At 44.6% G+C, this 72,089-nt stretch overlaps 1 protein-coding gene, 3 long non-coding RNA genes and 1 other non-coding gene across 5 annotated transcripts; 3 read left to right on the forward strand and 2 right to left on the reverse strand.

Moving 5' to 3' along the window:
- The first annotated feature begins 1,835 nt into the window (after window positions 1-1,835).
- LOC120665834 lies at window positions 1,836-2,938 on the forward strand. The gene is made up of 2 exons (XR_005671369.1): window positions 1,836-2,125; window positions 2,215-2,938. It is a non-coding gene; the product is annotated as an uncharacterized LOC120665834 (long non-coding RNA).
- An 831-nt stretch (window positions 2,939-3,769) lies between these two features.
- Window positions 3,770-7,001, forward strand: LOC120665835. Its single transcript, XR_005671370.1, has 2 exons — window positions 3,770-6,601; window positions 6,764-7,001. It is a non-coding gene; the product is annotated as an uncharacterized LOC120665835 (long non-coding RNA).
- Window positions 7,002-15,659: 8,658 nt separating this feature from the next.
- Window positions 15,660-17,161, forward strand: LOC120667778 (putative disease resistance protein RGA3). The gene is made up of 2 exons (XM_039947780.1): window positions 15,660-15,677; window positions 15,875-17,161. Exons 1-2 carry the CDS (start codon window positions 15,660-15,662, stop codon window positions 17,159-17,161), a joined length of 1,305 nt encoding a protein of 434 aa, XP_039803714.1.
- Window positions 17,162-33,390: 16,229 nt separating this feature from the next.
- On the reverse strand, window positions 33,391-33,799 carry LOC120666052. The gene is made up of 3 exons (XR_005671526.1): window positions 33,708-33,799; window positions 33,529-33,630; window positions 33,391-33,446 (listed from the first exon to the last, which is right to left on the reverse strand). It is a non-coding gene; the product is annotated as an uncharacterized LOC120666052 (long non-coding RNA).
- A 6,252-nt stretch (window positions 33,800-40,051) lies between these two features.
- LOC120668297 lies at window positions 40,052-40,158 on the reverse strand. Its single transcript, XR_005672390.1, has one exon. It is a non-coding gene; the product is annotated as a small nucleolar RNA R71 (small nucleolar RNA).
- Window positions 40,159-72,089: the final 31,931 nt, after the last annotated feature.

Raw genomic sequence — 72,089 nt, forward strand, 5'->3', positions numbered from 1 at the left:
ATTAGTTGGGTGTAGCTTCCATACACCTGCAAATGACAGCGCAGTGTGGAAGCTTGGCCATATAAAGCAAGCAACATTTGACATTTCAGTGAAAAAGAGTTGTGTTACTTGAAAGCATTTGATTAGAGGAAAGGGTGCCAAAATGAGTACCTTATCTTTGGGTGTATTCGTGTATATGTGATACATATAAACTTGCACCAAGTGTACAGATTTCTTGGGTCAAGTACAATTTATGCACAGAATATAAGCTCAATCAGAAGTCTCGCGTCCGATGCTCTATGCCTGGCTCACACCACCAGGGGCACCAAGCCGGTCCGCCATTCCGCCAACCCCAGTGCGAGGGCCCGGGGGTTCAGATCATCATCACAGGCTCACAGCCGGCAGGCACGGATACTGCTGTGCTGTGCACGGGTGGTAATAGGTTATGACTCTAGTAGTTTCTTCATTAAAATTCTTAAATTTATTAACTCAAAATTATATAAGATTAGAGTTCAATTCTTTTAGGACCCAGTTCTTAAATTTTTCTAATTCAACATCCTGAACCCATTACCGCTCCTTAGTTGTGTATCTCCTAGCTCGTGCAAAAGGCTGGGACATCCATTTATCTAAAAAAAGCTCGTGCAAAAGGCATAGCTAGGAGGGGCATCACCGTATCAACACCACTCGAGGTGCCTGGCCACCTGGTTCGCCTGCGCCACCTCTTGCGCTCCCCCTCACCCACTGTACGGGTCCCTCCCTTTCTTTAATAGATTTGTGGACCTTTTTTTCATTATAATATATGCACCTTATTGTCAGACTATTTTAATGTGAACACTGTGCGTTTGTTTACCAAAAGTGGTGGGGGCCCTGCATGATCATCGCGTGGATTGGAAGGTACGGTAGGAGAGGGGCCAATGCAGTTCTAGCATGTCTCTTTAATAGATTGCGTATTTTCTTCGGTTCGCTCTGATCTATTGAATGAGCTTTGTTTTGATTTTTCTTTTTTTAATTTTGTTCTAAAGATAATTTTTTGCTGGGTGTTGTTAATGCATTCACAAGGGGGAGATTGAGGACCAATGATGGTCACCCGTGTTAAGTAATTGACAACATCGTATGTATTTGATGTATCTCTTGGCTCGTGATGTGAAACTATAGGATGCGTCATAGCAGTCGCCGGCGCGTGGTGAAGGTCAGACGGAAGATTCATGCTGAAAGACTGTGGTGAAGGATGGACGCGAGTAGACTTGGAAAAGCGAAAGGTTCATGCCGAGGGACCAAAACGGTGAAGGGTGAATTCGAGTAGGCCTAGACCGAGGGACTCGAGGAAGCTGTGCGGAGCTATAGGCGGTTTCCATGGTGCATGAAAGAGCAAAAGTACATGGTGATAAAGACAGCGTCAGCCAAGTCGGCAAGGACGATGGCGAGTCAAGTAGGCGGCCCGTGCGGCGGGCGCGCGTGAACGACTCGAAGGTGTCAAGGCTCGGCGGGAGGTCGGACATGCGTCGACATCGGCGGTTTGACCGATTTGACCTCAAAATCGGGGAGTCAGTCATGTCGTGCGGCAGCGTACGAGAGGGTTTGACCTCGAAACCGAGGGAGACGGGTTTGACCGGTTTGGGTCTCAAAACCGGAGGCGGACTTGACGCGGTCAAGGTCCAGGCAGAGGGCACGTGGCTCCATCGGGAAGCTTCCGTCGAGGTGAAGCGAAGTCACGAAGGCGGCGTGTTCATCCAGTGTCTCTACAAAAAGATGGACAAATTTGCCCCTATATGGTCTGGTATTATATTTAATAGCATAGGAATATTTCTGTTTTTTTGGAAGAGACTTGGAGGATAATAAGATGGGGATGGGCAGCCATCCAAACTTGGTGGTTCAGTTCCAATCGCCCCCTCCTCTCTTTAGGTTTTTGTCTTTTCTCCGATCCTCTTCTCCACCTATGAATAGGAATTGAGATAGTTTTTTGAGTTCTCGTATCTCAGATTCATGAGAAAAGAGACCCTTGTCTCCTTGTTCCCTCCAGGTGTTTGATTCGATTCAACTCGTGTTCTTTCCTTCTTAATTTCCGTTGGATTTTTCGAGTCCTTTTATTTCTGTTCGTTCGACTTGCAGACGCGTGAGACTCTGCTTGTCTCCTTGTTCCCTCCAGGTTTTTGATTCGATTCAACTCGTGTTCTTTGCTTCTTAATTTCCGTTGGATTTTTCGAGTCCTTTTATTTCTGTTCGTTCGACTTGCAGACGCGTGAGACTCTGCGCTCCGCGGATATCGCCTGGCAGGCAGCACCAGCGCCGGATCCGCTCCTGGCTGGGCGGGCAGCGCAGTCGGCGCACGGGAGCCCGCAGGTCCTGCCGCTGGAGGAGCAGTCGAGCTCAGGCGGCCGGGCCCAGGCGGAACCGGTCAGCGGCCGCCCGCACAGCTCTGCTGGCGTCGGTGTCCGGTCACCTGGCCGGGTTGGGGCGAGGCAGCCCACAGCACTTGGTGGTCGGTCTTCTCCTGAACGGGACAGCGCGCGGAGGCACAGCAGCACTGCAGCGGATAAAGACGGGGCGCTGAAACACAGGGTTGGGCAGCCGAGCTTCACGCCCGCACGGTGCTCGACGAATTGCCGCGCCGCACCGGTGGACAGCTGCAAGGCGCACGCCAAAGCGACCCAGGAGAAGGAGCAGGTCGGCACAGCAAGGTGTCCACACGCACTCAGACCCAACTCCCAAGTTCAGCGAGGCTTACATGCATTCTTGCTGCGCTCACTTTTGATTGGTTTTTTCAAATGTGAAATGTTGCTTTCATGCTACAGTAAGAACGGTTAGGCAATCATTACTTGCTGAATTAGATATTCACTTAAGCTTTGCATGATTCCTGTAGATTCGTGCACCAAAGCATAATTCTCTCGGTGTGCATGCTATATGTCTGCTCTGTAGAAGTGTTTGTTTTGGAACTAGCGATGCATACTGCTTTTATTCACTGAGATTCTGCCGTAGTGTTTGTTTTGGAACTAGTGATGTATACTGCTTTTGTTCACTTAGAGAACGTACAACGGCCTGTCGAGATCTGTCGACATGCACCATAATTTTGCGAGAAGCCCCCTCGCAATCCGCGACTACGCTCGAGCCGACGTCTCGTTAGTCTACTAGACGCGGCGCATGCTCCAAGGCCAAGAGATGATGGAGGCTCCCATTGTACGGCGCGCTGCGAGGAGACGGCGGATGCATGGATCCCGTGTGCGCGAGGAGGAGGACTCAATTGCCGGCAAAGGTTCGGACCTGCACTCAACAAGTTCTGGTGCCGCCATGGCTGTCCTTCTGCCTCACTATTGAGTTCCCATCCTCTCTCGACAACTAAAATTGAACCCCCTCGTCGCACTGAGTCTCCTCAACCCTTTTACCCCATCAAAACTGCCACTCGAGAGCCGCCACCATACACCATCTTCATCGGCCATCCGTTGACGCCGTAGCCACGCTGCTGGGGTAGTGTTCGGAGGGGAAGAAGTGGGAGAGATGGTGCGCGGGGAGGAGGGGTTGTTCCTGGGCTAGTCCGCCCGTGCCGGGAGGGTTAGCCGGCGCTGCTCCAGACCCAATCTGGTGCTGGCATCGTTGCTGACCGGAGGAAGAAGAAAGGGGAGTTGGCTGGTGAAGGAGAAATAAGTGTAGGGCATGTTTGATAAAAGATTTGGGTTTAAGTCCGGAGAAATAAGGGTAGTGTTGGGAGGTGGGAAAGTTCGGGGGGGGGGGGGGGGGGTTGGGGGTTGTCATTGATAGATCTGAGGACCTATTCGTGAGAAAAAGGTTCTTCTTATGAAGATTGAAAAGTTTCAGAGTTCCGTTTGTGAAAGTGTTTTTTTCTTTTTTCGTTATTATTTTAGAATTAATTATTGTGAACTTTGAAAAATCATAACAAATCATAGAAACCTGCTAAAATGACAAATCCAACTGTTTTGGACTCTATGAGAATGGCTTTACACATTCATGCCATTTGTTCATATAGTTAGTGTATGTTTTGGTTGGGAATAAAATAAAAAAGAAAAGTTTGCCTTCATGAAATGCTAATTCTCAAGATCAGAAGTTAATTAGCCTAATTCTATTTGTTTAACACTAGAGGTGTTAGAGAAACTCGGCCATCATGAATATTTGAATGTGTGTGTATAATATACACGGTTATTTTAAGAGTCATACAAAATATTTGAATGTATTATTCATTCTCTTGTGTATGCAATAAAATGACTACAAAAATCAATTATACACTAAATTACTATAAGTTTGTGTGTAAAAAGATGAATTAATCATCCTGCAGACAATCAAACAGATAACCTATTGTACAAGCTATCTGTTCAGCTGTCTGTTTATAACAAAAAGACAGCAGCTGTCTGCATGGTTGTACTTACCCTTACGTTCTACACTCATCAATTATTTATTTGGATGATTAGTGAGCTGAACTTTCTTTGTGGATTTGCTTGCATTTCAGACAACTTTTAATTCTTGGTTAAGTGAAAGTTTTTTCGGCAATTTAGTAAATCAGCGCTTCCGCTTTGCGTTGTGTCTTGCTCGCATAAATTGACTTTCACTTGCTTCCGTTTTGAGTTGAGTTTCTCCTAACCGTTTCTAGGGTGAACTTGTCACTTGTTGGCTTGTATCATCTTGACGGTTAGAAGAGAAGTGCGTCGGGTTGAATTTGGGACATAGACTTTGTTCTCTTAGAGAATTTTTTAGAGGCTCCCATTCACCCCCTCCGATCGCTTGTCCGGTCCTCCATCTACTTTAACCCTCCTGGGGCCTTTGACTTAAGCTATTGACTCCACCCCTTAGATTAACTATAGGGCTCATATTCTGCCAAACAAATCCCTCGAACTAATTCCTTCCTCACTAAGAAAAACAAGAATTTTAAGGCCCCATTTTGTACATCGATCTATAGCATACTACTTTAACTACATTTTTTGTATTATAAAATTACTTTTTGAGACGAACCTGCACATATAATTTTTCGAACCTGACACCTTAAATGCAACACGCGATTACCGGTCAGTTCAGGATTTTTTTGATCGAGGAAACTGCAGATGCCCTTCTGTAGCAATTGCTGGGAAACATAATGAGTGGGCAGGAGTTTGGCATGACTTGCCAACTGAACCGATGGTGGTGGAGTGAATTACCAGTAAACTCCTAAGGATCTAATGCCAAAGACCAAATCCAATATCTATTCTAGTTTGAACGAGTCTCCCCCATGTCTCAATCATTACTTATGTCATTGTCATAACTTAGAGTTTATTTAGATAGTCTAAAACTAAAGTTTAGTCAATGCTAAAGTTTTTTAAGGAAAAATTTGGTCAATGGTAAAGGATTTTTTTTTTGGAAAACTACATTAGTGATTACAAAGGACAATATCCAAATAATGATCCTTCCTATATGGATAACCAGACTAAACTTTAGCTGTAGTACTAACAAAAATTATTTATACCCATGTATCATGCACGGTGAAAGGATAAAGTTTGGGGAAGGTATTTTGGTATTTTACCTCCCGCTACAAGAAATTCGCTCTGATTGGATTGGTTTGAACTTTGAAGAGTTAATGAACTAAACTAGATTGACAAATTTTTATTCCATATTTAACCCTCCCATTTGAATCATCTAGAGCTATCACTGTACCCAACACAGGTTTCTACTCAGTCCACTCGTAGAGGCATGTGATTGGGACGGGACATGGCCACATGGGGAGACTTGTTCGAAATAGACTAGATACATGGAACATAGTTATGCGAGGTCTGGTAGGAAACCGCGTCAAATGGAGCCTCCTTTCGAAGTGGTTCAGGGAATTGACTCGTGACTTTGTCGTCAGGCAGCATGGTAGCCTAATCCTAAGAGCTACAAAACTAGGTGATCCATTGTTCTTCCTCTGCCACTTCACCTGTACCTGCTCGACCATCTCCTTTTGCAAAAACATCCCATGGCAATTTTTTGGCCAACAGTTCTGACGGGCACCATAACCGTGCTTGGTTGGTTTCTGGCGCCCATCATTCTCTTGCTCTCGAATAAAATCCTTTCTCACCTCGGCTTCGATCCATCTCAAAAGCTCCGAGAGCTGGATGTTCACACCATCCCAAAAATGAAGCAGACGCTGAGAGACATAGAGGAGCAGAGGATGCAGAGGAAAGCGAGAAAAGAGAGATCTGCTGTGAGCACACTTGACAAATTGGCCAAGGATGTGAAATCTGCTTTGTACGAAGCAGAAGACATTCTGGATCTCATAGATTATCACCAAATCAAGAAGAAAAACATCATGGGATATGGCCAGCGTCAAGACAGAAGCTGGCTGGATTACTGGATGCAGCCCATCTCCAAAGCTGTCAGGACATGGATTACCTGTTGCAGGAGGAGCTGGTTTGGGCGATGTGTGCGCAACATTCAAGCTCCTCTACAGCAGTTGGCGAGGAGCTTGCTTCCACTGGGACGAATCCTGCATGCGACCCGGCACGGATCATCAGCTCCAATAATGCTACCAATTTCTCATGCAGCCTCGGTTTCCTTCTTGCACTCGTTAGGTCAATCCATGCTCAACAAGTTAGCCAATGTTGTTGAGATTGCTCGTTATTACCAAAACTTGTCATATGAAGCGGTGGTCGGCATCACAAGTTATCAGGTACAACCTTAGCCCCGTGTCATGTTCCAACTATAGCTTTGAAACTTAATGGATTAATAAACATCATGCATATTATGATTTTTTAACATAGAACATTATTTGCAAACTATGACTTTTGAATCATTATATTTTTCATAAATTTTTTTTGTAACATATGCTTAGAAAAAATGATGGTCAAACTCGTATATTGGAGGCTGGGTACACAACCAATGCAGAACGGTAGTGTGTAAATAGTTGAAGGAGTAGCATTCTAGCTAGCAGCAAATCTCTGAGTGTGGTCTATACTCTAGGTGTGTGTTTGTAATAATTGAGCACTGATGCCTCTCTCTAGAGGGGTTTGAAGCTGGAACTTTTTCCATTATCTAAAAAAAAATCCAGTAGCAAAGCTTGGATTCTTGAATTGTTCTACTCTCAGTGCATTTACTGCTTTGAAATCAAGTGTGAAGTTAGTGTAATGTTTCCTCTCTTAACCCTTGCTGAATATCATATCGGTTGGTCAGTTGTTTTCCTTTGCTCAGCTCTTCTCCATTAAAAGACTTAACATGGATATCCAAGTACCAGCGTCATGTGAAACTATTATTGTGCGGATATGTTAGTTGCTATCGTTATGTGCCAACGTGACAGTAAAAATGCTAATGACAAAAACATGGCTTAGTACTTAAACATTTTCAGGATCTAGCACCTAAACAACATGAGCACAACCTAAAAGAAATGACAAGTACAAGTTTAGATCTAGACCGGCGAGAAGCGGCATCGCAGACGTAGTAGATGCACCGGCCATCTTGGTTGGGGACGAGAGTGGTGTAGGCGCGTCCGTAGTCATTCCCGGCGTGGTCGAGGGTCGTCGCAAGTCTCGCCGGCCTTCGAGACGCCACTGGCACTATCCAGGGACGGCAATAGCGGGTTGGCGACGGCCTTCAGGAGGCTCCAGCGCCGCCACAGATCGAGCGGCTGTAGTGGGGCGGCTAGGGTTTGGACTAGGTTAGACTAAAACTCCAAAAGCCAGGCTCCACTACTTATTATGGCGCTGGGCGACCTGGGGCCGCAACCAAGTGTATGGTTGCGCCTCCGATCAGGTTGCAGAACGGGATCACGGCGTCCTTATTTTTTTTTCTATTTTTCTTATTTTCTGCATTTTCGGCGTTTTTGACTACCAAAAATTCCAACATTCTCCCCTTTGGTCTAAAGTCCGATAACTAATGCCATACTTAAAGTAGAGTTGTACAAGAGGCAGTGAGTTACTATATAGAACGAATCCCACTACAACATAGTTGTCTACAATGCACACAACTACTTTATCTTATGGGAGGTGGTTGTCTTACGACCCTTTAACTCCAAGATCACAGGCTATCCGATAATCCCATGCTGGCAATAAGCTCATGAATAGTATTGGGAGGTAAGCCTTTCGTTAGTGGATACGTGAGCATTTCCTTAGTGCTTATATGCTCTAACTCAATAGTATGATCTTGGATTCTATCCTTCACAACAAAATACTTAATCTCGATGTGCTTGGCAGCGCCACTCGACTTGTTGTTAGCATAGAAAACGGCGGCCATATTGTCGCAGTACAATCTTAGTGGTTCACTTATGCGTCCACAACTCTTAGTTCGGGAATAAAACCCTTAAGCCACACAGCTTGCCCTACGGCCTCATAACATGCTACAAACTCAGCCTGCATCGTAGATGCTGCAGTAAGCGATTGTTTGGAACTTTTCCATGAAATCGCTCCATTCGCAAGTGTGAAGACATAATCTGATGTCGACTTTTTAGTGTCAACACATCCTACAAAGTCGGCATCTGAATACCCAACTACTTCTAAATTCCTTGTTCTCTTATATGTGAGCATGTATTCCTTAGTGCCCTGCAAATAATGCAGAACTTCTTAACCGCTTTCAAGTGGTCCATGCCCAGATTAGACTGAAATTTGCCAAGCATCCCGGTAATAAATGCTAAGTCAGGGCGCGTGCACACTTGTGCATACATAAGATTTCCGACAGCTAAAGCATATGCAATCATTCTCATTTGATCAATTTCTAACTGATTCATGGGACTCTGAGATAGCCCAAACTTATCACCCTTAACAACTGGAGCAGTTGTGCTTCAACATTTGTGCATATTGTATCTTTAAGAACTTTCTCTATGTAAGCTTTTTTGAGATAGTCCTAATGCACCCTTGGACCTATCTCAGTGTATCTCAATGCCCAGAACATAAGAGGCATCACCAAGATCCTTTATGTCAAAGTTCAATGAGAGAAATCTTTTTGTCTCATACAACAAGTTCTTATCACTGCAAGCTAATAGGATGTCATCCACGTAAAGCACGAGGATGATAAAAGAGCTCCCCTTGATCTTAATATATCTGCAGTTGTCCACTACATTTTCGACAAAGCCTGATTTCTTAATTACTTCATCAAACTTAAGATACCATTGTCTGAACGCTTATTTTAATCCATAAATGAATTTCTTTAGTTTGCATCCTAACTGTACCTTACCTTCCATAACAAAACCTTCCGGTCGTGCCATCTATACATTCTCATGCAAATCACCTTTTAGGAACGCAGTCTTAACGCCCATCTGATGTAACTCGAGATCGAAATGTACTAATAGAGCCATAACGATTCTGAATGAGTCTTTCTTTGAGACCGGTGAGAAGGTTTCTGTATAATCGATTCCTTCTCTCTGTGTGAATCCCTTAGCCACAAGTCATGCTTTAAACCGTTCGTTTTTTCCTTTGAAGTCATACGTTTTGTAGACCCACTTACAACCTACTTTCTTAGCTCCTTCAGGAATTTCTACCAGGTCCCAAACCTTATTCGTGCTCATGGATTTCAATTCTTCTTCCATGGCCTCAATCCACTTGTGGGAGTATTCACTACTCATGGCTTCCTTAAACGAGTTCGGATCATCAAGCTTCCCCATATCGTGACCTTCACTTAAATACATGAAATCTTCTGAGACAGTTGATTTCCTTTCTCGTCCTGATCTTCCTAGAGATTGTGGTTCTGCTACAGGAATAGGCACAGCTACTTGCTCTTGCTCTGCCTCCTGAGTCCCATCAGCAGCCTGATCCTGTGGTTGCTCAATAGGTTATGCCACAATTTCATTTTGATTCTCATTATTTATAGGCACATCCTCATGCTCGCTTACGACATGTGTTCTCTCCACATTAACTTCTGGAGGATCAGCTACCTGAGTCGATGTTGTAAACTGAGTCGTAGGCACATAATAATTTTGAGTCATCAGAGTGGAGTCATGAGTCTGCATTTCCTCAAGATCAATTTGCCTAGGCTCAATGCACCCATTTTCCTCTAAGAAGACAGCATGCATTGTCTCAACAAACTTAGTGGTACCCTTAGGACAATAAAATTATTATCCCTTTGATTTTTCTGAATAACCAATGAAGTAGCAGCTTTCTGTCTTAGGATCTATTTTTTCCAAGGGATGGATTAAATAATTTCGGCTCTGCTGCATAACCCCAAACATGCATATAATTCATGCTGGGTTTCCTACCAGTCCAGAGCTCATAAGGGGTCTTAGGGACTGACTTACTAGGAACACGGTTACTTATGTGTGCGGTAGTCTTTAGTGCTTCCATCCATAAACTCATTGCCAATGTAGAGTTGCTGAGCATACTGCGCACCATGTTCATTAGGGTGCGGTTTCTTCTCTCAGCTACTCCATTTTGCTAAGGTTCACCAGGAGTGGAATATTGAGCTACTATTCCATTTTCTTGAAGGAACATAGCAAAGGGACCCGTGATTTGTCCATATGTGGCATGTATCCCATAATATTCGCTCCCTCTGTCTGATCTTACCACTTTAATCTTCAACTAATGCTGATTTTCTACTTCATCTTTGATGATTTTAAACTTATCAAGTGCTTTAGACTTTTCTCTTATAGGGTTAATATAACCATAACGGGAGAAATCATCAGTGAATGTGATGAAATAACTAAACCCATCCACTGATCTTACGTTAAATGGACCGTAGATGTCAGTGTGAATTAATTCTAATAATCCTGAACTGCGCTTAGCTCCATCCTTTTTAATTTGTCTTGCAAATTTCCCTTAATACAGTCAACGCATTGAACTAAGTCAGAGAACTCTAATTTAGGGAGTATCTCTTCTCTAATGAGACACTCCATTCTCCCCTTCGAAATATGGCCTAAACATGAGTGCCATAATTTTGATGAAGTCTCATTACCTCTCTTGCACTTATGGTTGATATCACTTACATTCATCAAAGAGATGTAACTATGGGACAATAAATAAAGCTCATCATGTAAATGTGCATAGCAAACTGTATCACCATCACAACTTATTACACATCTATTGTTCCCAAAAGTGAACGAATAACCATCTCGATCCAATTTAGAAATAGAAATTAAGTTTCTCTAAATGGATGGAACATGAAGGACATCTAATGAACGAAGTGTGAAGCCGTTGTGAAGTGATAACTGAAGAGTCCCAATGGCCTCCACTTCTACTTCAACCCCATTTGTGACTCGGAGCTTTCGTGTCCCCCTTCTTAGAGTCCACGTGCCAGACAATCCCTATGGGGAATTAGTAACATGAACAGTGGCGCCTGAGTCAATCCACCAAGTCGTACTTAATGGAAAATATGCATAAAAGGACTCATCAACTAAAGAAATTATGTCATCATTACCATTCTTAATGCACCACTTCTTGAAGCGATCACATTACTTTGTGATGTGGCCCTCTTGCTTACAATGGTAGTAGTGGGAGGTCTTAGTGGAGGAGCCATCTTGGTTAGGAGCATCATAGGTTTTCTTACCCTTCTTATCCTTCTTGGAGCGGAAGACCCCGTTGTTGTTCTTGCGACCACCTTGTCTAAGGTGGTTGACAAGATCAAGGTCTAAGAGCGAAGCCTTTCCTCTTCTTGGGCACACTTACACAAGTGTGGTTATGTCCCACTGCTTATCACTCCCACTGTAGTTTACCTTCAAAGGCCCAAAAACTGGTGGGAGTGAGATCATGATGTGGTGAAGCAGTGTAGCATCATTAAGGGAGCAATCTAGGTTCTTAAGCTTATCTCGGATGTTCACCATCCCCATAATGTGCTCTCTGGCATTACCTTGCCCATTGTACTTAGCGAACATGAGCTGGGGCAGGAGACTACTCGTGTTGGCCTTTATAGAGCCCTTAAAGTACTCCTCAATGCTCGTCATGAAACTCTTTGCACTCTTAGGCTCCTTCTCAAGAGCTCCCCTAATTGTGGAACTGATGGTCAAATCCATGACCATGTGAGCAACTCTGTTAGAGCGCTCCCAACACTCCTTTTCCTTCTCATAAGCAGCAGTGCGCTCAGCAAGGGTTGTGTCATCAGTCCCTTGTGCAACTGGTGCTACAGGAGCTTTGTCTCTCATGGAATGATCCTTATCCATCATCATGACCAAAATTAGCTGGATCTCACGACTCCACTTTGCGAAGTTATCACCTAACAGCTTGTTCCACACCATTGACATAAGCTATGATGATGGCAGCAGTGGGATCTGAGTATCAGAAAAAAATAGAGTTTAATCACTAATGACAACATAATGAATAAATGAATTAATCAGCGTTGGCCAGATTAAAACATGAACAAAGCAATTTGCAACACCGTTGGGCAGTAACAAATAAAAGAACTGTTGGGCAGAAACAAAGTAACTTAGCATAATGAATGCAGCAGAAATTTAATTTTGCATCACTGTTGGGCAGAAGCAAAATAAACTTAAATTTAAACTAAGCATCTCATGGCAATTATTTAATAACAACATTGGTCAGAAATTAAATAAATACTCAAAATAAACTTAAAATTTTTTGAATAAAATTGACATTGGTTCCATTTTCTCATGATTTTACTCAGTGTAGAATGCTCAAAATAAATTTACTTAGTGCCCATCTGGAAAATAAAGCAAAATACACTGAAAAAACAGCTCAGAAATGAATAAAACGGGCGGGGCGGCGAATCAGCCCAGCCGCGCCGCCCTCTCGACCCACCCGCCGGGGCCAGCAGCCCAACAGGCAATGGCTGGACTGCCAAACCCCCCCCCCCCAGCCCAGAAATCCTATACATCTTTGCTGCTGCTTGCTGCAGCTTTGCCGCTACAGCTTGGTGCTGCTGGGCTACGGCCGCTGCTAGCCTTCCACGCTGCGCGCAGTCACCGTTCACTGTAGCCAGAGAAGAAACGTGAAGCTCGTCGGAGAAGCACACTATTCAACATTTCTATTTTAGTATTATCAACATTTTACGTTTCCAATTTCAACATTTTGTCTTCATAGTTTCAATATTTTAAAAGTCAAATGTTGAACATGTTTAACTAAATGTTGAGCTAATTCTATCAAAATATTGAATATATTTGTAGTAGATAATTGGGCCAAAAGTGGACTTTAAAGGGCTTATCTATCTTCCAGAAGATAGATAGGATCCCCCAGCCTCCCCCCATGGTGAAGCAATCTGAGCCGTTGATCTTAAAAACTCTCAATCCGACGGCCGTGAGTGAATTTCAGAGGTATGAAAAGGAGAACTCATCTAGGGAAACCTAACCCTAACTCATTTCTCCTCCCTCACTTCTCCACACCGCAGCCAAGGCCGGCGGCCAGTGCGCCGCCGCCCTCCTCATGCGGCCCTCTGTGCCACCCCCGGCTCCCCTCATGGCTGTGCTGCCGGCGCTCCCCGGTACGGCCCAAGCGCCGCCGTGGCTATGATGCCACGTGTGGGTGCGGCCGGCCGGTGCTGGGTCGTTGCCGGTCCTTGGTGCCACCCTTGCGGCTTCCTGATCCGCGGTTCGGTGGGACACGGAGTGCGCCGCTGGTCCTAGCACCTCACGGCACCATGGCACCAACGGCGCATCCACAGCATGCCTTGCCACGACGCCATCCATCTTTTTTTTGTTTCGGCCATTGGAGCTCAGTGGCCCAGTATCTTATGGTGCGCCGCCCCGCGTGGCCTCATCGCAAGCCGCCGTGCGGCACCTGGCCAGTACGTCATGTGGAAAGCCGGGCGCCGCCGTGGGGTGCACTCTTTTTTATGTTGTTGTGTTTGTGAGTTTTTATGCTGAAATCTTATGGCTTTCGAATTTGAGTTGGGGATTTGTCTTTTCTCATGGGCAGGTACTTTGGATATGAGGTTCTTTTTCACGTTCCTTATCTTGAAGGTCTAGTATTAATCTAGTATTAATCATGCGAGATCTACACTTAGAACTAATAGATCTATACTAAACATGTACAAAAACTTAATGGAGAACGTAAAACACTTAGACCAAGAACTAAAACCAACCAAGATCCAAAACTTGACTAGATCTAGGGTTCTAATGGCTCACGGAGTAGGTGCTTAGGTGAAAGATACCAAATGTAGGAAAAACATGGATTAACACTTAAACATTTCCAGGATCTAGCACCTAAACAACATGAGCACAACCCAAAAGAAATGACAAGTACTAGTTTAGATCTAGACCGGCGAGAAGCAGCATCACAAATGTAGTATATGCACCGGCCATCTTGGTTGGGGACAAGAGCGACATAGGCACGTCCGTAGTCGTTCCCAGTGTGGTCGAGGGTCGTCGTGGGTACCTCCGGCCTTCAGGACGCCACCGGTACTATTCAGGGATGGCAACGGCGGGTTGGCAACAGCCTTCAGGAGGCTCCAGCGTCGCCAAGGATCGGGCGGCTGTAGTGGGGCGGCTAGGGTTTGGACTAGGTTAGACTAAAACTCTAAAAGTCGGGCTCCACTATTTATTATGGCGCTGGGCGACCTGGGGCCACAACCTACGGTTGCGCCTCCGATAAGGGCGCGGAACAGGATCATGGCGTCCTTATCCTTTTTCCCCTTTTTTCTTATTTTCTGCATTTTCTGCGTTTTTGACCACCAAAAATTCCAACAGAGTTATGGAAGATTTATATATAGACTGAAATCCAGGAATGCCTCAAGCTGCTGTTTCCAACATGTAAATATAATTATAAAATCATATAGAGCGTAACATTTTGGGTAGTACTTTAGTTTCACATGCATCAAGAAGAAGATTACCATCTAGGGAGGTCCGTGTGGTCGAGCTCAATTAGATGAGGGATAATCTTATCTCATCTTGCTTCGAGGGAGGAAGCTCATGGACAGAAGACAGATAGACAGCGTGAAGTCAACAATCAGACCAGCAGGGATCAGTACATATGCCTTAGAATTCCTTTGCCTAATTTTTTCCTTTCAGTTCTCATAAGTCTTTAATATATACAGATAGTAGGAAAAAAATCAAAACTTGACCGACTGCGTCACAGTGCTCAAAACAGAAAATAACATCATCAGCTAAATGACATCATAATTACTATCAGAGCATTTCTTATATAATACCCAGATAGTAATTATGCCATGAATGATTTCCTCTTGATCTCTAATAGCAGTTGATTTTCAGACCATTGCGATGAAGAGTCTAATTTACCTCATTCAACAACTTTTTAGGTTATCTTCAAAATGCTAACAGAAGGAAAGAAATATTTTACATAAGTTAACGAAAATTTCACATGTTTTTGTGATACAATTTGGTAGTTAAATATGTTTTTCCATGTTAATTCTTAAATTGCTCATATTGCAACATTACTATGTTATTAAGGTTCCATATAATCAATTCAATACTGTATCCATACGTGGGTGGTCATGCAAGTATGATTGCACGCATTCTGGAAACAAAATTTGAATGGGGGGGGGGGGGGCAATACACTAAGAGAGTACAAATTGAGCATGTGGCTCTCCCTGCGTCTTGCAGGAAGATGACATCACAGTAGATTTTTCCCTGCCTATTATTGCTCGCTGGAACTTGCGGAAAAGAATAGTAGAGCTCGAAAATGTTGTCACTGACGCGAAGAAATCGGACTTTTTGAACCAGCAAAGCAGAACTGGACAGAATAATAATGCCAACATCAATAGGAGAAGCATTAGATCAAGTACCACACGGAAGGTATTTGGTCGTGATATAGACCGTGATAAGATCACAAGTATACTCCGTGCGGAACCAGATGATGATGCACCAAGCAGTAGTAGCAGTGAATGTTATTCTGTGGTATGCATACATGGCATTCCAGGGTCTGGTAAAACTTCGATCGGATCATGCTCATTCATGTTTCTGAGACTTTCAGAGTAGATGATATACTGCATGATATGCTTGAGGAGATGACAAAAAAAAAGGCACTCTGATATTATTGATTGTAAAGAGCTCCAAGCAAAGTTGGTGGAAGAATTGAGAGGCAGACGTTTCTTGTTGGTTCTGGATGATCTGTGGGTGAAGGATGAGAATCATCAGGACCTGGAGGAGATACTTGCTCCATTAAATGTTGGGAAGAGAGGAAGCAAAATCCTGGTGACTGCCCGAAACAAAGAGGCATCTCTAGGTGCTAAGAGGCTTATTTCAATATCTGATCTGGATGAGGAACAATACTTCTTAATGTTCATGCATTATGCTTTAGACAGTACAATTTATGATGATCGAAAATATATACCAATTGGGAGAAAGATTGCTAAAAAGTTATGCCGTTCACCTATTGCAGCAGTAACAGTGGCAGGTCAGCTTTGGAGAAACCCAGATATCAGTTTTTGGGAAACAGCCGCGAGACTTGACATGTTGAATAAGACCAAGGGAGCTCTATGGTGGAGCTATCAACAACTCGATGTGGACGTTAGGCGATGCTTTGAATACTGGAATATTTTCCCAAGAAGATATGAGTTGGAACGTGATAAGCTAGTTCATATGTGGATTGCGCAAGGCTTTGTGAAGGCCATTAATGCAAGAGAGGAGGAGAATGTAGAAGATGTGGGTCAAGACTACTTTCATGACTTGCATTCATGTGCATTTCTCCAACTAAAAAGGAAGACAAGTTCTGACTTTAGTTCTGGAGAGTACTTCACGGTTCATGATTTACTTCATGACTTAACTGAGGCTGTTGCTGGGAGTGATTGTGTTAGAATTAAGAGAGGTGCTGTGGGAAAAATTCCTAAATATGTTCGGCATCTTTGCATTGAGTCCTACAGTGAAACTGTATTCCCGGAGCAAATTTTGGAGTTGGGAAACTTGAGCACTCTAATCATGTGCTACTCTGTCAATAAGATCAGTCAAGATGATTTTAAGCGTGTGCTCATGCGACTAAGGAAGCTGCGGGTGGTGCAATTGGACATGGAATGGTTGCACATGATCCCAGCCTGTATCGGTCAACTTAAACATCTACGCTACCTTGGTATTTCTTCACCCCCTCCCAACAGTATAACTTTGCCAGCTGAATTTACCATGCTTTATCATCTACAGGAGCTCTCTGTTCCACCAAACACTCTTTTGCTTTGTGACTCCATGGATAAAATGGCTAACCTTGTCAACTTGCGTCACATGGTCTCGTGGTATGGGTTCAACTTCCCAAATGTTGGAAGGCTTGCATCGCTGCAATCTCTTTATCACTTTTACGTGAAAAATGAGAAGGGGTATGAAATACAACAGCTGGAGCACCTGAACAACCTTCGAGGAAAACTTTTCATCGAATGCCTCAAAATGTTAGGAGCAAGGAGGAAGCTCTCCAAGCCAGGCTAGCTGACAAGGTACACTTAACAGAGCTGACACTGCAGTGGGGCGGTATGGATGAAATCTCTAGGAGGAAGAAAAACGCGATAGAGGAACTGCGGAACGTCTTCTTTCCTGTGACACCTGCCAATCTGCCCAATCGGAGAAGTCGCCATCAGAATTGCTTTCTTGAACTTCAAGCAGAGGTACTTGAGGGCCTCCATCCACCACCCCAAATTACGTCACTTTGCATTCGGGACTACAGTGGTCGGAGATACCCAAGTTGGTTGACAGAAGGACTGGACAATACTGGTTGGAACAGCACAGATGTTCCAGACATGCAAGATCTTATGTTCTGGGATTGTGATGGACCTCCTCCACCCAAGATTGGTGAGCATTTCGTTAATCTGCGGATTCTCACAATCGCTGGCTGCACTTGGGAATCTTTGCCTAATAACTTGGACCGACTGCCATCGCTACACGAATTGAACATTCAAGACTGTCCAAATATCGAGTCGCTGCCATTGCTACCTCGATCCCTAACAATGTTTATTCTTGCTGATTGCAACCACTCCCTTACATCTAGCTGCCAGACAGAAGGTCACCCAAATTGGCGGAAGATAAAGCATATCGCTGAGAAACATATACGTAGGAAACAGACATTACTAGAAAACAGGCCAAAGGTCCTAGCCAAAGATACCAACTGCTGTTGCAATCGGTACTAATGCCACGCATAAGTACCGGCTGCAAAAGCAGTTGGTACCTTTGGCCAGCGGCGATCAAAGATAAGGTGTTTGGTACCGGGTTAAAGCATCACCCGGTACCAAAACTTCAATATAGGAACCGGTTAGTGCCACCAACCGGTACCAAAAGCACATGGAGGAATAGGTACCGGTTGGTGGAACCAACCGGTGCCTAAAGGGTGGACAATGACACCGGATTTTGCCATGGCCCGGTGCCGCCACGTGCCCACAACAAAGGCACCGGTTAGTAACATCAACCGGTGCCTATGCCTTTTGTTTGGCACCGGTTGTTGAGCACCAACCGGTGCCTTTGAGCCACGCCTATAAATACCCCAACCCCTCCCCACTCCAAGCTGCCGTGAACTCACTGTTTATGGCAACTGAGTGAGGGGACGAGAGGCGATTTTTTTTTCTTCAAAAAAGGTTAGTTATTTTTCTCCATAACTTAGCAATTGGTTTTTAGAAGCAGTTATCATTTAATTTATTTGATAAGTGAATAGTATCTATTTATTATAGTTATAAGCATTATCAATTATATATTTGAATTCAAATTTAATATAGTATGAATGTATTATTTGTACACTACAATGATGTATATTAATGTATTTGTGGACCTAGATGAGTCGGCAATGGATGTACATGGCCGATCGGTATTCAAAGGAGTTCATTGATGGCGTGCATGAATTCATAGAAGCGGCTGAGAAACACAAGTATGATGGTTTCGTTCGTTGTCCATGCAAATTCTGTAAGAATGAGAAGGATTACTCATCATCAAGAACCATCCATAGTCACTTGTTCAATAGTGGTTTCATGCCGAACTACTATGTTTGGACCAAGCATGGCGAAAGAGGAAATGAGCTGGATAATAATGTAGAAGAAGAGGACATGATTCCTGACTTTGCAGCCAATTATAATTCCTTTTTCAACGACACTGCAATGGGTGAGCCTGAAGAAGATACTGAAGGATACGTTGTAGAAGATGATCTTGGTCAGATGCTGCGCGAAGCTGAGGAAGGTTGCGAAACAGAAAAGGAATCGAGAGATCTGAAGCGTATGTTGGAGGACTACAGAACATTGTTGTACCCTGATTGCAAACAAGACCAAAAGAAGTTGGGTACCATATTGGAATTATTGCAATGGAAGGCATCAAATGGTTTGTCTGACAAGGGATTCGAGGAGTTGCTGAAAATTATTAAAAACTTACTCCCTGTGGGTAACACCTTGCCGGAGACAACATACGAGGCAAAAAAAGTTGTTTGTCCTTTAGGATTAGAGGCACAGAAGATACATGCTTGTCCTAATGACTGCATCCTATATTGAGGTGAGTATGAAAATTTGGATTCATGCCCTGTATGCAACGCATGCCGGTATAAGATCCCTCGAGATGATCCAGGCGACATTGAGGGGATGCGTGTCAAGAAGAGGGTGCCTGCCAAGGTGATGTGGTATTTTCCTCTAATACCACGTCTGAAACGTTTGTTCATGAACAAAACGAATGCTAAATTGATGCGATGGCACAAAGAAGAACGTAAGCAAGACAATATGTTGAGACACCCCGCTGATGGGTCGCAGTGGAGAAAAGTGGACAGAACATTCCCAACATTTGCAAATGAAGCGAGGAATATAAGGTTCGGCTTAAGTACGGATGGCATGAATCCTTTCGGTGAGCAGAGTAGTGGTCATAGTACCTGGCCTGTAACACTCTGTATATACAACCTTCCTCCCTGGTTGTGTATGAAGCGGAAATTCATTATGATGCCGGTGCTTATCCCCGGCCCGAAGCAACCCGGTAACGATATAGATGTGTATCTGAAACCACTGATTGAGGATCTTCTATTGTTGTGGAAAGATGAGGGTGTTCGTATGTGGGATGCGCACGCAGAGGATCATTTTAACCTGCGTGCATTGCTTTTCGTAACCACCAACGATTGGCCAGCACTAAGTAACCTCTCCGGACAATCCAATAAGGATTATAGGGCATGCACCCATTGTTTAGAAGAAACCGACAGCATGTACCTCAAGCACTGTAGGAAGATCGTGTATATGGGTCATCGTCGATTTCTTCCGATCAAGCACCCATTAAGGAGGAGGCATGCTCACTACGATGGAAAGGCAGATCATCGTACCAAGCCTAGGCACCGTTGTGGGAAAATGGTGTTTGAAATTGTCAAAGATATAAAAGTAGTATTCGGAAAAGGACCCAACAGCAAATCAGTGCAGAGTGATGACAGACGTGCACCTATGTGGAAGAAGAAGAGTATTTTTTGGGAGTTACCTTATTGGGAAGTCTTAGACGTCCGCCACGCAATTGATGTGATGCACCTAACAAAAAATCTTTGTGTGAACCTTCTAGGTTTCCTTGGTGTATACGGTAAGGCAAAGGATACATTGGAAGCGCGGCAAGATCTTCAACGTATGAAACAACAGGCCGCCCTACATCCAGAAAAAAGGATAAAGGACGTCATTATCTAGGTCCTGCGTGCTACACTCTTAGTAAGGAAGAGAAGCAAAGTATGTTCGACTGTTTGAACAGTATCAAGGTCCCATCAGGCTACTCTTTGAATATAAAGAGGCTACTGAACTTGAAAGAGAAGAAATTCGCACACGTAAAGTCCCATGACTGTCACGTGTTAATGACACAATTGATTCCAATTGCACTTAGAGATATTCTACCATCTAATGTTCGAGCAACAATCATAAAGTTATGCGCATTTCTCAACACAATTTCTCAGAAGGCAATCGATCCATCGAGTTTAAGCAGGCTACAAGAGGATGTTGTCCAAAGTTTAGTCAGTCTTGAAATGATATTTCCTCCATCATTCTTCAATATTATGATGCATCTTCTAGTTCACCTGGTCAAAGAGATTGGTATTCTCGGTCCTGTTTTCCTTCATAATATGTTCCCTTTTGAACGATACTTTGCAGTACTAAAGAAATACATTCGTAATCGGGCTCGTCTAGAAGGAAGCATTGCGAAGGGTTACGTCACAGAGGAGGTCATTGAATTTCGTGTTGACTATGTGGAAGAACTCTGCCCAATTGGGATTCCAGTATCACGTCATGAGGGGCGGCTGATTGGAAAGGGCACACTTGGAAGAAAATCAGTAAATGCCACAGATCATGCCACATTGAGCAAAGCACATCTCACAGTTCTGCAACAATCAGCCTTGGTGGCTCCATACATGGAGGAGCACATGCAAATTGTGCAAAGTATATACCCTTTGAAGTCTGAGACATGGATTACAAAACATCATAACGATACATTCGCCACCTGGTTGCAGAAGGAAGTCATGGCCAACGATCAAATTCATGAGCAGCTAGCTTGGCTGGCCAGGGGTCTGGCAAATTCAATCCTGATGTACCAAGGATATGAAATTAATGGTTACACATTTTATACATGAGCCCAAGATAACAAGAGCACCAATCAAAATAGTGGTGTCCGTATAGATGCCACCGACTCTAGTGGCCAAACGAACTCATATTTTGGTTACATTGAAGAGATCTGGGAACTCGACTATGGGCCGTTGAAGATACCTCTATTTCGTTGTCAATGGGTTAAACTCACAGGAAAAAGTGTCGAGATCGACGAGTACGGAATGACAACGGTAGACCTCAAAGAGCTTGGCTATCGAGACGAACCATTCGTCCTAGCTAAAGATGTCACTCAAGTTTTCTATGTGCAGGACATGTCTAGCAAAACGAGAAAGGACAAGTCTAGGAATAAATCAAGTTTTGTAGGTGCCGGAGATGAGGCAAAGCGCCATATTGTTCTGGCAGGAAAAAGAAAAATTGTGGGAGTCGACGATGTCACAGATGAAGAAGAATACAATAAGGTTGAAGATATGACTCCGTTCGCAGTGGAGGTTGACACAAGTATTCTTTGAGCCGAAGAGGAGGCTCCGTACGCACGTCATGATCATAATGAAGGGACGATTGTAAAGCGAACCATAGTTAATATTCCCTTAGTTGAATGATCATGTCTTGTAATATTTTCTGTGAACATTATTAGATTTCTTATGCAATTATTTGATTTATTATGCAATTAAAATAATTAGTTATGCACCTAAATGATTTGTTATGTAGTAATTAAAATTATTGTACATTTAAATGATTTATTATTGTGCACCTAAAACCATAGTTAATATTTTCTTAGTTGAATGATTTACTAGGCAGTTAATAAATTTATTGAGCCAATAACAAATTTATTAGACAATTATTTTAACTATTAGACAATTATTTAAATTATTAGATAATTATCTGATTTTCTAGGCAATTATCAGATTTATTATGCAAATATCAGATTTATTACGAATTATGAGGCAATTAATAGATTTACAAGAGAAAAAGAAAGGGGAAAAGAAAAGATAACCTTTGGTACCGGTTGGAAAATCCAACCGGTACCTTAGGGTTCTATTTGGGTAAAAAAAAGTGGGGCGTCGCGCGGGAGTCGAACCGTGGCCAGCGAAGCCCAAATTTCCGCGAGTTACCATTGAGATACTGACGAATTCCGTTCAAAGGGGGTCAAAGAAGATTGAAAAGTGAACTGCAAAATGCTTAAGATACCGGTTTTGTTAATCCACCCGGTACCATAGGGGCTTTTCATTTCCCGCCCGTTGGGCCCTAAGGCACCGGGTGTGCGGAGAACCGGTACCAAAGTCTCGCCTAAGGCACCGGTTGGAGATACAACCGGTACCTAAGGCCTACATAGGTACCGGCTGAATTTTTGACCCGGTACCTTTGGCCAAGGGTATAAACCCGTTGCCTTCTTCCTCCCAATTCTCCACTGCTCCTCCATTCCTCCGGTCGACCGCCGCCGCCCTCCATCTCCGCGCGCGCACCGTCGCATAGTCGTGCCGCCGCTGCCACATTGTCACGCGCGCCGCCTCTTCCTCTCTGCGCTCGGTCCGGCGTCGTCCGCCCACGCCGGTGGCCCCCGCCCCTCCTCCGCTCTAGCTGCCGGTAAGTGCTCCGCCCGTGAAATTCAACATCGCTGGCGCGATTCCGACCTCCCTGACCCCTCCACCGAAGCTTCCCGTGGAGCAAGAGTGCCAGAGGACCCCTGCATCGACTCGTCCACGGGCACCGCACCGCCCTCGCCGCTCGCCTTCGACGCCACCGCCCCTGCACGGCCGCCTTGCTCGATTTCGAGCCTCGGTAAGTCCCCCAAGCCCCCGCCATCCTTTTGCGCCCGGATGCGAGCCCCAAAGCCGCCCAGCGCGTACGCCCCGGCGAGCGCCGCCGCGCAGAGCTGCCACCGCCGTCGAACCCGCCGCCCCGAGCCTTCCCTAGCCCCGCACATGCCATAGGTGGATCACGCATGCCGCGTAGTCCATCATAGACCCAAAGCCCGGTCGATTTGACCCCCGGAGGGCCGAGTTCGGCCATCTCCGGTGAGCCTCCGCCGCGGGAGCGTCGTCTCCGGCGACTCGCGCCGCCGCCCCGCGCGCCCAACCAACCTCAGCCGCCCGATCTTGATCCAACGACCCGAAACACCCAAGCCCGAGTCAATCCAGGCGGATAACGGTCAGCGCCCACGTGTTTTGCTAAAGAGCCCCTCAGCTTCTTCAAAATAAACCCGCAGTCCATGCTAGTTGAAAAGTATTTCCAAATCCGCCCCTGCTTTTACGTTTTAGACCCTGATCTTCTTTAAAATTTAACCCGCGGTCCACCCAACCGTTGCCCCTGGTCTTTTTGTATCCTAACCCCCGTGTCTACCCTTTAATTATGTATAGGTCCCTGGTTTTGCAGAAAAAACCCCTAGAAACTTAGTTTTTCTTGCAGAAAAGCCCCTAGACCTTGTTTTAAGCGAAGTTTTCACGTTCTAGCTCCGTTTTAGGCATTCTTTCTGTCCACGCGATCGTTGTAACGCGTAGAATAGTTCTAGCATAGTTTTGGTTGCTGTTTTCATGTATTGTTGTACTGTTTCTTAGTTTTTGCTATTGTTTGCATGTATTTTTATGTTGTGTATTGTTTTTGGCCATGTGTTCGTGAGAAGACGTTGATCCATCTGATCAGTAGCCCCAGTACCAGTACCCGGAGCAGCCATCTTCTAAGCAGTTTGAGCAGCAGGAGCAGTTTGAGGAAGGCAAGTATAACATGTATTTAAATAGAGAGTGAATAATGCTTGTATTTATGTATTTATCATGTATTTTTGTAACTCATGTATTTATCATGTAACTCGTGTAACGACGATGAGTAATTTCGTATTCGCTCTCTAACTCATGCATTCGCCATCCCTCGACCCTCAACTCTAGACCTCGACCCTCAACCCCGTTCCTCGACCCGGTTCCTCGACCCTCAACTCTCAACCCCGTTCCTCGAACCGGTTCCTCGACCCCATTCCACGACACACACACACACACACTGTCTAATACACTCTAACACACACACACTCACACTAACACACACAGACACACACACACACACTAACTCTCTCTCTCTTCCTCTGTCCCTCTAACATACACACACACACACACACTCTCTCTCTCTCTCTCAAACACACATATTCGTTCAAAGAATTGAATTCTCCTGCTTCATTTAAGGATGGACACATACTCTAACACATTTTTACGGTTTCAGTTAAGGATGGACCCCTTCGGTGATGAGCAGGCCGCCGGGCAATACATGTTGGACGCAATAAACGAAGATACGAGGACCAACACCACCCAGCCAATCGCTGAAGAAGATGCTCGGACAGCTGATTCGTTCCTGAATATGTCTGGAGATGCCGATGAAGAAGATGATGACTTTGCGCCGCCGCCCAATCAACAGCAGCATGTTCCAGTACGAATCTTAAAACTATATGCATGGTGTCTTCAGTAGATTAGTTTTGTGATTAACATATCTTTTCTGTAATTTAGTCGACCTCCGCATCGACTTCGTTGAGCCAGTCAAAAGGGAGACGCCGTCCAACCAAGAAAATGGAGGGAAGACAGGTCGTCAGAGAAGTGGACGCAGAGGGCTATCCAAGTGCTCCAGAGGATGCTAGCACAATATTTGTCAACCAATGTGGGGTTATTGTTAGGGCAAGAATTCCGATCACCACAAGACTATGGAAAACGACCAAACCCGAAGAACAGCAACACGCCGTGCCTGCACATCAGAAGGAAATGCTATGGGCAGAACTCAAGGATATGTTCACTCTTTCTGAAGGAGTTGACCAAGAACTTGTGAAGAAATGTGCCTTGAGAAAGATGGCCCTTGCCTTTGCAACTTTCAAGAAGAAGTTGTGCACCAATTACATCAAGAAGGATAAGGAGCCGAACTGGGACGATCTTCCTCAGGTTAAACCATACTGGGAGGAGTTCAAACAATACAAACTATCAGAGGAAGCCCAAAAAACATCCGAACAAGCCAAGGTGAATGCTGCAAATAAGAAGTACAACCACCACCTTGGGGCTGGCGGGTACAAGAAGTCAGTTAAAAAATGGCAGAAGATGGAGCAGGACCTTATAGATAGAGGCATCAGACCAACGACTTGGGATTGGCCGGATAGATCCAAGTGGTGGTTATTTGCTAATGGTGTGACACTAAACCAGTTGGATGGAAGTTTGGTCGTGCCCGAGCATATGCAAGAAGTGTCCAGCGATCTAGTTGCTGCAATAGATGAGACTCAACAAGGAACATTCCATCCTCAAAGGGAGAATGATGAGCTGACAAGGGCATTAAAGAATACGGAACACCCTGGACGAGCCCGCGGCATCGGCGTGGTCTCATGGAAAGTTGCTTGGGCCGGAGATCCCTCTTACAAGACTCACCGGAAGAGCAAAGCCGAACAGGAAGAGAAACTTCGTGCCATAGAAGAAAAGATGAACGAGAAGGTTGCGTCCTTGGAATTTCAGATGGACGCCAGGGTCAATGAGGCGGTGCAGCTAGCTCTGAGCCAAAGGGGCACTGCTCGGTCGCACCCGGATGTTGTGATAAGCCCGGCCTCTCAGCGACGCAGCAGCTGTGCATCCACGGCGGCGCCCTACATACAAGCGGAACAGCAACCCCAGATTGAGCCAATGGCGGTAGATGACCAGAGGTATCTAGTGGATGATGTCACCATGCCGACACCGTGCGAGCTTCATGTGCGAGCAAGAAATATATCCATTCATGTCGCATACGGGTCAACCCTGCCCCTGAATCCTTCTACTACAATTCATGGAAGGCCGATACCTCCTGGCTACACCTCCGTCACAGTCGAGCAGATAGTTGGAAACAATGAGGATCTTGAGCTCGACTTCGTTGGAGGGGATGGAGAGAAGACATTGGGAGACGCACTGCACGGGGTCGTTCTATGGCGCAAGGCCGACATCAAACTTACTGCAAGCACAACGGCTCCCGTGCAGACCGATCGCCAGTCTCCGCGGCCTACCTCACCGCCGTCCCCACTACCACCTCCTTCACCACCGTCTCCGCCGGCGCAAAGGGCCACGAGTACTCCAACTCCTCCTACACTAGAAAAGGGAAAGAAAAAGACAGCATCCCTCCCAGCGGCTGGACCCTCAAAGAAGAAGCAGAAAATGGTCAAAAGACAATTAACCTACGAGAAAACCGCTGAGGAGTTGGAAGAGGAGACTGCTCGATATATAAAAGAACAATTGAAGCCTAAAGTCCCCCCGCCTCGGGAAAAGGTACCTCTAGAACTAGGGAAAAAGCTTCTCGCAAACCTAGACAACCCACCAAAACCGAAAAGCTTACCCTCGGACTATGATCGTACTCTGACAAAGGCACACAAGGTGAGAAATCTGAAGAAAAAATGTGGCAAGACCATTCCTCAGCTTGGCACACAACAAAAAGAACTCGAGCCCCTCCGGGTGCCAGGGTTGCCACTCCTACACCCGACGGATGTACAACTCTAGGCGGACCTACAGGCCGCAATATTTCTTTCTGAAACTGGATTAACGCTAGAGGAGGCAACGGGGCATGTGGAGGCAAAAATCTCTGTCGCTCGCACTATTACTCCATTCCAGCATGGAAAACCGTTTGTCACTGAGGAAGAGGAGAAAAGTCTAGGCACGCAGATGTTCAATTTGCATAGATGGTACCTGCGAATGCGAAAGACGAAGGAAAAATGTTTGGAGTCAAGTATCGTGACCATGATTTCTTCCGCGGGGAGGACGACATCTGGGTGTACTTCCAAAATTTATATCACATTTACCATCGACAAAGCCCTCGACGCCTCTATCATCACCATTTGGGTTATGTAAGTATCACATACCTCTACATTAATACTTTTTGTTAACAAGAACATAATTATATGTGTGCATTATAAAATTTGTATTGCATCATTTAGACAGGAGATCCAAAGAAGCCGAAAACATGGATGGCACCATCAGATCGGCTTCATGTCTCCTTTGCTAGTCAATTAGAAATTGATCAACGAAAGTTACAAGGAAACATGTGAAAACATGTACGATTCGTTGACTAGGCAAAGTTACAAATCCTATATATTCATACCAGCCTTGATCGACTCAAATCTCTGTTATATTACTAAATAAATACTAAGTTGTCTAATACAATTATGTATATATCCTATCTATATCTGCAGTTATCATTGGATTTTACTCATACTTTTCGTAGAGACCGGCAATCTTATAGTCTTTGACTCAATGAGAAATCCATATTCCGCAATCCAACATATCATAGACCCCTTGAACAGGTAAGTTCAGTTTGCACAATCAAATCTTTTTTCTGTTAATAACAATTCCTGAATATCAAACTTAACTTTGGGTGTAGGGTTTGGAAAAAATTTGTGAAAAATAACAAAGGACGTGGTCAATGGAGGCCCGAACTGAACATTAACATGGATTATCCGGTATGGTCATTCATAAAGATTTGTCTAGTTAAGTATATAATCCCAAATTGTTCTAAATTGAGTAATTTATTTGTTTCTCCTTAAGTGTGCGAGACAACAACAAGGAACTGATTGGTGCGGGTACTACATATGCGACTACTTGCACATCATGACTCCATGCGGGAAGGCTACTGATGAAGAAACGAGAGTATGTCCAAACCGTTCACTAGTATATTTTCATAATTGTACTAACACACAGAATGTTAATGCTTTTTTCCTAAATGATAGATGTCTCAAATGGGGGATGAATGTTACTCTACTAATCGGATCAACGCCGTGTGCGAGCAGCTCGCCGGATTCATTTTGAACGAGATCTTGGATCCTAGAGGCGAGTTCTACCACAACGGTCACATCGATAGAGGACTTTCATCGACATCCTGAGGGGACTAGTAGTTGGACGGCTAACATGACTTGTACATTTGTAAATATTTTTAAACATTATGCCTTGATGTTTGTAAATTTGTAAATATATTAGTTCATGTAATTAGCTTAATTATATGCTCGCATTTCACTTTTAGTTAGTTTCAAATATTCTCTGAAAATGAACACGAACAACCAATGAACGTAGAGTACTGTAGAGTTTGAGTGCGTTTAGCAATTATAAAAGAATAAACAGTAATAAATAGAACAAACAAAACTGGATTTGGGAAAAAAAGGGAAAATGTCATTGGTACCGGTTGGAAATACCAACCGGTACCAAAGGGGCTGCCACCTTACGTCAGCGAGGCAGCCTCTTTGGTACCGGCTGGTATTTCCAACCGGTACCAATGGAGGCCTAAGGCACCGGTTAAAAAACCCAGTGTCTTAAGTAGAGGCCAATGGTCGCGGTTGCGGGGCACCGGTTGGAAACCGGTGCCTTTGGCCTTTCTCAGCCGGTGCCCAAGGCCCGTTTTCTAGTAGTGAGACGTCAACTTCAGTCATGCCTCAGCTATTACCGGCCACATGCGAATTCCGTATGCTCTCTCTCCCCTCCCTCGCCCTATATTTGTGCATGTGTAATACTAATAAATAGGGGTGGTAATGGGTTATGACTCTAATGGTCTCTTCAGATATTAATATGACTCTTAATTTTTTTAGTCCAAAATTGTATATGATTAGAGCTCGACCCTTTTAAGATCCTTCTCTTAAATTCTCTAAGACAAATTCTAAGGCTCTTTACCACCCTCACTGCTACATGATGACACATACTCTCATATGCTTTATGTTCTTCTAATGCAGACCCTGGATGGCAGGAACGGAACATGGCACACTTGGGTAAGGGTTGGTTTAGGATTGGTGACCAGTCAGAGCAAGAACATCCTCGAGGACCCCTTGTAACCAGAAGCCTTTGAAGTTCACTAGATGTCACTGATGCTGCTTGGTGGTGCGTGGCAGTGTGCCGCTTGTCCCATGCTAGCTATTCGTATCTCGCTTGAAAGTGCTGACTTCTCAAGCGACATCAACTTGGGACCTGGTAGTGTCAGGTTAAAAGAGTCGGCATGGTACGCACAATCGAACAACAAGAGTGCATTAGCACCCGCTAATCTGTATATAGTTTCACCCTTGCATTTAACTATATATTCTTTTGTATCAGTGTGTGAAAGTGATCAGGTGCTCGTAGCCTAACAGGGGGAGAAGGTGAATTAGGCAATTTAAAACTTTAACCTAAGACTCCAATTATTTTGCACATAAATATAAATTAAACATGCTATCTAAATGTGCAACGGTTCTTCTAATGTAAAACCCTCGTTCCCAAAAAGTAATACAACCTATAGGCAATCCTAACTTAATCTACTCTAAAAAATAAATGCACACAAGTTGGAATATGAAATGCGAAAACTTAAATAGGGATGAGAGGAAGCAACTCTTGACGCGAGATTTATCCCGTAGTTCGGTTAGCACAAAGCCAATTCTACTCCACTTTGTTGAAGCATTCACTAAGAGTATCGCTTCTCGGTAATCAAATCTCTTCTGAGGACACTTTGACTTGCCACAAAGGCTTACCACCAAGTCACCACAGTCGTCTTGATCCCGCTTTTCAATAAGGAGTTCTCGAGAAAGGAAGAGGCTCTCCACATCCCCACACTCTCCACACCAAACTAGAGGGTCAAAGACGTAGGCGGAAGGCCACAAAGCTCCAAGGAGCCGACACATTGAAATACAAGTTTGAGATGCTCTCAAGATTGAAATACAAGTTTGAGATGCTCTCAAGCACAGCACACAAAGCACACCATTTTTCTCTCACACTAAACTTGAGCTAGCCTAGCACTGTCACCATAAAGTTTGTGCTAAACCTAAGAATTTGATCAATATGCTTTTGGATGGCTTGGAGATGTTTTTTTAATGTGTATAGCGTTCCTCTAGACTCATCAAACTCAAAATGGCTAAGAGATGGCCTATATATAGGCCACCAAGTCCATGGAGCCATTGCTATCAGTTATGCTTTTTTCCGAAGACATCGGTTAAACCGGTGGGTACCGTTGGTTTAACCGGTCACACACGGGCCGAAACTAGCCGTTGGATCCTCTGACATGCCTTGCAGCTGATGTAGTAGTCACCGGTGCTGAAGATCTTTCTCCTTGGCTCCTTGCAGTGCTGACCTCATTGCTCCGACGCTTCATCAGTTTAACCGGTCCTGAAGACTTGGCCCCTTGTTGCTTGACATGCTCTCTGAGTAATAGTATGATGAATACATTGATGCATGTTGTGGACCCATCAGTTAAACCAGTGAAGTTAAGTTTTCTTCACATGACTCCTACCCAAACGCACATTGGATTGCTCCGAGGCCTATGCGTCGGTTTATGGTGCTGCTGATTTATGTAGAATTCGTCCAATTCAATGTTTTTTTTAGTTCTTTCTTCGTATTTTATTTTGCTAGGGCTTTTTACTTCATTCTTGGAATATAGAGAGATTCACTTGACAAACTTGTAAGTCTCATTGATTGCGTTGTCATTCGATCACCAAAATCACAAGGAATAACTTAAACGGGGGCTCCTATCTATATTCTAGAAGATACATTGGCTATGTATCGCACGGCCTGCTACGGCCCACTTATAGTCGGCCCGCTCTTCTATGGAATAAGAAGATCGCAAATGGAAGCCAGCAGCTTGCCGCTGTAGCTGACCTGCTATGTGACGAAGGATATGATTGCAGGAGAGGGTAAAGTAATCAAGTATGTTATTTCTGTTTTTTTTTGCTTGAGTAACTTATTGTTTTGCTAAATAATTGTCAACATTTTAACATACTAGATCTAACATTCTTTTAATTTAGTTCAACAATTCCAATAAATTAGTTCAACAATTTAAATGAAAATATTGAAGCACTACATCAAAGATGTTGAAACATGTACATCAAGATGTTGAGTTAGTATATTTCAAATGTTGCTTTATGAAAAAGAATAAAAAATTATGAATATATCCATGTTTGATCTTATTCTGCTGCACAAATTGTAAGTAACACCTTGGTTCAAACGGAATACAAAATGCATCTATAGTTTGAGAGAAAAATGCAATCAAAATTTCATATACGAAAGAGGTCCATCCGTCAGTCCTCCGCAGCAACCAACTGCAGGCTGACATGTGTCTTGCTTCTCCACCCACAAGACAACCCTACGATGAATTGGTTTCCAATTTCTAGTGATTTCATCTGGTTCACTCATTCCACTCGCACGGATCTCAAACATTGGAAGATGAGTAAAAAAATTTCTTCCTAAAGATATATATATATTTTCTGACTAAACGGGGTCATGTTCGTCACAGTATGTCAACGACTTGCGGCACAATTGAGATTGATTACATCTGACAGTTAGCAGCAAAGCGCTGCTGGGCTACTGGAACTCGTCAACCAATCATCAAATTTGGGCCGGCCCATCTATGCATACTCCCTTCATAGTATTGCTGGGCTGCAATATATGAAGGGGTATTCATAGATAGATGGGCTGCAAGTAACATGTTAGAGTATCTCCAACACTACCCAATATTTTCTTTCCAAAATTTGTTGTTTGTCAACTCCCCAAATAGATATAAGGAGACAAAAAAGGTCCATATCCAATAGTTCCCTATTGTTACTCCCAAAAATAAAAAGTTGTGGTCCCACATGATTAATTCCACGAGAAACTTTTATGGCTGGCGGTGATGGAACCCGCTGGGGTTTGCTCCCGATCTTTCGATGAGAGTGGGGGATAACTCAATTTGAGGAGGATCGACATTGTGCTGCCCGACTACAACACCACAAGGGCTGCACTGTGCCTTAATGACAGTTACACCGCCTCCAATTTGTGTTGTTCTTGTTGTGCCAAGAACAACCTTGAACCTGCAAGCAAATCGAAAAACAAGCAAGAACAAGTGGACAAGCAAATATCACACAGACCTTGCCCAAAGGATGAATCTGATACACACAAGTTTGGGGTTCTGAATCAAGCAAACAGGTGGTCTAATCAACGCACGCGTTCACTAGGAAGTAGCAGTAGCTAAACTTGGATCTAAACAAAACCCACCCTTCCTCCTGGTGGCTGGAACCTCTATTTATAGATAGGAGGCAGCCAAGAGGCGTGGGGAGGTGGAAACCCTAACACAATATGGGCCCCTAGTGGGCCAAACAAGTTACAAGGCTGTCAGCCCAAGACTAGAGGTCTGAACGTCTTCTGGTCGATTGAGAACGTCTCTAGTGGAATTTTGCAGTGGGGTTGGATCCATTTGAAAGTAGACTTCAAGATCTTTCCAATGAGTACTCATATGCCTCAAACAACATCCGGAGTCGAGAAATATTGCCAAATAAATTTGATGTTTTCTGGCTGTACAAACTTGAAGTCTGAACTTGGTGTCTGATCTTGTGATTCCTTGTGTAATCTTGATGTCCAAATTGATCGGTTGACCCATTAGCTTCCTCTTCACCATTTCTAATAATAATAAAATCATCACAATGATTTAGTAGCATCCAATCCTGAGATGAAGGTTTATGGATAGCGAGGAACGAGTTTACCTGATAATTTAGCTATCGTGCACGAGCTCTTGTCATTGGTCCTTGCTGCGTAGTAGGCATGAATGTATCGTTGGAAGGGATGTCCTCATCATCCTCCCCTTCTTGCATTCGAGTCATCCTCGACTCAAGTTCATCTTCCTCGCCCAAATATGGTAGTCAATGTTTAACAGAACATAAAGATTAACCATTCTTTTCCATGCAAGACTGCATGTTATACTGGAAGCTAGCATAAAAAGCATCTATATAGGAAGCTAGCATAAACAAGCATGGTACTGAATAAATGAATGATCAAGACCACATTGTATAATAACTGGAAGACCAAGACCACATTATTCGAAAATTTTACCTGATTTAGAGTAGCTTCTTTCTGCTGCGCTAGCATACTCTGAAATTCCTGCTTCAGTTCTTCTTTGAGTGCTATATTAGCATTTTCCAGATCCTCTTGCATCTTTCTCCTATTTTCTTCTTTCTCCCTTTCCCTTTCAGCAGCTTCGTGTGCACACTGTTCTTTTAGCTTCACAATCTCAACTTCAAAAGCAAGACTCTTCTCTTTGGCTGCTGCTTCAGCACACGCAAGTACTTCAATGTTCTCCTTCATAAGTTCCCTTCGCGTTCTATTCTTTGCCATGTATCCTTGCCCATGTACTTTGGATGATTTGATTTGTGTGGTTTCTTTGTACGATGACTGGAAAATCATGTTTTCCTCAGATGTTTTAAGCATTTGTCTATTAGGTTCTGACTCAATCTCACACATTTTATAGGCTGCATTATGCTAAATAAAATAACATAATCTGTTAGAGTTGCTTGATATAACCAGCAGCTAGAAAAAAAGGCTTGACAAAAGATTTACTCACATATACTTCAGCTGACAAAGAATTTGACCATTTGCCCTGTTTTGTGTGAGTGGTCTTCCAAAGAAAAAGATCGCTTGGCTCCTCACCAGTTTCTTCGTCTCTCTATGAGCCAAAGAAACAATTCAACACATAATTGCTGCATACAAGGAAAGGTTCAGATTACTGTACGTAATGATTACCTGCTCATAGCTACACTATGAGAAATTTTTTAAACCCATCAGATGCTTGGTTTTTTGCTGCTGACGGTTGTTGGAGTTCTGGCTACTAACCTTCTGCAAGATGACAACCAATGGAGTGTAACAATGCAATTTTGGTTGATAAAGTTTGTTTGACCATGTAGATTTTTTTAGAATTAACCTTGAATCCATCAGATCCAAAATACAGTAACAAGTAGTGCCACTCAAAAAGGTGTAGTTCTTCAGGCTGTTTCGAATTCTCTCACCATAATTGTTATAAGCCTTGTAAGTGGCGCTCAAAGCTGATCGCCATCCTTTGTATCGCTCTTTGGCAATGTTCCATATTTTTTCTTTTGCTTCATCCTCAGTGGCAATGTTGACGAAGTTCAACAGTCTGTTTATAGTTACAAAACAAGAAATGGTTCATCATGATTAGTTTTATGCATCACATGGTTAGGAACAAAAAATAGTATGCAGCGTACCAGTATCTCTTCTGCAATAACATTTTTGACATTTTCCTTTATGTCCTTCCAACTGTTTACTCCAAGTAGTGGGGCCTTTTTTCTTGTAAACAGTGCAACCTCATCGACAAATGTACGGTAGTTCGGTCCAACCGGACCTTCAAGCCTTGATGAAAATTCGATTGGTAGTTTCTGAGTGCGATCCTTGACTCACTTGGTGGCTGCTGCTGATCCTTTAACAGTGCCACGCTCTTTTCTTGCATTCATTGGAGCCATCTCCTTGCAAAAAACACAAGAACTTGAGTTGTGCCAATTCAAAATTTGGATAGGTAAACCCAGTATTAAAAATATATGAATGATCACAAACCATTTCTCTTTTCCTTTTTCTTCCTTGCATGGCTTGGCCAATTTGAGGTTGGTGTCGCATTACTACCATTACTTTCATCGACCTCACTTGTAATGCCATCTGTGTCACGTTTCTCTACATATGTCACTGCACACAAAGTTAGAGCATCTCCAAGAGTTTGCTATATTTTACTTGGCATATCTTGTGTTTTGCCAACTTCTAAAAAAATATGCCAAGTAAAAAAAGAGCTTATCTCCAACAGTTTGGCATAATTCACTTGCTAAATCCAGATCTAACTTACATCAGAAACCCTGAGAGAGAAATAAAATTATATTTATGCCCTTCCACCTCTTGAAAACTTAAATCAGGAACCCTTCTCTGTTATTTATTTTTTTTTTCAACCTCCCACCTGACTAGAAACCACGATGTCAACCGCGCGTATATTTACGCGCTGGAGGCTGTTTTTTCCCAAGTTGCCAAAAATTGCCAAGTCTTTTGCCAAACTGTTGGAGGAATATTTTTAACGTTTTTGCCAAAAATCAAAGATGGCAACTCGATTTGCCAAACTGCTGGAGATGCTCTTAAAAGTTGTGGTTAAAAAAAGTTAGTAGTAAAAATAAAGTGATTGAAAAAGGGAAAAAAGTTACTAATTCTGGGTATGTGCCCTTTCAGCCTTAGCCATTCCTTGTACATGGTGATTGTTTCATCCCTAAAGTCATCTCTTAATTCTGTTAGTCACCACAAACATATACCAGTCTAGTTGCAGTTTATATAAAGTTGCTAAGATTATAATAAAACAAACTCGTATGCACAACATAGATGTCATACATGTGGCTTTGTCCGCTTGCAGGTTTGCAAGCCAATCTTTGAATGCATCAAATGGATCGTCCATAAACGGATGCTCTTCATCTTCTGGCTGCTGCCTTGGTCTCTTGAGGGGTGTTATGCTCACTTGATGTGCTGTCTCTTGCTCCTTTGAGAGTACTAATCTGATTGTCCTTTCTTCGGCATATTCATGTACCATGCGTTCAGCATGTCGGGTATAATCAATAGGCTGCAGCGCGCGTTGCTACATCCGTGCCACATCGCTTCTTGTAGTATATATAAGTAGTCCGGCCCAGCATACCCTAGCTGTTCTTTGATACTTAGCAAGCTCAAAAAATTAATACCCCCCTTATCCAATTTTGGCTGGACGCGTGGGTGCTCTGCAGTAGGCCCCTTGCACTGAAAATATACTGTCCACATCTCTCCGGTTAAATTAGCTCTGCGAGGTAAAAATGTCAGCGTAGATGATTATAGCATACGCCAGTATTTATAAGCTACAAGTGTTTGGAGAATTATCAAGAAATAAAAACATTATAACTCAGATCATTGTAAAACTAATTCTCAAGTCACAAAAGCAAGATAATTCTCCATCAGTAATATATCCATTAAAGTAACATTATTATATAACTAATTGTCAAGTCATAAAAATATGGAATACTTTATTTGGATAAGCTCAGGTCCAAGTGCTATAACTCAATTCATTGTAAAACTAGGCCCTCTTTGGCCAACTGCCTACCTATACCACTATTTAATTTCAAAGTGTCTCTAGCCGACAAAGTGTCTCCCTTATCGAAGTGCTTAGTTTTTCAATTTCTAATTTTTCCAACTCCTTTGCACATAGTGCATTAAAGAACCTACTCAGCTCGATCACTGGGATCACCACATCTTCAGGCAATATGTTGCGCACCACTAAGGGCAAAAGTTTTGCAAGATTACATGGAGGTCATGAGTTTTAAGTCCAGAAAGCTTGCAACCATTGACGTCCACACATCTCCTACCTTAGAATCTTTGCAGTCAATGGTTGCAAGCTTTTGATTGTAGCAAAGGCCTGGAAAGGAAAAGGACCATCCTCTTGATTGTATATGTGCATGAGCTGGTTGAGTGAAGTTGTGTGGAGCCAGGACCGAATGAAGTTTTATGTGAAGATTGCCGGCTCGCTCTTCACTCTTTCCTTCTTCCTTTCTCTCTTTCTCTCTATTTTTTTAAATCTCTCTCTTTTATTTCTTTCTCTTTTTTATTTTTTATTTTTTTTTATCTCTCTCCTTTTCCCCCTTTTTTTGACCTCTCATTTTTTCAGGCAAGCTAGGGCTGACACCTTCTTGAAATAAGGATACTCCTTTGGATGGCCGGAACTTGCAGTGTGATGCTCAACGATTTCACCCACACTTGGACTTTTGTGTGAAAGTCAAGTGTGCAATCCGGGTCTCCTTTTGAGTGTGTTCCAACTCCAAAGAGCATCAAAGTGTTCACCTGATGCAGTCCTCATGTTCTCGGGCATCATATGTCCCCTATTCTTCTTAATCGTCACCTCAAATGGTTAGGACCAAGAATACCCGAAGGTGCATACTATGCTTAAAAACATGATCTTGCATTTATTGTTTAGAAGAAAGATTTTTTTTAAGATAATCCGGGCTATCTCCCTGCAGTGTTTTGTTTATAGTCGCAAGCTCGACCAGGGGGGTTCATCCTGCAGCTATCAATGGTGATGTAGCTCCCAGCTTCACCACCATTTATTGATTTATCGTTGTTCAAGCTGCAAGGTTAGTGCACAAACACTACTACGAGCTCTGCAAAGATATTATGATACAAATCCAAATACAACCATCGTAAAGGGCGTTAACCCTGAAATGATCGTACGACTCGCAACGACTTGGCACAAAAGACCTCAGAGATATCAAGGATGGGCATGGGTTTTGTAATGAAGCGGAATGGAACTTCATGCTCAATGAGTGAGTGGCTTGATCTCTGAATAGAGAAACTCGAGAATGTTCATGGCCCCATAGTGAAAGAGGATGTGTAACTCTGTGGGCCGAATGAAGAATTCTCAGTTCGGGTCATGGGGGAAATGAGTCTCTTTCAACTCATCCCCTCCTTAGGTAGGAAGCTTCACACTTCATCAAAGATGAACATGGTGGCAAAGCAATCCATCCTAGGCTTCCAATAGAAGTTCATGAATTGTGAACATAACTTCTATTGGGCACCAATCAAAATCAAGAAAGAAGATGTGAATTTTGAATCACTTGACTTGATTGGCATCGATCGGTAATCGAGGATAAGGGTAAGAGTTCGTCTCACTCAACTCGATCGGTAAGGCATGATGGTGAATCTCGTAGCTGGATGAGGAACTAAGTCCAGAGAGGATGGCTCTAAAGACTCACCTCACAGGGACGGAAGGTGTTGTTGACGGCCATTATTTCCCATTTTGACCGTCAACTTCTCGGGAATAAATTGAGTCTTGCACTATGTTCCATACATATTTTATTTAATTCTAATAAGTTCCACAAGTTTTGGATGAGTTTTGATTTCAGGAGAACACATGCCAAAAGAGGACAAATTTGGGCAAAAACCCAGGTCGACAGGCCTATCCTAGGCCGGCCGGCCTGGCACCCCTACACACACTGCCACGTCTTTGATCCATGGGTGATGTCATGTACTCAAGTGTATCTGAGCCAAGGATTGGATGTCGGTTTGATCAAATGGACCGAAAGGCTTGCACAAGGATCAAAGGACCCACCATTCAGCGTAAAGCCATATCCAAGTCAGCAATCCACACCCTGGAGTAATCACAAGCGTCAAGTCACAACGTCGGTGGAACGGAGGGCTAGCACGAGCCGGAGAGAGGCCGGCCGGCCTGGCCTTGTCTGCGTTCGAGCTACGCAAGCTACACCGACTCTAGGAGGAAATCACAGACGTCCACGCAAAGGCAGTTGCTAGATGGCCACACTCCTAGGCCGGCCGGCCTAGGAGAGGCCGGCCAGCCCCACATTGCAGCCACTCAGGCTCCGGCTTCGCGTGGAAGTTAAGCTCAACCGTCACAACCGCCTCCAACCGACGCCACATGCTTCACCTGCTCAGAACCGACCTTGGAAGGCTATAAATAGAACCCCCATCCATCACTTGTAACACACACCAAAGGAGTTCTCTTCTCTCATTCTTAGTTTCTAGAGTAGGTCAGGTAGTTGGGAGTTAGAGTCGAGTCGAGCATGTCTCGGGATTCCAGAGTCGTCATCGGAAGTCGAGTATAAGCTATTATATCTTTTTCTTTGACATTTATCAATACAATTATCTTCTTTATCTTTTTGAGTCATCTTTACTTTCCGCATTATTTATCTTCTCAAGTTATCATACTTGTGTGCGGAAGTAATTCCTTTAGCTTAGGCTTTGTATCTTTCTTGTTTATTAGGATCTTACCTTACGGATTTTCTTGCCCGGACTAGGGAACTCAAGTTAGGTCCCTAGGTTGAGGGGGATTTCTCTTGAACGCATCAAGAGAAATCCTAACACCGAGTACGGACGTGCTGTCCGAGCTTAGTGTTAGCTATAAAGTGTGTTCCACCCCACGGTACCGTTGTGGTAGGCGGCAGGTGGTGATAGCCATGTCCGTCCCTTGTAGTCCACCACGTTCGGGTGCTTTCATAGCAATAGTGCCGACTGCCGTTGGACTCCCTTGTCACCCCAGTCTGAGTCCTTCCCTGAGGCCGCCGAAGTAAGCTCTAGGTTCCCGATAACTAGTTAGGAGCAAGATTTAGTCTAGAGAGGCTAGCTCGATAGTTTAGAAGTGTTTTAGGAGTCTTTCTCGCTCATTGTCCTCCCAGCTGCTTACCTCTCTAAGGATTAGAGTCTCCTGTGTCAGACGGTCATCGTTTCCATTATCTTATCTATCTATCAGGCTTACCCCCACTAAGTTAGTCGGTTGATATCTCTAGTAAAGTTTCTCATTCGATTCTTCGATACTCTTTACCATAGTGCTTCCCTGAGGAAAATTACGATACCCTGGAATACTGCAAGGTGAAGTGCTACAGTGGTGATTCTGTGTGCTTGCAGAATCCATATTCTATTGAGCCTAAGAAACACCAACAAGCATTTCTAGCGCCATTGCCGGGGAAGCAATTGGCTAAAGATATCATCGAATAGTTTGATAAAATTTACTAATTTATCACCGCTAATTTTAGTGGGATTACCATTGCTCTCGGATATCTGTGATTTCTGCAGAGCAGTGCGAGACCAGATTCGATCTACCATATCACTTCAACTCAGACCAGAAGAATTAGGTGAATTGTTTGACGCATAGTCGTCCTACCAGAAAAAACTTTCTAGATCAAGGCTTGACAACACCAGCATCAATACCCATGGCTCAGAAGACACCCCATCAATTCTCAGCCCCGTCCAATAGCCATATCCCTACTAGACTGACCAATGACCTAGGCACTGATGGCCTTGAGATAAAGACTAATCTTGTCAACATGGTCCAAGCAAGTCCCTTCTGCGGAAAGGCATCAAAGGATGCCAACGCTCGTCTTCAAAATTTTCTGGAAGTGAGCAGCATAATCAACCCAAGAGGCACTATGATGGATACTGTTTGCCTTCGTCTGTTCCCATTCTCTTTGCTTGGGAAATCAAAGACGTGGTTCTACACCTGCAAGTAAGAATTCAACACTTGGGATGCTTGCGCCAATGCTTTTCTAGTCAAGTACTTTCCGGTGGGCAAAACCAATGCACTTCGAAACATGATTTCCAGTTTTCAACAACTCCAAGATGAGATAGTCTCGGAAGCCTGGGAACGTCTTCAAGAATACATTGCAGCATGCCCACACCACGGCATGGAAGAATGACTTATCATTCAGAACTTCTTCCATGGCTTGAACCAGCGATCGCAAGATCACTTGGACGCAGCAGCGGGAGGAGCATTCCTTTACCTCGATGTTGCAGGAGCTAGAGTGCTCATCAACAAGGTTGTTTCCAACCAGAGTTGGAAGGCAGATAGGCAGCCGGCCCATGCAAAAGGAATACATGAAATTGACAGTGTCGATAGGCTGGCAGATGGATCTTCTCATGAAAAAGCTAGAATCTCCACACCAGGAGGTTAACCAGACTGAGTTTCAGATGACATGTGAGAAATGAGGCAATACTGGACACTCGGGCAAATCTTGCCCGTTCACTCAAGAGGACGAGAAATCCATTGGGAACGACACTCCCAAAGACACAGACCGCTGTCCTCAGCAAGGTTGGAATTCTAAGCCCGACCTCCCGTTCGGCCAACAGCAAGGTAACAATTTTACTAACAGTTTTCAGCCCTCGCTTAAAGACTTCATGAATGGCCAAAAACAAATCAATGACAACATTAGTGAGAAGTTTCTTGCTAATGATAAAATTCCTGAGTCTTTGGCTATGCAACTAGAGGGTTTTGACTCTGTTATTAAAAATTAGTTGAGTTTCAATGAATTGATAAAAACTAAAGTAACTCAGCTGGCCTCATTCTGTCGTGTCCCTAAAACGGGGGAGCTTCCCGAGCAACCGGGAGTGAACCCGAAAGAAAATGTGAATGTGGTAACTGTGTAGGCAAGACAATCCACACAGAGACCACATCTTCCACATGATGTAGGTGCATGGTGGAAGACCGTAACCGCCAGGAATACCGATGCTGAAGACGAGGTGTTGGAGGAGGCCAAAGAATCCAACACCATTGCTACCCAGGAAGACCCCGTGGAACCCCCTAGAACTTCACAGAACTGTCACGATACAACCGCCTTCTAGTTTCTAGAGCAGAAAAGGAGGCCGGTGGCCGACGAGCAATTCGGCAAATTCGTTGAGGTAATCAAGAAACTTTATGGCAACATACCACATCTTGGTACTATGCAGGTTCCCACGTATGCCAAGTATCTCAAGGATATCCTTGGCAACAAGAGGGTCCTGCCGCCCACCGAGGTCGTGCAGCTTACAGATGAGTGTAGCACAGCTATACTCAACCCTCTCCTGGAGAAGAAGAAGAAACCAGGATGCCCCACCATCACATGTTCCATCGGAGCCCAACACATTAAGCACGCTCTTTGCGATCTGCAAGCAAGCATCAGCGTCATGCCAAAGGTAATTTATGATAAACTTAACCATCATGCGCTTGCTCCTACTGCCATGTGTTTGCAGCTAGTAGACCAATTGGTTCGTCATCTCGCGGGGATCGCCAAGGATATTCTGGTGAAAATATGGAATTCCTTTGTGCCCGTTGTGACACCTCAGGTGTTAGCACCTTTAAATCCAATCAATGTACCTTAGTTAAAGTTAAAAGAAAAATTTGAGAAATTAATTTAAAGAGAAAGGATCAAATAAAAGACAAATCATACAAAAGAAATTAAAGGAAAAAGAAAAAAAAAAGAGTGAAAATCTACTCAAAATTTAATTAAAAAAATGTGCACAAAATTTTTGTTGGCTCATGAGAGGTGTTTCAATTGACATGTGCTCAATTGAACTTCAGCCAAAATCAAGTCAAAAACTGAATAAAACTAAAGTCCTTTTGTGCAAATATGCAAATGTGCCAATAGTTCAAAATGTGATTTTCAAATGAAAATTTGCATAACACAAAAGTTGTAGATCTTGAAAAGTTATGCAAAAATGGTATTCAACACTTTTCCATTTGAGCCCTCTAATTAGGAGAAAATTTTAGTTTACCGAGAGGTCCCTGGAAATTTCAGAAATCACAAAAGAGCCCCCATCTCCATCTCTCTCTCTCCCGGTGCTCTGTTTTCCCGCCGCCCGCCGTACGCCGCCGGTGGACTTCGTCCACCGCGCGCCCGCGGCCAAATGGACCCGGGGAAACCGTTTAGCGCCACCTGGCCTGCCCCTTGGCGCCCTCCCACGCCCACACGCGTCCCAGGCCGCTCCCGAGCCGCCACGACGCCCCCAGCCATGCGCCGCGCCGCTGCCTCCTCCGCCCGCTCGCCGTCGACTCGCCCAGGCCGAATCGACCGCCCCCAGTCACTCCTTTCCCCACCCAGGAGCTCTGTGGCCTATAAAGACCCCCAGAACCCCCGCAGTCGCGCCCCTTCTCCCCTTCTTCCTCCTCCCGCCGCTCCGCCATGGCCGCCGAGATCCAGCTCGCGCGGACCGGCTAGCCCAGCCCCACATTGCCCCCTCCGACCACCGCAACAGCTTCGCCACCTCCCAGTTAAGCTCCACGCGCGCAGAATCGAACCCAAACCCCCTTCCGACGCCGTTCCCCTTTTGCGCCGCCGCCGGCGAGCTCGGGCTCACCGCGGACCGGCCAGCTCCGGGGAAGACCGAGCCCGATAGCTACCCCAGAAGCATCCGCGAGCTCACGCGGTGCTCGTGCGCGCCTTGTTCCCCTACCCCAAGCCCTCCTTCGCCTCCAGCGCCGGCGAACCGAACAACCGACCCGCCATCAACGCCGACGAGCTTGAACCTGTGCTCCAATCGCTCGAACGTCGACCAGGGTAGGTGTTCCTCGATCCTTTCTCCCCCACGCGCCTCCCCGTGGCAGCCCCGGTAAGCCCTGCACCGCAGAACACCACCGGCAAGATGCCACGGCGGAGAAGGCCGGCGAAGGACCCGGTTGTAATTTCTTTTTTTCGTTCAAGGGTGTCTCTGCAAGTTTTACAGTGTATACTAGTGAACTTCTAAAATGCGAAACAAATCACAGAAAAATCAGAAAAATGCAAACTCAACTGATCTGGAATCCTTGTAACAAAATCTACAAATTTTGTAACATTCACATTTGCAGAAACTCAACCGAGTTTAATCTAGGGAAAAGATTAAGAAAATCACCTTATGCATGTTCATGAAGTTCTGCTCATCAAATGACATTGATTTTTGGATATGTTATAACTAATGGGATGCTAAGATCACAGTAAAAAGATGACATCAAACCAAAACAGTTATCAGGTTAGAACAATCAAGATTCTCTAATCTATTGTTAGCACTCTCGATTTAATTCTGGAAAATATGTACATGAACTTGCTCTGAAAATTTTACTACAGTCTTGTGCCACTGAATACCTGTAAGTCTCTAAATTTCAAATTTATTAGAGTTCATTTGCTATATACCATGATTTATGCTTGTTTAATCAACTTAATTCCTCATATATAGTTGTTATGCTCGGAAAAATCCATATTTATTTCTGGAGTCTCTTTTTAGCTCTGTGTCCCTATATAAAAATTTTGAGCTGCAGTTACTGAGTTTGGCTTTGTCGAATAATCATGCTTAGCATCTTATGGTTAGGGTTACTATTTTTGTTCTGAGAAATCTACAATGTTTCTGATCTTTATTTTTGGGAATGATCTTGCTTAGAGTATGTTCTACCCTTGATAAAAAGTTCAGATGCAATGCTGGTCAAATACATCTTGAGAAAATTATGCAAACTCATGTTAAGTTAACTGAATAACTAATTTAGTATAGTGAGTTAAATCTTGAAAAATTTTCTGGAGTATGTTTAACTCAGTACTAGTCTCTGGTAAAAATTTGAGAACCAAATACTTAGTAAAACTTTCTGTAGATTTAATCTTTGTTAATGGCTTGCCGTTTTTAATCTTTTTATCACCTCTGCTATATAAGTGTATAAAATCTGGAAAAATTTCAGTACTGAGTGTATGCTTTGAAGTTGCTTGCATAAAATTTGTAGCATCAGAATCCATGTGGAACATTCTGTACAAAAATACGAAGTAACTAGAGTAATCCATTTGCATGATTAGTTATAGTTTTTGCTTTATGGTTAAATGCTGAAATCTATACCATAATTACTTATTTTGAATCTGAGTTACTTTAGTGTTCATCACTAGCTCTTTAGTAGTTGTGATGTTAAGAAATAATGAAAGCATGTTATGTGTTGAAATTAAAAATGAAAACCCAAAACCCCACTCATTCATGAATAACCATAGTTATGCTTACTACTCTATAAACGAATGCCCATGCAATGAAATGTGAAACCGGCACTAAATTAACTTACGGGGACTACAACTTTATCGTGAAGGAAAGAAATTGTTATCCATGAATAACTCATAATCTTGCATTGCATATAGAAACGGTTAATCTCGCGGACGGAGACTACGAACTGGTGCCCGCGGACTCTCGTGCGGAGCAGGAGATTAATCTGAACTGTACTAACTTGTCTCAAGACCTGGGCCAAGCCCCCGAAGTTTTTCTGCCTGACAGTGCCCAAGAAGGCAAGCCCCGGAGCATAATCCCACTATTTTTTTTCCGAATTACCATTCTGTTATCTATTTACTAATGTATGGTAATAGTTGGTTTTCTGCATATAAGTTCTCTAGGCGTTGATCGAGAACCCTAGATGCATGATCCATAGGAACCTATGTTTGATACCGGATCTTTTTATCGACTAGTTGCCATGCTAAATAGGCACGGTAAAAGTCGAGTGGTTCTCTGCCTCTCGCGAGCAATAGGAATTGTACTGACTTTATTTCCTGTTGAAATGTAAGGACAACGGGCGGGGTTGTGTAGTTGTGATACCCCGCTGGGATAGTCAAAAATGGCTAAGGTCGAGGTGTGTGGCTCATTTTGTTAAGCGTTTGAAAGTACTAGCCACATACCGAGAAATATGGTAATCGGTAAGCTTAAGTACCTGATTGGACCGGCGAGTGGAACGATCTCGCACCCTCCTGGTAGAAGTAGGGTTTATTTTATGTCGCGACGTACGGGTGCAGAGTGGTTGGACTCTGTAGTCGGGGAGGGTGTGCCGGATCCACGGACTGGAAAGAAAGGGGAAAAGTAGCGTGGGCGGGAGCGAAGTCAATCCCCATGCGTGTGGTCTAGGTTCCCCTGGCCAGGTTGAAATTCGATTCGGAATCGTCCGCCTCTCACGGCATGAGATTGCTTAATGATTTCGGTCACATAGAGTAACAAGTGGAACAGGATGATGATAATACTGCTGGTTGATTAAATGGTTGCTCTACCATGTTTGAGTAGAGTTAGTTGCAAACTTAGAATGGTTGATTCCACTAGAATCTGGCTAAGTAAAACCTGAAAGTAAGGATCAACACTTATCAGCATTTTTGGCAAACAAACCTCTCCAACCAAAAAGCTTGCATGTATAGTTATCGGACTATGTTATATCCGGAGACGGGTCAGTCTTGCTGAGTATTAGTATACTCAGCCTTGCTTGTGGCACTGTTTTTCAGGTACTAACTTTGAAGATCTGTTTGCGAGTCTTACTTGGCCTTGTACTCTGCCTCCGGGTTGGTCGGTTGAGTGGGATGGCCCTTCAGCTAGTGCTAATCATCCCTCCCGCTGAGTGACGCATTCGTACGGGCTTTACCGATGCGTCACGTTATTTCGTTAGTTATCTTTTAATGCTTCCGCTGAACTTTGAGACTTGAATAATTTGAGGAGTTGGAACTCCTTAGTACTTCGCTAGTCTGAACATGGTTTGTAATAAATTTTTCTTTCCGCTGCAATCACTCTAAGATGTATGAAATGGTTTGTGTTGTAATCTCTGGGCTCACCTTCGTGTGAGTGTTGTCTGCTGATCCTGGAATAGCGTGGCTTTTATCGAGGCTTCACTCGAGGAACTACCGGTGAGTGCCAAATTGAGTCAGAGTTGCTTAGCAACGAAGATCAGTGCACCCGGGCCCAGTAGTTTTGGGTGGTTCCGCCACAGCTGGCATCAGAGCTCGCAGACAGCCTACCAGAGATGACAGCCTCGGTTTTCAAAACAATAAATCAAAACTTGACTTCAAAACTACTAAAGTTTTTGAAAGAGTTTAGGATCTCCAAGGACAAGTCTAGGACGTAAAGCCCTAGGGGATCTTATGGGTATAATCAGGTGGCTTATTTTGTATGGCTAACTTCCAGCACATTACTTTTCAGTATTTAAATTCCGCAATTTAAATTCTGCAACTACATCGTCGCTACGAAGGTATGCTTACTCAGTCAGCTGAGGGAGTCTGACCTTCCCGTCGGTGATGCGAGCCGAACGCTGAAGCTCAAGCAGTGGCCTACTTGAGCTGCTGCCCATATACCAACTTCGGTTGAGTATATGGGGAGTAATGGTTCGAAATTGGAATTCAATTCCCCGTCAAAGACGGTACTCAGTCAATACGTTGTTTCGATAACGTATGCTTAACGTTGTCCATACGGCGGTAATAGTATGGATGCCGATTCTATAATGATCGGTAATGTATGGGGATGCTTTCGTGAGTGCTGGCACGAGAGGTTCATTTTATATGCTGTCAATCTTCTGCAGGTACGCTAACTTGAAATCGAATTACAGGCTATCTAGCTATATCGAGTAGCTATATAGTGAGAGACGTAATATGTATGCCACCAAAGTCATTGCGTAAGACCAAGATTACTTGGCGATTTTTCCTTGGTGAGGACGTATAGGTTCTGCATTCATTCTCAAAAAGATTAGCAAATAAATCTCTGGGGGAAATCGCAAGCAAATCAGTTAAAACACTATCCTAGGGAGTATCCAGAAAGTCTGCCACCTGGTTTCCACGAATTTTAACCTTCTGATAAGTTACTCAAATCGACTTGGGGTAGTAAGACTAAATGATGTTTCCTAAGTTATCAAGCTGCTGTAAAAATTTGAGAATTTTTGAAGCCTTCTAGCATGGTATTTGTATTTTTGGATCAACCCTGTGTAAAACTGTTAACTCTGAACAGTCTATACAGACGAAATTTTTCGACCATTATAAGTTGTTCAAACTAAAAATCGTTCAACATGAAAGTTGTAGACAACTAAGTGATGAGTTTACCATAAAAATTTGAAAATTTTTTGACGTCTGGGTTGAGAGTTATAGTCAAAATACACCCTCTCTGGACACTCAGTTTTCCTGGTTGACATCACTCTGAATACCTGAGAATATCACCCCCATGGAATCCGAATTGAGCTTAGTGATGACTAGGTGAATTGTTCCTTAATATCAGAGGGATCTTGTGTAAATTTTTGAGAATTTTTGAAGCAAGTTCTCTACAGTTTTGGCCATTTCTTTCACTGTTCCAGAGTTAGTAGTTCTTGTTACCATCAGCTGATCTATCGGTCTTTTGTTGGGACAGATGGAAGAGCTGCTGGTCGTTGACGCGCAGGGGCACGTGCACTCCGCCTGCCTGCACTGGGACGGGTTTCCCCGCCGTCTGTGGGAGCTTTTGAGTGCAGCCGGTTACCTCCAGCCACCGGTTTACGATGGCCACGAGTTTGTTGAGGACGGAGTTCGTCGCTGCAGTGTGACGATGGTGATCCCGCAGCACCCGCTCAACGGGTGGGAGCCGATCGTGACTCAGATGGTCGGTCACTATCTGCTGGACACCTGGGAGCTTACCGCCATGAGGGCGATGACCACCTTTTGCTCTTCGCACCCTCTGGAGGTGGTTCTGACCGCGTTCGGGTTGTTCCCTGCACCTGACCCGGCGGACCCGCTTTGGCTCGACCGGATGGCACACGTGGACGTGGTCGCTACCCTTGACCCGGTCGGGGCACTTCGGACGACAGCGATGTGCTTGGACGGCCTCTACAGGCTTTACACTTACCAGAGTTACGCCGTCGCTCAGTTGGTGGACCACGCTCAGGCCTTGCACCTGGCAGTCCAGCTGAGAGATGGGCAGCTTCAGGAGGCTAGTACCGAGCTCGAGAGCAGGGCTACTCTTATCGCCCAGCTCCACGGCCAGGTTCACGAGCTTCAGGACACTGTGTCGGATCGTGACGCTACGATCAACTTCCTGGAGGACCAGTTTCACGACCTGCAGCTTGAGGTGGACGAGGCTCAGGGGCAGCTCCACGCGATACAGCACGCGCAGGATGCCCTTCACGCACCTCCCGACGAGATGCAGGTGGACGAGGAGGACGAGCCCCAGGAGATCGAGGGCTTTTCAGAGATGGACTCCGAGGACCAGGCGCCGCAGCCCGCACCGGTTGAGGTTCACACTCCCGCGGCGAGTGAGGCATCGGTCAACATGTAGACCGAGGCGCTGTTTCTTAGCTTTTGTAGACTCCTCTTAGTGTGGCCTACTTTTGGATCATGGCTACTAGGCTAACTTAGAGTTGAGTAACCCCCTTAGTACTGATGTTAGGAGTGACCAAGTAGAAATGAGAGAACGATGGATGTAATGAACCCCTAATGCTACTAGTGTTAATCATAAGTGATCTGCAAAAAAAAGCTGAAGGCAGCAGCTAGTTCGAATTTTTATCCTCTTTTCCTTTCGGATTTAGCTCCTGAGTTGAATACCAAAGTTGTTCCAAATTTCATCAGGAACCTACTCGCAAAATTTCAGCCCAAACGGATTGGTATTGCAGGAGATAATCGCAATTTACAGAAGCTCTGTTTTCTGTGAAGCAGAAAAACCAGAGGAGGAGTAATGGAATTTTTCGACTAACCTACTCTGGAAATCTGACTTTGTGATGACTACCAAAGTTGTAGATCATGAAATTATCTATCTCCTGTAAAAATTTCAAGTTTATATCATATACCGAACTCCAGTTATGAGCGTTTTCGTATCGCTGGTTTTGCTGCACAACCTTATTAAGCAATTTCCAGTATCTCCATGTCATGTTGAGTTGTATATTCCATTTGAAATGATGATAATGATGAACCTAATGCAAAAGTACTCACATTTCAGATGGTTGGATCAACTCGAGGCACCCCTAGTGGTTTTGGAGCCGGAGGGAATGGCGATCCACCTCCACCTCCTCCACCAGTGGGTATTGCTGATGTTCTTGCTGCCCAGACAGAGATTTTGCGGCAGTTGGTTCAAGCTCAGCAACAACCGCGGGGTGGGCATCATGCTCATCACGCACAAGAGGCGAGCTACCAAGATTTCCTCAGCACTCAGCCTCCGCTGTTCAATAAAGCGGATGAGCCTCTGGACGCTGACGCTTGGATTCGCACGATCGAGTCCAAGTTTTCTCTATTGACTACTCCTTGTTCCGAAGCGAACAAAACTCGCTATGCCGCGCAGCAGCTTCGCGGATCAGCTCGTATGTGGTGGGATCATTACCACGGGATGCTACCGGCTGATCATGTGGTGAATTGGAATGAATTCAAACTGGCTTTTCGAGATCATCATATTCCAGCCGGACTTCTTGACCGTAAGCTCAACGAGTTCTTGGCCTTGACTCAGGGCACTCGTACTGTGGTGCAGTATGCCCAAGTATTCCATCAATTGTGTCAATATGCTGGACATCACGCGGACACCGACGCTAAGAAGCGTGAACGCTTCCGTCGAGGCCTCAGTACCAAGTTACAAGAAAGGCTAAATCTTGTCCGTGCGGACTCCTTCAATGAATTGGTGAATATGGCTATATCTCAGGAGGATCTTATTTCTGCACACCGCGCTGAAAAGAAGCGCAAGGCACCTGCTGGACCCTCGAGTGCCTCTGCACCGAGGTATCGTATTGTGCAAAATAGCCCACCCGCACTCTCTCAGAAGGCCCCTCAGCCAGGGCGTTGGATTATTAGGCCTCCTCCACAGCAGCAGCAGACTCGATTCGGGCTTCCCCAGCAAGCTCGATTTGCACCTCAACAGCAGCAGAACGGCCCTAGGCCGAATGCCCAGCCAGCCGCTCGCCCTGATAATAATAACCGCTGTTTCAGATGCGGGAGTCCGGATCACTTTGCCAAGATGTGCCCCCAGGCGGGACAATCTCAAGGGCAGGCTCCTCACAGAAACGATCAGAACAAGGGCAAGAGGCAAACCATCCAAGTCAGGCAGGGCCGACTTAACTTCACCAACCTTGCTGAACTACCTGAGGGAGCACCAATCATGTCGGGTACATTCTCTATAAACCATCACCCCGCAGTCATTTTATTCGATTCTGGTGCATCTCATAGCTTCATTAGTTCTAAATTCGGAGCAAGGGTTGGGTTAGATTTTTGCCACACAAAAGGGTCATTCATGATATCTACTCCGGGTGGCAAAGTTGCATCAAACCAAATCGTTAATAATGCGCCACTAAGTTTGGGTAGTAAAACTGTCCCTACCACTTTAATATTGCTGCCACTAGAAGGTATGGACATTATTCTGGGAATGGATTGGATGAACAGACATGGGGTAATGTTAGATATCTCTTCCCGAGCTGTCGAAATAAATTCTCCAACTCATGGTCATTCGGTTCTATATTTACCTCATCACCAATGCAAGAACTCTTGTGCCTATGCCATGAAAGATACTCGTCTCGAAGATATTCCGGTAGTCCGTGAATATGCAGATGTGTTTCCGGATGATTTACCTGGTATGCCGCCAGACCGGGATATCGAATTTATCATTGAACTTCAGCCTGGTACAGCCCCTATTTCAAAAAGGCCGTATCGAATGCCGCCCAAAGAATTAGCCGAATTAAAAATCCAGCTGCAAGAACTTCTGGACAAGGGTTTTATTCGCCCAAGTGCTTCACCATGGGGTTGCCCAGCACTGTTCGTAAAGAAGAAGGATGACAGTCTGAGGTTGTGTGTTGACTACCGGCCTCTCAATGCGGTGACCATCAAAAATAAATATCCACTTCCCCGCATTGATGTACTGTTTGATCAGTTGGCTGGGGCAAAGATCTTCTCCAAGATTGATCTCCGTTTGGGGTATCATCAAATTAAAATCCGGCCTTGTGATATTCCCAAGACCGCCTTCTCAACCCGATATGGTCTCTATGAGTACTTGGTTATGTCTTTCGGTCTCACCAATGCTCCGGCTTATTTTATGTATCTCATGAACTCGGTATTTATGCCGGAACTTGACAAGTTTGTCGTTGTTTTTATTGACGACATTCTGATCTATTCCAAAGATGAGGCGGAACATGAGCAACATCTGCGCATTGTTCTTCAACGTCTCAGAGATCATAAGCTGTACGCAAAATTCTCCAAGTGTGAATTCTGGCTGGACACAGTCAAATTTTTGGGTCACACTATATCTAGTGAAGGCATTTCAGTTGATCCCAGCAAAGTACAAGAAGTGATGGACTGGAAACCTCCTACTTCAGTTCATCAGATACGCAGTTTTCTCGGCTTGGCGGGGTATTACCGCAGATTTATTCCGGACTTCTCCAGAATTGCTAAGCCCATGACAGAACTACTAAGAAAAGATGTCAGGTTTAAATGGAACACAAAGTGTGATGAAGCATTCCATACATTGAGAGCACATCTAACCACTGCACCAGTCTTGGCTCAACCTGACAACAATAAACCATACGACGTTTATTGTGATGCTTCAGGCACTGGTCTTGGTTGTGTTCTAATGCAAGACAATCGGGTGATAGCTTATGCTTCCCGAGCTCTTCGACCACACGAGCTAAATTATCCCACTCATGATCTGGAACTAGCCGCCGTTATTCATGCTCTCAAGCTTTGGAGACATTATCTTATGGGCACCCATTGCAATATCTATACCGACCATAAGAGTCTCAAATACATTTTCACTCAAAGTGAGCTGAATATGAGGCAACGAAGATGGCTGGAATTAATCAAAGATTATGATCTGGAGGTTCATTATCATCCGGGCAAGGCAAATGTGGTAGCCGATGCGCTCAGTCGCAAGGTTCACTGCAATTGCCTTTCAATGGAGTCATATAATGACACATTGTGTGCTGAAATGCAAAGGCTGAAATTAGAAATTATTCCTCAGGGCTCTTTGAATCATATTTCGGTGGAACCGACACTCTATGACCAGGTCATCATGGCACAATTACACGACAAAAGTGTTGGTATCATCAAGCAGCAAGTAGTAGAAGGTGAAAATAAATATAAGTGTTTTCGAGTGGACCATAAAGGAATTTTGTGGTTCGAGGATCGCCTAGTCGTTCCCAAAAATCCTGATTTGCGGAAACAAATCCTAGACGAAGCACATCTCTCTAAATTTTCTATTCATCCGGGGTAGCACCAAGATGTACCAAGATCTCAGACAAAATTTTTGGTGGACTCGCATGAAGAGAGAGATTGCCAAATATGTCTCAGAATGTGACACCTGTCAGAGAGTGAAGGCTAGTCACTTGAAAGTTGCTGGAGCTCTCCAACCTCTACCAATTCCGTCTTGGAAATGGGAAGATATCAGCATGGATTTCATCGTGGGCTTACCAAATACTTTTCAGCACCATGATTCCATTTGGGTCATTGTTGATAGGCTCACAAAGACTGCTCATTTTATTCCAGTGCATACTGAATATCGAGCCAAGAAATATGCTGAGATCTATATTGATCGAATTGTCTGCCTACACGGTATACCCAAAACAATTATATCGGATCGTGGTCCTCAGTTTGTGGCAAGGTTTTGGGAGCAACTCCAAGAGGCTCTCGGAACTAAATTAATTCGAAGCTCAGCTTACCATCCACAGACTGACGGGCAGACCGAAAGGGTTAATCAAATTCTTGAAGATATGCTTCGAGCATGTGTCATCCATTATGACAAGAACTGGGACAAATGTTTATCCTTGGCGGAGTTTTCTTATAACAACAGCTATCAGGCCAGTCTGAAGATGGCACCCTTCGAGGCCTTGTATGGTCGACGGTGTCGAACTCCTTTGAATTGGTCTCAGACTGGGGAACGTCAAATATTTGGACCCGAATTAGTGGTCGAGGCTGAGGAGAAAGTCAAAATAGTACAAGCTAATCTCCGAGCAGCTCAGTCCCGGCAAAAGAGTTATTTCGATAAAAGAAGGGATCCTTTGAAATTCATGGTTGGTAACCACGTCTATTTACGAGTGTCTCCAACTCGAGGCGTTCAACGATTCGGAGTTAGGGGTAAGCTCGCACCTCGCTATGTCGGGCCATATGAAATCATTGAAGAATGTGGACCCGTGGCTTATCGTTTGCGACTTCCTTCACGACTTGCCGCCATCCATAATGTTTTCCACATATCCCAACTCAAGAAATGTGTTCGAGTTCCTACGGAAATCATTGATCAACAGGAAATTTTAGTGGAGCCCGATCTCTCATATACCGAATATCCACTCAGAATTCTGGATCAAAAAGAGAGAGGTACTCGTCGAAAGGTGGTAAAAATGTATAAAATTCAGTGGTCTCATCACACTGAAGAAGAAGCCACTTGGGAGACGGAGGATTATCTTAATCGACACTATCCGGGTTTCCTTAGCTCTACCTCAGGTATATCATTTTCCCCACCTCAAATTCAATCATCCAATCTCGGGACGAGATTCTTGTTAAGGGGGGGTAGGTTGTGACACCTCAGGTGTTAGCACCTTTAAATCCAATCAATGTACCTTAGTTAAAGTTAAAAGAAAAATTTGAGAAATTAATTTAAAGAGAAAGGATCAAATAAAAGACAAATCATACAAAAGAAATTAAAGGAAAAAGAAAAAAAAAGAGTGAAAAGCTACTCAAAATTTAATTAAAAAAATGTGCACAAAATTTTTGTTGGCTCATGAGAGGTGTTTCAATTGACATGTGCTCAATTGAACTTCAGCCAAAATCAAGTCAAAAACTGAATAAAACTAAAGTCCTTTTGTGCAAATATGCAAATGTGCCAATAGTTCAAAATGTGATTTTCAAATGAAAATTTGCATAACACAAAAGTTGTAGATCTTGAAAAGTTATGCAAAAATGGTATTCAACACTTTTCCATTTGAGCCCTCTAATTAGGAGAAAATTTTAGTTTACCGAGAGGTCCCTGGAAATTTCAGAAATCACAAAAGAGCCCCCATCTCCATCTCTCTCTCTCCCGGTGCTCTGTTTTCCCGCCGCCCGCCGTACGCCGCCGGTGGACTTCGTCCACCGCGCGCCCGCGGCCAAATGGACCCGGGGAAACCGTTTAGCGCCACCTGGCCTGCCCCTTGGCGCCCTCCCACGCCCACACGCGTCCCAGGCCGCTCCCGAGCCGCCACGACGCCCCCAGCCATGCGCCGCGCCGCTGCCTCCTCCGCCCGCTCGCCGTCGACTCGCCCAGGCCGAATCGACCGCCCCCAGTCACTCCTTTCCCCACCCAGGAGCTCTGTGGCCTATAAAGACCCCCAGAACCCCCGCAGTCGCGCCCCTTCTCCCCTTCTTCCTCCTCCCGCCGCTCCGCCATGGCCGCCGAGATCCAGCTCGCGCGGACCGGCTAGCCCAGCCCCACATTGCCCCCTCCGACCACCGCAACAGCTTCGCCACCTCCCAGTTAAGCTCCACGCGCGCAGAATCGAACCCAAACCCCCTTCCGACGCCGTTCCCCTTTTGCGCCGCCGCCGGCGAGCTCGGGCTCACCGCGGACCGGCCAGCTCCGGGGAAGACCGAGCCCGATAGCTACCCCAGAAGCATCCGCGAGCTCACGCGGTGCTCGTGCGCGCCTTGTTCCCCTACCCCAAGCCCTCCTTCGCCTCCAGCGCCGGCGAACCGAACAACCGACCCGCCATCAACGCCGACGAGCTTGAACCTGTGCTCCAATCGCTCGAACGTCGACCAGGGTAGGTGTTCCTCGATCCTTTCTCCCCCACGCGCCTCCCCGTGGCAGCCCCGGTAAGCCCTGCACCGCAGAACACCACCGGCAAGATGCCACGGCGGAGAAGGCCGGCGAAGGACCCGGTTGTAATTTCTTTTTTTCGTTCAAGGGTGTCTCTGCAAGTTTTACAGTGTATACCAGTGAACTTCTAAAATGCGAAACAAATCACAGAAAAATCAGAAAAATGCAAACTCAACTGATCTGGAATCCTTGTAACAAAATCTACAAATTTTGTAACATTCACATTTGCAGAAACTCAACCGAGTTTAATCTAGGGAAAAGATTAAGAAAATCACCTTATGCATGTTCATGAAGTTCTGCTCATCAAATGACATTGATTTTTGGATATGTTATAACTAATGGGATGCTAAGATCACAGTAAAAAGATGACATCAAACCAAAACAGTTATCAGGTTAGAACAATCAAGATTCTCTAATCTGTTGTTAGCACTCTCGATTTAATTCTGGAAAATATGTACATGAACTTGCTCTGAAAATTTTACTACAGTCTTGTGCCACTGAATCCCTGTAAGTCTCTAAATTTCAAATTTATTAGAGTTCATTTGCTATATACCATGATTTATGCTTGTTTAATCAACTTAATTCCTCATATATAGTTGTTATGCTCGGAAAAATCCATATTTATTTCTGGAGTCTCTTTTTAGCTCTGTGTCCCTATATAAAAATTTTGAGCTGCAGTTACTGAGTTTGGCTTTGTCGAATAATCATGCTTAGCATCTTATGGTTAGGGTTACTATTTTTGTTCTGAGAAATCTACAATGTTTCTGATCTTTATTTTTGGGCATGATCTTGCTTAGAGTATGTTCTACCCTTGATAAAAAGTTCAGATGCAATGCTGGTCAAATACATCTTGAGAAAATTATGCAAACTCATGTTAAGTTAACTGAATAACTAATTTAGTATAGTGAGTTAAATCTTGAAAAATTTTCTGGAGTATGTTTAACTCAGTACTAGTCTCTGGTAAAAATTTGAGAACCAAATACTTAGTAAAACTTTCTGTAGATTTAATCTTTGTTAATGGCTTGCCGTTTTTAATCTTTTTATCACCTCTGCTATATAAGTGTATAAAATCTGGAAAAATTTCAGTACTGAGTGTATGCTTTGAAGTTGCTTGCATAAAATTTGTAGCATCAGAATCCATGTGGAACATTCTGTACAAAAATACGAAGTAACTAGAGTAATCCATTTGCATGATTAGTTATAGTTTTTGCTTTATGGTTAAATGCTGAAATCTATACCATAATTACTTATTTTGAATCTGAGTTACTTTAGTGTTCATCACTAGCTCTTTAGTAGTTGTGATGTTAAGAAATAATGAAAGCATGTTATGTGTTGAAATTAAAAATGAAAACCCAAAACCCCACTCATTCATGAATAACCATAGTTATGCTTACTACTCTATAAACGAATGCCCATGCAATGAAATGTGAAACCGGCACTAAATTAACTTACGGGGACTACAACTTTATCGTGAAGGAAAGAAATTGTTATCCATGAATAACTCATAATCTTGCATTGCATATAGAAACGGTTAATCTCGCGGACGGAGACTACGAACTGGTGCCCGCGGACTCTCGTGCGGAGCAGGAGATTAATCTGAACCGTACTAACTTGTCTCAAGACCTGGGCCAAGCCCCCGAAGTTTTTCTGCCTGACAGTGCCCAAGAAGGCAAGCCCCGGAGCATAATCCCACTATTTTTTTTCCGAATTACCATTCTGTTATCTATTTACTAATGTATGGTAATAGTTGGTTTTCTGCATATAAGTTCTCTAGGCGTTGATCGAGAACCCTAGATGCATGATCCATAGGAACCTATGTTTGATACCGGATCTTTTTATCGACTAGTTGCCATGCTAAATAGGCACGGTAAAAGTCGAGTGGTTCTCTGCCTCTCGCGAGCAATAGGAATTGTACTGACTTTATTTCCTGTTGAAATGTAAGGACAACGGGCGGGGTTGTGTAGTTGTGATACCCCGCTGGGATAGTCAAAAATGGCTAAGGTCGAGGTGTGTGGCTCATTTTGTTAAGCGTTTGAAAGTACTAGCCACATACCGAGAAATATGGTAATCGGTAAGCTTAAGTACCTGATTGGACCGGCGAGTGGAACGATCTCGCACCCTCCTGGTAGAAGTAGGGTTTATTTTATGTCGCGACGTACGGGTGCAGAGTGGTCGGACTCTGTAGTCGGGGAGGGTGTGCCGGATCCACGGACTGGAAAGAAAGGGGAAAAGTAGCGTGGGCGGGAGCGAAGTCAATCCCCATGCGTGTGGTCTAGGTTCCCCTGGCCAGGTTGAAATTCGATTCGGAATCGTCCGCCTCTCACGGCATGAGATTGCTTAATGATTTCGGTCACATAGAGTAACAAGTGGAACATGATGATGATAATACTGCTGGTTGATTAAATGGTTGCTCTACCATGTTTGAGTAGAGTTAGTTGCAAACTTAGAATGGTTGATTCCACTAGAATCTGGCTAAGTAAAACCTGAAAGTAAGGATCAACACTTATCAGCATTTTTGGCAAACAAACCTCTCCAACCAAAAAGCTTGCATGTATAGTTATCGGACTATGTTATATCCGGAGACGGGTCAGTCTTGCTGAGTATTAGCATACTCAGCCTTGCTTGTGGCACTGTTTTTCAGGTACTAACTTTGAAGATCTGTTTGCGAGTCTTACTTGGCCTTGTACTCTGCCTCCGGGTTGGTCGGTTGAGTGGGATGGCCCTTCAGCTAGTGCTAATCATCCCTCCCGCTGAGTGACGCATTCGTACGGGCTTTACCGATGCGTCACGTTATTTCGTTAGTTATCTTTTAATGCTTCCGCTGAACTTTGAGACTTGAATAATTTGAGGAGTTGGAACTCCTTAGTACTTCGCTAGTCTGAACATGGTTTGTAATAAATTTTTCTTTCCGCTGCAATCACTCTAAGATGTATGAAATGGTTTTGTGTTGTAATCTCTGGGCTCACCTTCGTGTGAGTGTTGTCTGCTGATCCTGGAATAGCGTGGCTTTTATCGAGGCTTCACTCGAGGAACTACCGGTGAGTGCCAAATTGAGTCAGAGTTGCTTAGCAACGAAGATCAGTGCACCCGGGCCCAGTAGTTTTGGGTGGTTCCGCCACACCCGTTGATTTCTTCATTCTCGATATGGAAGTCGACACCAAGATCCCTCTCATATTGGGGAGGCCATTCTTGAGTATGACAACCGCACACATTGATGCGGGAGTTGGAGTAATCCAACTCATCATCAATGGGCAGAAGGAGAGATTCAGCTTTAGACCGAAGGATGAACAATGCTCACAGATCAATAGTTTCAACTGGAAGGAATCCGTGAAAGAGCTGGAGAAGCCATATAACCTATCTAACTATGCCCTCATCGAATTCGTGGAGAATCTTCGAACTCGGGTGGAGATCAAGGTGTATAACCAACGTAACACGAAGCGAAATATCCAACATAAGAAATTTCTGGAATTTGGGAAGAAAGAGATCGAAGTAACTCTGTCTATGGCGGAAGAAAGCGTCACCACCAACGTCTCCATCAGGTGACTACGACCAAACCCAAGGTATGGATAGTCCCGCTCAGGATGAGAAACTTGAGCCTTGCCATGAGGTTCGTGGTGGCTATCCATTCTTGCATCTGCATATAGGATAGTTTATCTTTTTCCATAAGTTTTCCCTTTACATTATGGCATGTTTAATTCTCGCAAATGCATTCTTTCAATTCTACATTGCATACAAAAAAAAAATAATCGGCCAAGATGGCAGACCTACTGAGCTTCATTCATGCTTGGGTGGGGGGATGCCAATGTAATCAGGTAAGTCATCCAACCTATCCTTTCATCTTGTGTCCCTAAAAAAAAGTTTGAGTCTTTCAAAAATTTAAAAAAGAGAGTAAAATAAAACTAAAACAAAATAAATAAATTAAAGCAAAAAAAATGTTCCATGCTTTGAATAAAACTCCCAACACATATTTGTGGAAATCTGTGTAAGCTCTTATCATGGAGATGATGAATAGTTGCTCTGTCCATGCTTTGCAAGTACCTCATATACAACTTTTTACTCTTCTAGTACTTGAAATGTTGGCTCATGAAAATATCATTAAAGTTCTGGTTTGAGTGGGAGCATGAGCTTGATTTCCTAGTCTAAGTTGTTGTGAGATTTGAGATAACCCGTATCGGAATAAAACTGTTGTCACTAGTAGGGAACCTCTCGGAATTTTCTTTAAAATGAAACATGGTAAGATTTTCCCCTTTGGTTTACATGTCCTAACCAGAGCCATAATGTTTTATCATATGAACCGATATAAGCTATCTTGAGTTATTTTGAGCTTTGCCGAATGGTGAGTCTGTTCGAGGAAGGTACTTGTCATCTACCGATCTTTCTCCTTTGCGTACCCATTGTTTTGCTAGCCTCAAAATATCTGGCATGTCAATTAGCTACTCCGGGTATTGATATCCATCTTCGCCAGACAATTCCCTTCACAACAAAAACCAAAAATCTCCATAGTGAGCCTATCCACTTCAAATGGTCTATCCAAGCAATGCTCCCTTCCAACAACTCTATCCTAATGGAGTATGGGTCGTCTTCCTTAAAAAAACTAGACAAAGAAGCAAAGAAAGAAAGAAAAATAAAAAGGAGACAAGACCCATACCTCTACTCAAGAGAGTTGAAATAAGGAGCTCAAATAAAAATTCCAGAGATGTTCTAAGTGTGAGTCCATTTCCTCCCTCTCTCCTGAAAATTTTACCTTCCATAAGATCGGGATTTGATTAAGTACCAACCTCTTGCGAACCACTCTTCGGCTCGGCAACACAGTTAACTAAGGTATGCTAGACTCCTCCTACCCAAAACTCCACATATCAGCCTTAGAGTAGGAAGAAGATGGTCAAAATTTCCGACCATGGTGAGGATCATACACCTTTAGCGACTTGAGAGTACCATTGGGGAATCTTAAACCACTTTTTGAAGACTTGCAAAATATTACGGGATAGGAACCTGAAAAGGAAGTAGGGAATATTTCGGCGAAAGTTGTTCAATCTCTCAACTACCCAAGACGAGGGATGAAATGCACGTAAGCCCCATCTCCAGAAACAAAGGTATGAGCCAACTTATTCAAAGTACATATGGGTTAGAGTAATATGTTGTGCATAAGATTTCTGCAAGGTATGAGCATTGATGCAACTCCTGATCCACCGAGCCTCAGCTTTAGCATTGCTCGGACGAGCAAAAGTTTAAGCTTGGGGGGTGTTGACGGCCATTATTTCTCATTTTGACCATCAACTTCTCGGAAATAAATTGAGCCTTGCACTATATTCCATACATATTTTATTTAATTCTAATAAGTTCCACAAGTTTTGGATAAGTTTTGATTTCAGGAGAACACATGCCAAAAGAGGACAAATTTGGGCAAAAACCCAGGCCGACCGGCCTGGAACCCCTACACACACTGCCACGTCTTCGATCCAGGGGCAATGTCATGTACTCAAGTGTATCTGAGCCAAGGATTGGATGTCGGTTTGATCAAATGGACCGAAAGGCTTGCACAAGGATCAAAGGACCCACCATTCAGCACAAAGCCATATCCAAGTCAGCAATCCACACCCTGGAGTAATCACAAGTGTCAAGTCACAACATCGGTGGAACCGAGGGCCATCACAAGCCAGAGAGAGGCCGGCCGGCCTGGTCTTGTTTGCGTTCGAGCTACGCAAGGTACACCGACTCCAGGAGGAAATCACAAACGTCCACGCAAAGGCGGTGGCCAGATGGCCACAATCCTAGGCCGGCCGGCCTAGGAGAGGCCGGCTGGCCCCACATTGCATACACTCAGGCTCCGGCTTCGCGTGAAAGTTAAGCTCAACCGTCACAACCGCCTCCAACCGACGCCACGTGCTTCACCTGCTCAGAACCGACCTTGAAAGGCTAAAAATAGAACCCCCATCCATCACTTATTACACACACCAAAGGAGTTCTCTTCTCTCATTCTTAGTTTCTAGAGTAGGTTAGGTAGTTGGGAGTTAGAGTCGAGTCGAGGTTGTCTCGGAATTCCGGAGTCGTCATCGGAAGTCGGGTATAAGCTCTTGTATCTTTTCCTTTGACATTTATCAATATAGTTATCTTCTTTATCTTTTCGAGTCAGCTTTACTTTCTGCATTATTTATCTTCTCAAGTTATCATACTTGTGTGCGGAAGTAATTACTTTAGCTTAGCCTTTGTATCTTTCTTGTTTATTGGGATCTTACCTTACGAGTTTTCTCGCTCGGACTAGGGAACTCAAGTTAGGTCCCTAGGTTGAGGGGGATTTTCTCTTGAACGCGTCAAGAGAAATCCTAACACCGAGTACGGACGTGGTGTCTGAGCTTAGTGTTAGCTAGAAAGTGTGTTCCACCCTACGGTACTGTTGTGGTAGGCGGCAGGTAGTGACAGCCCTGTCCGTCCCTTGTAGTCCACCACATTCGGGTGCTTTCATAGCAGTAGTGCCGACTGCCGTTGGACTCCCTTCTCACTCCAGTCTAAGTCATTCCGTGAGGCCGCCGAAGTAAGCTCTAGGTTCCCGATAACTAGTTAGGAGCAAAGTTTAGTCTAGAGAGGCTAGCTCGATAGTTTAGAAGTGTTTTAGGAGTCTTTCTCGCTCATTGTCCTCCCAACTGCTTACCTCTCTAAGGATTAGAGTCTCCTGTGTCAGACGGTCATCATGGTCATTATCTTATCTATCTATCAGGCTTACCCCCACTAAGTTAGTTGGTTGATATCTATAGTAAAGTTTGTCATTCGATTCTTCGATACTCTTTACTATAGTGCTTCCCTGAGGAAAATTACGCTATCCTGGAATACTCTAAGGTGAATTGCTATAGCGGTGATTCTGTGCGCTTGCGGAATCCATATTCTATTGAGCCTAAGAAACACCAATAGGTGTGTACCAAGATAACCTTCCAAGAGTAGCGGGGGTAGAGGTAGTGATAAGAAAAGTAAAAAGATACAAGGGTAGAATGGGTAGCAGGGGCGAAGATAGAGCTAAAGAAAAAGAAAAAAAATATTTTTGAAAATATACGACGACCAACTAGGTTCGAAATTAGAATAGCAACCGTTCCCTGGCAATGGCACCAGAAAGCTTGTTGGGTATTTTAACGATGCGAATTAATCCGCAAGCGTATGGATACCGTCGTAAGTTTCACCCGTGAGTATTCAAGGGTATCATTTCCACAGGGAACGTGTGTGCACTAACTCCTAACTCAGTCGGTCCAAGGACACACAAAGATTAAGTGGTATGGCTGGAGAGGATTCCTGCGGTAGCACTTGTTGGCGCCTACCAACATCACCACTGTCAGACCCGGGGTAGCAAGACTGCTCACGGATGTGGAATATTCTAGAGTAGGGAGTACTGTATGGGTACATCCTACTTCTACTGTAACTACTCGTACAACAGTAGAACTAGACTAACTATAAGGAAACTACCCGACCCACTCGAAGTAGGACTCTAAACATACTCAGTTAGGACTTTCCATGTAACCCTGTTTCCCCAGACTATATAAGGGCGAACAGGGACCCCTCCAAAACATCGAACAATACCAGAGGGAATACAAACTACCACATAGGACATAGGGTATTACGCTCCGGCGGCCCGAACCTGTCTAAATTCTTGTGTTCCTTGCACCATCGCGTTCTGATCTCAGTGAGTCTCGACTCATAACTACTCTCCTCAGGATATTTCTCAGAAAACCCGACGGTAAAACACCAACAGCTGGCGCCCATCATGGAGACTATCGCCAAAGATCAACGAAAGAATTCGATGGCATCAAACTCAATAGCATCGTGCCTGACGAGGGCTGCATCGCCGATGATCCAGGTGGTTTCAACAGCCACCTGGCCAATTCCAAGGAGCTGAATGCATCTGCAGCAACTCGCCCAATTGTCGTCGCGGTTGTCAAGAATCTCGGTGAGATCCAACTCACCAAGCCGGAAGAGATCATCAAGCAAGAGTCCAGAATCAGCCCGATTCTCATTTATTACGCAACCGACTCCGTTTTCAACGCCGGACGACAGAGCAACTTTTTTTTCTAAAATCATCGAAGCTGTCGCACGGTGGCATGCGGCTCTCATCCACAGCAGAGTCAAAGACGGACAAACACAAAGGCCAGATAGTAACATATTGCTACACGCACACGGGAAGCTGCCAGGAAGACTCCCAGATTTCGGATAATTAGACACAAAGGCACATGCGGTTTGCCGAATCTCTCGGTTTTCTACCGCGTCACCAAAAAATAGTTGAGAGCGAATTACTGCTTGCATGCCAAGAATCCTACAAGTATTCGACTTTCTTGCTCAAGTCCGACATGGAGCAGATCAAATCAAGTCCTACGGCCGTGTCTGATGCAATCAAGGCCAATAAATACTCCTTTCTGCTGCTCGTTCGTGGAAGAAGGAAATAACCTCGTTTGAATCATGATACTCGCACACAAGGAGCAATTATGAAGACTCAAAGAGGCCAGCTAATTGCACATGATAGTGCACATGGGCTGCAAATATTGTCCAAGGACGCTTGCATCCCCAACGCACCGTCAACTTCGCGACGATCCCCGACAACTTCGGCAGCCCGGCGCCCGGCGCAACTACGTTTCGCGTCCTCGACGACCTCGGCAGCTCGGCGCCCGGCACAACTACGGCTCACGTCCCCGACGACCTCGGAAGCTCGGCGCCCGGCACGACTACGGCTCGTGTCCCTGACAACCTCGGCAGCCCGACGCCCGACACGACTATGGCTCGCGTCCTCGACGACCTCTGCAGCCACGTGCCCCACACGGCCACAACACCCGGCCGCGCCGACTTACCTGTCAGCCTGCACGGCCGGCGACGTGCCTTGGCTGCATTGGCTACTCCGGCAGCCGCCTTCTCGACCACGACGAACTGCAACCAGACGCCCGTGCATGCACTCGAGTGCAAACTCATGCGTGGCTCGCCAGAAGCATGTGTGCACACATGCTAATAAGAAGCTACCAAGCAACAGTGACATCCATGAATAAGATGCACGTACACCACCCCACGATGCAAATTGATGGTGCCCATGTGCTACAAGACTATGATAAAGGCCTTCACGGATGGAATTTATCCACGGAATTACTTCACTTATCTACAAGCAACTATCCAGATGCATGAATTGGCGCTCGGCGACCTCTGCCCGTCAACAACTCCAGCTTGAGCCGAAGCTACAACTACTTCAACAACTCAGCCACGACGACACGCCAATGCAGACCGCCTCAACAGCTGCTCGCTCGGCGATCCGTCGGCATGCAGACCGCCTCAACAGCTGCTCGCTCGGCGATCCGTCGGCGAATACTTCAACGTAACGAGGAAACGTTCGGTGATACGCCGGCGACTACTTCGACTTCGGCAGTTCACATCAGCGATCACCGTCGACTACTCTGACTTCCTGAAACGACGGACACGCTGACGAGATGCGGCAATACTGACATCTCGCGCTTCGCCTGTTCGGCGAAAATGATGGCGTTCCCATCTACAAAAGCTTGCACGCACTCATGCTACAGCAGCCACGTGCCAATCAAAGAAAGCAAGGAGGTCATATTATCTACAAGGGTCACGTAAACACGACATCATGCAGAAGATAGTGTCCAAGTTTTCTACGTGCTCATCTATCACAAGAAGCAAGAAAAGCCCCACTCGACACTCGGCGTGGCAACATGTCTTGCCAAGCCCTATCTTCTCGAACCCTCCACTCGCTCGGCCACGACAGCTCGGCGACGGCTGTCAACTACTCTGACTCCACAAGAACGCCCGACGATCTGCTGGCGACCACTTCGACTTCGACAGTGCGCAGCCGTGTATGGCTGAAAGGACCTAGCACTTCATCAGGAAGTGCTCGAATTCCAATAATCCCATCAACAGAGGGCCGCATCATCACACCACCAGAATCCACCTACAAGGAGGCTCAGCTGCTCTTGTTAATAACTGGTGCACGCGTCGATGATGGTTCTGGGCTCTACATGAAAGCTACAAGCAAGGATCAAGATCATCATGGCTGCTGTGCTTGGACGGATGCATGCACCTACTGCACGCACATGCATACCAACATCTCGGCTTCACCATCAATCCCATCCGGCGGCCGCGACTACTTCAACTTCGCCCAACCTGCATTGGCGATGGCATACTCTGACCACTCTGACTTCATGAGAATGCTCAGCGACCTCACCAATGATCTCAGTGAAATTCGACTTTTCGACCTAAAACTGCAAGGACAAGTCCGGATTCAACTCGGCTCTTATTGGTGATCAGACTGGGCACCGGTTCACATCAGCGATCACCTCAACTCCTCGGTTCAGCCAGAGTCTGACGACGCAGCGAGCAGACCGGGCCAGCACTTGGAACGTTTGCAATTGACTCAGCAGGCAGCTTAGAGCAATTTCAGCAAGCAAGCAGGCGAGCACCGAGCCAACAGAGACAAGCCACATGCATGCATACGATGCCCAGGTGCTTTGGACCGCTCATTAAAACAAGACACATAGTCTCGATCCTCAACTACTACAAATGGCTGATCAAAGAAAAGACACGAGTTGCAACCTCCAAGCATGGCACTCCGCCAACGGTTACGCCAACTCCTTTGACCAGCTCGCACTGCCGACACACCAGCGATGATTTCAGCTCCTCCTGCTGATGACGCCACCAATCTTGACTGCATGGCTCAACTTCAGCTCAGACGTTCGGCGATCCATTGGCTAGCTCGAATACCAATCTTTTTTTTATTCCCGCAAAGTCAAAGGCACGGCGAATCGAATAGTCGGGGCTAAGGGCCATGAGCCTTGCGGTCCTAGAGACAAGTTTTCTACCTTCTTCAGGAGTCGTAACTCCATCGGCTACCTCGAATACCAACCTTTCTTTATTCACTCAAAGTCAAAGGCACGGCAAATCGAGTAGTCGAGGCTAAGGACCATAAGCCTTGCGGCCCTAGAGACAAGTTCTCTACCTTCTTCATGAGTCATAACTCCATCGGCTACCTCAAATGCCAACCTTTCTTTGTTCACTCAAAGTCAAAGGCACGGCAAATCGAGTAGTCGGGGCTAAGGGCCATAAGCTTTGTGGCCCTAGAGACAAGTTCTCTACCTTCTTCAGGAGTTGTAACTCCATCGGCTACCTCGAATACCAACCTTTCTTTGTTCACTCAAAGTCAAAGGCACGGCGAATCGAGTAGTCGGGGCTAAGGGCCATAAGCCTTGCAGCCCTAGAGACAAGTTCTCTACCTTCTTCAGGAGTCGTAACTCCATCGGCTAAGAGACATGAACTCTATGACCAAAAGGAACAAGCTTTCTATTACCCAAGAGGAATTTTTCGTCCATGAGGCAACAAATTATCGACTACTTCGGTACTCGATCTTCGGATGGGATAAGTTCCCTATTTCCCTAGAGGAATTCTTTGTCCATGAGGCGACAAATTATCGACTACTTCGGTACTCGATCTTCGGATGGGACAAGTTCTCTATTTTCCAAGAGGAATTCTTCGTCCATGAGGCGACAAATTATCGACTACTTCGATACTCAATCTTCGGATGGAACAAGTTCCCTATTTCTCAAGAGGAATCATTCATCCATGAGGCGACAATTCGTCGACTACTTCGGTACTCGACCTTCGGAGGGACAAGTTCCCTATCTCCCAAGAGGATTTTTCTCGTCCATGAGACGACAATTGATCGACTACTTCGGTACTCGACTTTTGGAGGGACAAGTTCCCTATCTCTCAAGAAGATTTTTCTTGTCCATGAGACGATAATTGATCGACTACTTCGGTACTCGACATTTGGAGGGACAAGTTCCCTATTTCCCAAGAGCATTTTCTCATCCAAGAGACGACAACCAATCGACTACTTCGGTACTCGACCTTCAGAGGGACAAGCTCCCTATCTCAAGAAGATACTCTCGTCAATAAGACAACAACATGTCGACTACTACAGTACTCGGCCTTCAGAGTGGCAAGTTCCCTATCCCCTAAGAGGATTTTTCTCGACCTTGAGACGACAACTGATCGACAACTTTGGTACTCGAACTTCAGAGGGACAAGTTCCCTATCTATGAGGTGACAACTGGACGACTACTACGGTACTCGATCCTATGAAGATACAAGACTTCTAAAGAAAATTTTCATCCATGAGACGGAAACTTGTCAACCATTACAGCACTCGACCGCTGAAGAGACAAATTCTCTAGTTTCCAAGAGGAATCATCATTCATTCAAGAAGATCAAAGATCACAAAGATCGCCTCGGTTTGGGAACCTTAACCCTAAATTGAGGGATTTCAAGTCAAGGCTCGGGGGCTGCGAGACATGTGTCATAAATGGCAAACTTTTTTAAAAAACAGACCTGAAGACAGAAATGACCCTCAGCCTGATCCATCGATTCAACCTAAGGCTCGGGGGCTACTCCATATGGAGCGCGAGTACATCGCGCACCAAATCAGAAGGAGAAATTCGGGGTGAGAGCACCTCATAGCCTCGTTGCAGCCAGGGAAGTACTCGGAAGACTACTCGAGGCACTCAAAGGACTCCAAACCTGAGCAATGGATTCCAGAAGCACTCGATGGACATCTTCAAAAGTACTCAACGCCTGCAGGGCTCAACTACGAAGAGCTCGGGGGCTTGTCAGACCCGGGGCAGCAGGACTGCTCACGGGCGTGGAATATTCTAGAGTAGGGAGTACTGCATGGGTACATCCTACCTCTACTGTAACTACTCGTATAATAGTAGAACAAGCCTAAGTACAAGGAAACTACCTGACCCACTCGGAGTAGGACTCTAAACGTACTCGGTTAGGACTTTCCATGTAACCCTGTTCCCCCAGACTTTATAAGGGCGAACAACGACCCCTCCAAAATATCGAACAATATCAGAGGAAATACAAACCACCACACAGGACGTAGGGCATTATGCTCCGGCGGCCCGAACCTGTCTAAATCCTTGTGTTTCTTGTATCATCGCATTCTGATCTCGACGAGTCCTTACTCATAACCACTCTCCTCGGGATGCCCCTTGGAGAATCCGACGGTAAAACACCGACAACCACTAGGAACAGCGATGGCGCTCGCAGACACCAAGTGGGATGGCAGGTATTTCATGAACCACGAATAAATTCGAAAGCGCACGGAATACTGTTTTAGTATTTTTACCCTGGAGTATACCGTGGTGTCATTTATATTTCCGCAGGGAAGGCGGTGAATGAAGATATATAGACTAGTTAATGAACTTTATCTAGATTGGATATTCAATTGCATAAACAGGGGTAAGACATATAATATAGTAGGAGGTAGTGTGACACTGTTGGCGGCCATTATACGCCCATTTTGGCAGCCAACCATTGCCATTAATGAGGGAACTTGAAATAGTTTGGACATAAAGTTTTATTTAAACTAATGAGTTCCACGAGTTTTGTGTCCCATCATGTTTTGCAAGGAATACAAGTAAAATGGTGCACAAATACCATTATTGGTGAAGTAGCAATTGAGGCCACACAAATGAAGGTTCATTCAGATGTCTCGGTACAAATGACACTTGGACTTGGTACAAAAGTTCCTCAAATCACATATTTGACAGCACCATGTCAAAAAGGTTGTTGATATGATCAAAATGGACACTTGGATGACCCAATTTGGAGTCCGGACGAAAAAAGTTACGCCTCCGGAAAGATCACCGACACGGCCCTGTCAGGCTGGTCGGCCTGACTTAGGCCGGCCGGCCTGGACAAGGCCGACCGGCCTGGCACCTGCCCAAAACACTTGCCACTCATCATCATAGCCTTGGGGACTCACCAATGGACCCCCAAACACTTGGAGGCAAGCCAAGAGTGAAAGTAAGACCGAAAGGCCTCATATGTCCCTCCAATGGACTTCCGAAGTGGCCATTCGATGTTGGGCTGATCATCTAAGGATTGGATCTGCACCTACATGCAAGAAAACACAAAGAGAATCAATGCCAACCATTGGATGAAAGTTAACACAAATGGTGGGATGGATGAATTTGTCACATGGATCAAAAGGCCCACCTTCCGCACGAAGAAATGTCCAAACACCTTGGGAGAGCAACACCACACCGTCCATCACACAATGGCGGTTGATCCGACGCCTGGGAAGAGAATCCCAGGCCGGCGGGCCTCATCTAGGCCGGCCGGCCTCACTTTTCGGCCGTTCTGACCAAATCAAGTTGGAGGTTGTTTCAACCGATGTTGCAAGAAGGAATATGGGGCGTTCGATTGAAGGTCGGTGGATCAAGAGGCCGGCCAGCCTAAGGGAGGCCGGCCGGCCTGACTTTTCAACGCCATGTGCTCAACTTCGCGTGGAAGTTACCGCAGCTGGCCTACTTGCTTAAAGTGCATGCGCTAGCTTCAGCACCGCCTTGGAAGAGCTATAAAAGGACACCCACACCTCACTTCCAAAGCACGGTGAATTGGAGCAAGTCCAAGGCGTAGCGTAGCGCTCCACATATCTATAGAAAATAGAGAGAGAGGTGAGGTGAGAGTCCGGAGAGGAGCCGGAGTGTTGGCCCCTCTCCAAATTTATGCCTCCGAGGAATGAAGCTTCGGTTCGAGTAATTTCCTCCTCTTTCGTCGGTAATATTATTTACTCTCCATTACCTGAATACTTGGTCTCTCTAGTTGTGGGATCCCTTGTCTGCGTGGGTAGCAAGTTCTATCCATTTGGGGTTTCTTCTTGCCATAACGTGAGGTAGAAGTTAGTGACTTGATAGTGTAGGCGCGGTGCCTAGGCTTGATAGTTACCTTGGGTTGTGTTCCACCCCACAGAACCGCTGTGGTAGACGGCAGGTGGTGACAGCCCTGTCCGTCCTTTGTAGTCCACCACGTTCAGGTGCTTTCATAGCAGTAGTTGACGATTGCCATTGGACTCCATTCTCATCCCTTTCTGAGTCCTTCCCTGAGGCCGCCGAAGCAACTAGAGAACAAGTCAAGTATTCCTTAGGAGTAGTTAGCAAGACGATGTTAGATTACCTCTACCTATCTTATCTAGACATCTTCACTCCTGTCATATCCCCTAGATAAACAAGAGTCACTACTAGTACACTTTTCGTTCCTCGAGGATTCAATACCCTGGAATACTCCAAGGTGAAAGCTACATCGGTATCCGTACGCTTGCGGATTTATCTGTAAGGCTAAGGACTGCCAATAGACACACACACAAACTGCCCTCAAGATAAATAAACAAAAGAAGATGCTATAGGCCGGGAGCAAGGTAGAAGCTAGAGCTTGAGTCAGATATGCTAGTCTAGCTATATTTATGCTATCTTATGGTTAGATTGTCAGAGATTAAACTACACAATCGGGAGACCGCTATCGAAGTAACGAGTGGAGCCCATACACCCCGGCGGCTTTATGTACCTCCTACCCCCCAATCTGAATGTGGAGGATTACTAGGGCTAGAACAGGGCTGTCACCACCTGCCAGCTACCTCTACAAACTGTGGGAAAGGTTGACATCCAGCAACACTTAGCTAATCTAGACACCATGTCTACACTAGTAAGCGATACTCTAGTATCCTGCGGGGAGCCCCCACCCTCCGGATGGACAGACATCATACTAGAGCAAACTTGAGAATACTGGAGCAGTTGATAGAGTTCTATTGCCAATATGTTAACCATCGCAAGCATAGGGCAATCATGCAAGCATGTCAATACATTGTTTAGATGACGTATGCTTAACGTTGTCCATACGGCGGGAATTGTATGGATGTCAATTCTATAGTGATCGGTAATGTATGGGAACACTTTCGTGAGTGCTGGCACGGAAGGTTCAATTTATATATTGTTAATTTTCTGCAGGTACGCTAACTCGAAACCAAATCCTAGGCTAGTTAGCTATATCGACTAGTTGTACAGAGAGAGACGTATTATGTATGCCACCGAAGCTAACCACGTAAGTCCAAGGTTACTTGGCAATTCTTTTCTTGGTGAGGACGATTAAGATCTGCATTCATCCTCAAATCATCAGCAAAGAAACTTTTGAAAGAAATCAAAATCGAAAAGTTTAAAACACGATCTTAAGGATCATCTAGACAGTCTGTGAATTCTGGAAATTCTTAATTCCTTGATTTTTTTAACAAATATGAAAATCACATCGAATCCAATTCAGGCTGTAAGAAGAAATGTAGCTAAATACATTTCCAACCTTCTGTAAAAAAATTTAAGAATTTTTGAAGTTCTCTACATTAGTGTTTTCAAATCTTCTGCAAATCTGTTAACTCGGAGCGGTCTGTCCAAACAAATTTTTTCGACCGCCTTAAGATGCTTATCTGAAAAATCGTTCAACACAAAATTCGTAGGGAACTTGATGAAGAACTCACTTTAAAATTTTGAATTATCTTTGTTCAGTTGTTTGGTAGATATGGTCAAATTACTCACTCTCTGGACAATCTGTTTTCTGGTTTCACATCACTTCCAAACCTTGAGCATATCACCTTGGTAGGATCTGAACTGGCCTTAGTGTTGACTAGATGAAATGTTTGTCACTACCTTGGGCATCTTCTGTAAAATTTTGAGAATTTTTAACCAAGTATATTGTCCTTGGTGAAGAAAAGACTAGCTCTCTGTTTGCTGAATTTCTTGGACATCCAGTGAGGAAAACTTTTAAGGAAAAGACCATCATAAGGTTTTAATTAGACTTAGTCTTGACTAGAAAAGTTGTGCACAATTACTTAATCCATGTCCTAGAAAAAAGTTCAAAAATTTTTGGACTTCTAAATCTAGAGTTATGAAATTCTAAAGTTTCCTCTAGAACAAATGAACCCCGATTGTCCAATTTATATCCTATGGGATATTGCTAAAATTTTCACCCTTGTAGATGACTCTTCTTGGATATGAGTTGAATACCAAAGTGGTCAAAAATTACATTATCTAGGTTCTCATAAATTTTCAACTTCTTAGGACTAGTATACTCCAAGCTATAGGCAAAACACTATCGCCCAGCCTACTGAAAAACAGCCAGAACAGAGAAGCAAAGACTGAATATTTCAACCATTTTAACCATTGTTCCAGCCTTGGGGTTGAATACAAAAGTTTCTCCAAATTTCCTATGCTACATGCCTACAAAATTTCAACTTTATTAGATGTATATAGTAGGAGTTATGGAATAAATACAGAGACTCTGTTCAGAAAACCAGAGGTGTAGTAATGGACAATTTCGACCATCTTACTCTTAGAATTAGCCTCTGAGTTGACTACCAAAGCTGTAGCACATGAAATTTTCTAACTCCTGTCAAAATTTCAAGGCATTTTGATGAACGAAACGCGAGTTATGAGTTTTCTCGTAACCTACAGCTTCCTGCACGTTCGGTTAACCATGCCTTTCGAGTTCTACTCATCT

The sequence above is a fragment of the Panicum virgatum genome, chromosome 3N, assembly GCF_016808335.1.
Source record: "Panicum virgatum strain AP13 chromosome 3N, P.virgatum_v5, whole genome shotgun sequence".
In the NCBI taxonomy this organism is placed as follows: domain Eukaryota; kingdom Viridiplantae; phylum Streptophyta; class Magnoliopsida; order Poales; family Poaceae; genus Panicum; species Panicum virgatum.